This window comes from Streptopelia decaocto, assembly GCF_964273445.1.
Source record: "Streptopelia decaocto genome assembly, chromosome: Z".
Lineage (NCBI taxonomy): Eukaryota > Metazoa > Chordata > Aves > Columbiformes > Columbidae > Streptopelia > Streptopelia decaocto.
The window spans coordinates 6,382,034-6,454,122 of NC_138657.1; the positions used below are offsets into that span (position 1 = coordinate 6,382,034).

General features: G+C 40.9%; 1 protein-coding gene across 1 annotated transcript; it reads left to right on the forward strand.

Moving 5' to 3' along the window:
* Positions 1–8,257: 8,257 nt before the first annotated feature.
* On the forward strand, positions 8,258–41,809 carry HAPLN1 (hyaluronan and proteoglycan link protein 1; the record flags this gene model as incomplete). The annotated part of the gene is made up of 4 exons (XM_082075031.1): positions 8,258–8,357; positions 20,219–20,590; positions 31,245–31,547; positions 37,452–41,809. The coding sequence occupies 4 exons, from the start codon at positions 8,258–8,260 to the stop codon at positions 37,739–37,741; spliced, it is 1,065 nt and encodes a 354-aa protein (XP_081931157.1). The 3' UTR covers positions 37,742–41,809.
* Positions 41,810–72,089: the final 30,280 nt, after the last annotated feature.

Sequence of the window (72,089 nt, forward strand, 5' to 3'; positions counted from 1 at the left end):
GCATCAGCCTCCTAATCAGTAAGTCTGTCAGTGCATCTGTTCTCTCACATAGTGTGATCCTTCAAGTCTGTGAAAGCACTGTTAATGTTTTTAATTTTTATTTTTATGTTGCTGGTACAGTTAGTTTAGCTGGGCAAAATGAAGGAGAACTCCACTGAATTAAATGTGGGACAGTCAGAATAGAGATGGTGTACCTCCCTTAGATGAAACACATAGGATCTGGTCTATTTGCGTATCTCAAGTTCTTATCATTTTATAGACTGTTTCCTAACTTTACCATTTCAATAACTTCTGTCATACTTCCTAAGTGAAAAGTATAAGACTAAATTTCAGGTTGTGATTAGATAATTTGGCTTGAGTGACTAATGAAGGAGTTTGAATGAGTTTAGAAAGTTGCTGTCCACAGTGGCACAGAATTTCTACATACAGTGTCAGCATGTGATTTTTTGGGGCATCTCTTGAATTCATTCCTTTTTGCCATATTTCCAGAAAGGAAACTTCCTTGGTTTCTTTGTCCTTATAGGGCAGATGTGTTTGGGTCTTTTGTTGTTTTGTTGGGGTTTTTTTGGTTTTGGTGTTTTTTTGTTCTTGTTTTTGTTTGTTTGTTTGTTTTTTAATCTTATTTTATTTGCAGGAAGGGGTTGTTTTGTTTGCTTTGTTTGTGGGTTTTTTATTTTTTACATGTAATAACAGTTTTTCCACCAAGTTTTCACTTGTACTTGGTGGAAACTGGAGAAGACTTAGGTCATGTAAATACATCTTCTGTGTCTGCTTCAAAACCTGAGCAGTTTTGAGGTGGCTGAGAGCACAGGAAAGCTCCTGGGGAGGCTTCGCATGGTTTGTAAGATGGATGAGCAACAATTCACCACAGAAAACATTGAAATGAGACCGGTATTTAGGAAATTTCTTATCATCCTGGGTCCTGCACCTGACAGAACTTAGTGGCCAAGCGAGTTAGTAGTGCTGTTTTGATGCTCAGTAACCCGAACATTACCAATGGGAACTAACTGTCCTATAGTCTTCCTACTCAAATATCCCAATCTAATGCTAATTAATTAAGTGTCAGAACGTTCACTCACTTGAATGGGCTCTGACTAAAATCCTTTGCCTTTTCACTGTACACAAAAACCTCCAAAATACTGTCCGACTGCTTAGAAATGGTCCGTGGATTAAACTCAACATTCACTTTAAAGCACGAGATCAAGCACTACAAGTTTCGATACACAAAGGCTGTTCAAATTCCCAAAGACAGCAATTGTAATAATAATTAATACTATAATCACATTATTATTTAGTATTATAAACCAGTGAAAAGAATGGTTTATAGGAACCTGTGTGACGATATGACGATATGACGATATCCTATATGATTAAAGAAGCTGAAAAAGCTCTAGCAGAACTTCCCAAAGTAAATGGCCTTGCAGAAGCTATGCAGGCAACTGGGGAGAAAAGCTACAAGCAAGAAAGGACCTTGAAGAAGAGGTGTGGGTAATAGGAGGGGACCTGGGAAGCAGTGAGGTCCTGATGAAAAACTGGCTTTGTAAATACAACCAAGAGGCCAGAAAAATAAGGGAGAGAGTTCAAGTTTTCTTCCTGACCTCCAGTGACTTCCAGGCTTGCATGCTCAAGGCTAAAAGGCTTTTTGTTGAAGAATATGTCAGAATACAAGCACAATCTGGCTGGAGAGCCAGCTCTTGAGCTGGATTGCAGAAGTTCTTTTAAGACCACTGGTATATGGAGATCACAATACGTACTTTCTCTAAAGGAAGGGACTGCAAACAGGTGGATCTGCTGTGTAAAGCAAAAAAACAGAGTTACCTTGCTATGACATCATGCTATGTGTTATCAAAGAACATCCAGATTCCTGAAGTAAAGGCACATTTATACAGTCCATAATAAAGAACTAGAAAGAAAACTACTCAAACCATTGAGTGACCAGTATTCCATCAATGACAGACCTTTACTGCAGCACATTTACCTTATCCATGTTCACATTAAACCCAGAGTACCAAATTTTTAAACTTCTAATCATATAGCCAAACCACATGACCTTGGCTATACTTTATGAATAATGTAAAAATGTTGTTACCATTGTTACCCAGTGTATCTGGAATACATTTCATATCTAACACAAGGCTTCAAAGACCATAAAGATATTTTCTTTCTCCCTGCAAGCAATTTACCAGCATTCTTCACAGGGAATTAATGGACTCCAGGGGATTCCAGATGTCTTTGAATGGTCATGCTGCTTTTCCACTGAACCGTTCTGCCTATGGGTAGGGAACTACTATGACAACCTGTACTCCAGACATTGGCCGTCTGGCACTTTAGATGGCCCCAAGACTCACACAGTATCACAAATTTCCAAATTGCCCTAACTAATGAAGTAGCATGGGAGGAGGTCTTGGAAAGCTTGCTCTGAGTCATTCTAACAGAGCATGTAAACATTATCGTTCTTATGCCATCAATAGTTCTTTCTTTTTGCAACAGCATTGGCAAAATTTCCTTCACGGGAAGAGTTAAGCTTGCAGTCTGCTAAAACTGTCTTGCCTTAATTCCATCAGCCTGGGGGTTTTTACTGAAAACCACCTGTCTTCTTAGCAAAATAAGTGAAAAGTAGAAGAGTAGGTGCTGTAAGGGCATATCAGGGCAAGAAGTGGATTTTCATTTGATTTTACTAACTGAGGTCTTAAATCTGTAGTTGGAACTGAGTATTTTACTGTTGCCTTTGGAGAACAGAAGATCTTTGAAGAAGGCTGTAAATACTCATAATAAGCTACGTGCCCTTTAAGAGTAAGGCTGACTTTGCTGTTGTCTACTTTAGATGCCCGTGTTCGGCATCAGGACATGTGTTAGTGCTACCAGGATGAGTCAGAACTCTTACCCTCCTTCTGCAGTCAATAGAGAGATGAGTGTTTGTTTCTTAAGTGTTGCTTGCCATGCTGAGCGGGAAGCTGTCTAGAGCTAGCCAAAATAAATTATAATTACAAGAGAGACTCTGAATCCCTGCTTGAAAGGAGCCCCTGACTCAGATCTGTACTTCAGGCACCTCTGTCCATTGCTTCTCCTTTAAAATCCTGAGTGATGAGTCCTTGACTAAATGAATTCGCATCAGTTTGCAAAACAGCCTCCCGTTAGACCAGCCCAAGAGGCTGTGCAAGGTGTGCCCTCCACTTTGGCATGCACGTTTCAAGACCACAATTCCCACTTCTCCAGACAGGCCACACCATAGGTAGACGAGGCACCTTAGGTCAACTAAACACGCATGTGCCTTCCACTGACCACATTCGTTAGTTATAAACTGATTGCAACAATATCTTTGACTCCTAAGTGAAATATATCCATTTTACATGCAGACATTTGAACCTGAGTTTCCACAACCTGCAGCTGAATTCCATGCTTATGGCTTGACTCAGTTGTTTAAACCTAGGTGTCTATACATATATATAAGGTATGATCTTTAGGAGACTAGGGCCAGTCATTTGATACCAGAAATCTGTCTAAACAGATAGATCGAAGTATTATATTCCCAACTTCCTAGTTTTAGCAAAGGCTATTGAAGAGAGCGTGTGAGAACTTCCTAGCCTGGTCTCCATCCTATACATAAATTTTGTTTAATTAATAGGTACTTCTATAGTGCTTAGCACCCATTCCCAGATGAAACAGAGCTCCAAAGAGACAGGGCCCGTAAAGACCTTTTTACAGTAGGTTTGTGCACAGATGTGATTAGTCCACAGATTTTGGGCTATTTCAACCCAAAATTGTTGAGACTGATTTTACTGATTCTGTTACCTGTTTTAGGTATTGTTGATTACTGCCTTTACTTGCTGCGTCTCAGTGTACTAAATATAGGAAACTCCATGGAAAGACAAAACATTTTATGAGGAAGTCCCCTGGGTCTGCCCTAGGAGTTTGGTTTCCGCACTGTGCCTGTGTACTGGTACCTCATCTGCTTCCACAGATAACTGCTTTGGGCCTTCTCTCCTACTAAACCTTCTTTGCACCGTGAAGTTACACTCATGAGGAGATGGCATAGTATGTTGTTGCAATACCCTCTTCTCAGCAGGTCCTGTGGATACCTGGGTAGCTGTGAGGGAATTACAGCAGGGAAGTTTCCACAAAAGCAGCCCGACTTTTGCGTGAGTCAGGTAAAATCTAGTTCAGGCACCTGTCCTGCTAGAATGACGGTGTCAGCAGCTGGGTCATGGGACATGGTGGTTTTGTTACTGTATGCTCTTGAATCATTGTGGGTTCAGGCTTCCATAGGTCTTATCTCAGGGAAACAAGCATTTGATATTGGACATCATCATATCTTAATATTATATAAGACAAAAATTAAATCCTGTGAACAAAAGCATTCCCCAGGCTTTTAACTACTGTCAGGAAGACAATATTGAGCTAGGTGGACATTTGACACAGTGGATGCTCTAATGTTCTGTAGCTAGAAAGTAGTTGCAGTAGTAAAAAAATATTTTATGAAAACCAGAGACTGGTATGTAACATTATTATTCAGTACTCCGTTCTTCAGAGAAACGCATGTTACTGATGCAGTTGAATTACCTGAAGGCATTCTGTTAATTTTCAACATTATATTAAAATACAAACATCGGTCCTTCATAGTTTTTCAGATTTGCCAGTAGTATATGAATTATGGCTCAGTAAGCACGACAAAATGGTGATTAACATAAAAATTTCAAATTGTATCTGAGAAAGAACAGTTCTTGAGAATTCAGGAACTGAATGTACAGTCCCTTTGGCCACTTCCCTGACCCTCGAGGTCTCCCTCTGCAAACTACTTTTCAGCTGCTTTGTGTCCCTGTCCAGGGAGATAGCAGATTCATAAGCTGCAGTAATTGAAACCAGTGTGAATTTCTTGTGTATGACTAATCATTACCGTTTCTTACTGAAAATTCACTTACTCCCAGCCAAGATTTTATTAATTTTAATATGAAAACATCCACACCTATCATTTTTCCCCTGAGGTCTTCCTAGCCGGCTGCAGAAATGGAGTCTGACTTCTTTTGCTTTGGCTAGAGTTGAGGATGTGAATTCCTCTGGCTGATTGCTTTTTGGATAACCTACAAAACACCAGGGGTCAGATTCTCGGTCTGGTGACGTTGCTTTGCGCTGCCCGGGCTCGATGCCGCAGCTCCCATCACAGGGAATCCCCGGAGGGGAGTGGTACGAGTTCGGGGTGTTCCTGTCTTTAGATACCCACATTTTATCAGCTGCTGCTGTACATGGCAATGAAAGGAAGCAGCCTTAAAACTACTCACACTTAAATGGGGGGTTCAAATGGCCCCCAACGTGATGCTTCTGCCCAGCTCAAACTTTACACTCAGTTGATTGACTTCAACTGTGAAGCATTTGGTGACTTAAGCAAAGATATGTGATGGCTGCATATTCTAAAACTTTGACCAGGCACTTTTACCCCTGGGATGTAGTTTTTAAGTTCTTGCCAGTGTTATGCAGTCTGACAAACACAACTTAGTAGTGCGAATGAACATTACCAGACTCACAGAGAACACAGACAGGCACACACATACTATTTGTGTGTGTGGTCCTGCCCTTTCTGTCTGTAGCAATTAGGGAAAAACAGAAAGCCAGCCACTGCAAACTTTGCCTATTAACAAAGATAAAGCACCACCACCTTGGGTTTGTCCCTCCAAAAAAGAAATTGATCTGTAACCCTAAGGTTGATTTTGAACTATGTCTGTGGCATGTGATGTATGAAATTGTTCATCTTCATCCAGGAAAAAAGAGAGCAGCCGTCCAAGTCATTGTTTGCGTGCCTCTCATCCTGCTTGTCTGATGCTATCACATAAAGTCTATAGAGTAACACGATACTTAGCTGAACATACAGACAAATATTTCTAAAAGGTGTTTCCTGCCTCCTCAGTCCACCAGGTTAATCCTGAAACTAATGGTTCTGACAGCCATCGCCTGATGATGCAGCATGGAAGACTTTCTCCCACCATATTATGGAGACCTTGACAAAGAGGGGGAGCATATATGGAGTTCTCCATCCATGTAAATCTTTTTTATTCCACAACAGAACCCACAGTCCCTCTGCACACAGATTTTGGGGGATATGGGGATGCTGTCCCCAAAAAAAAGGTCCTCCCACCTATAATCTGATTATATAGCTGTTTCTTTCCACTAGTGCCACAGAAAAGAGCAGGTTTGTGGCAAGAGGTGGAGGCAAAGTGTTAATGAGCAGCTAAGGTGCTCCTGGAGCAGGTCTGTAGAGCCCCTCTGGGCTTTACCCCCACTCACTGGGTCCAGAAGGTTTTACATCCAGCGTATGCTCTAAGCTGCATATTGAGGTAGGATTACTCCCCTAAACTTTGCCTTCAAACTCAAAGCTTCTTTTTTAACTGGATTATTTCTAAATCAATAACACTCTCCCCAACAATTAAAAAAAAAAAAAAAGAGTCCTTTGTTAGTTGTCAGATTTAAAACAAACAAACAAAACAGAAACAAAGAAAACTGAAGGTTTTTTCCTTCCTAGAGGAAATATATTGGGTGCCTGGTCTGGGATAAGTGAGGGAAGGAGCAGTGTGGTTTTTGCACAAGTGTGGTTTTGCACAAGGAGCAGTGTGGTGTTTGCTCTGCCCTGCTCGGTGGTCCCGTTGTGCAGGAGGAGCACCCGGCCGGACCGGTGTCACCCCCGTGGTCAGCCCAGGCTGGGGCTGATGTGCTCGAGGCGGAGCCACATCTGTCCTTGCTCTGCGAATGGAGGTCATCAGCCTGCCAAGCTTTCCAGGAAAGAAGGAGTGGCTGGAGAGTCTTGAGTTACTGAGCGTAGACCACCTGGAAAACAGTGCGCAGCCAGCGCTTGTCCTACCTCTAGACACTCCACAGTAAGGGATGCTGAATTGGCTTTGAAATCCACCCCCCCACCCCCCCAAAACTCGCTTTGAAGAAATGGAAGGGCAGGCAAGTAACGTGCATGTTCTGTTATGAAAAAAATAGCAATAGGATTTCTGCATTTTAGTCTGTGGTAGAGATTGGTTCGGATTGCAGTATTTGGATCTAGACTTGAAACACATAAGTGTTTCAGTCAGTGTGGGGACAGGGGCTGTTTGCAAAGCTCGGACCTTGACCCAGGTTCTGACTGAGAGTACCTTGCAACTTTGATGTGTTTCTAGCTCTGAGAAAAAAAGAAAATAAATATTTCTTTGCATTAGAGGGAAAGCATAATAATAATGCTGCCACTATCCAATGACTAGGAAAAAAAAAAACCCTAGTCTCTTGAAAAGCAAAGTTGGGAAATAGCTATCTTTTATTTCAAGAAATCAGGGTCATAAAAATTATAGTTATAAAACACACAGCAGCCTGAAGCCCCTACATAAAACCTCTTGTATTTTATGCCTCCTTTTCTATTTCAGGTCTTCATTTGCCTAATTACTACTCAGAGGCTGGCAGAGATTTTCCTGCAGCGCTCAGCTCTGCTGACTGCAGAGACCCTACCTGGCACACTGACTTAGTGCGTCAGCATTCTAGGTAGAAATGAATGAAAAATCAATCAGGGCAACTGCAGTGGTAACATATACAACTCTAAGCTACTTTGTGTATGGTTTTGAGCATTTCATTGTGTATTTAGGCATCTTTTAAAATGGTAAGTGGATCTGAAATATAATAGACCTTTCTAGTCAGCTTAAGAAATGTTTTGTCATTTTTACTGCTTAGCTCAAGCAAACTTACCACCCTGACTGCTGAGTTAAATTGCAGTCTTGATTGAAATGCCAAAAACTTACAAGAAGGTTGTTTTACTCTTGAAAATCTGTCACCAGCAGATTGCATCATGCAGTGGATATAGATAAAGTGATAGCTTTGATTGTTTTAACTGTATTTACAGACCAGATCTAGAGTAGGTCTGGAAAAGCAGAAGTACACCAGAACCCTTTTTAAAACACAAGTGTTGCTTACCTATAGTCTTGCAAGGAGTTTGGTTTATGGATATTTGTGTTTGTGCTTTAATTTTTTCATGATGTATTTCTGGATGGGCAGAGTTAAGTATGGATTTCCCAGTTTCATTTAATGAAAGTCCATGACAAAAATGTCCAGCCTTCATGCCTAAAAAATTAGGAGGTGTTGTAACTTTTTCAGCTGAGTGGGTTAAATATGTTACAGATCACTCATAAGATCATTGCTGTAACAAGTTTTGCAGTGCAATATTGTATAGGTTTCCAAATATTCACAAGCCTTTGTGTGTGATGCCTTTACAGTGAAGAAGATTCTTTTGACTATAAAGATGAAGAGTCTACTTTTCCTGGTGCTGATTTCTGCCTGCTGGGCTGAACCTCACCCTGACAACTCAAGTCTGGAGCATGAAAGAATTATTCACATTCAAGGTAAGGAACTACGTGAGAAAATACCAGTATATTCAGAATGCTCAGGGAAGCAGAATAGTGTGCTTAATGATCCTTAATTTTTATTCTGCTGCACTGTTTTAAAAATGCTATTATTGTTGTTGACCAAACCTTTTCTCATTCTGCTGTGTTATTATTAGTGCTAAGGAAAGTAAAAAAAAACCCAAAACTTGCACTGTTTAATAGCACTTAGTCACAACCTGGCAAAGATTGGGGAGTAAAGTACGGCATGATTTAAGATAAAGAAGAAAGCATGCGTCCTGCAGTAATAAGCAACTGTAATGGCTTGAAATACCTTTAGTTTATTGTGGAATATATTTCATTTTAAGAAGACTGTCATGCATAGTCCTTCACGTTACACAATTTTATTGCTGTTTATTATTTTAAAAAGCTTAGCACATCTAAGATCATAATTTGGCAATTTAAACCAGAAAAAAAAGTAGCTTACCCCAAAAGAAATGTGTCTTCTTCATACCTTTAATTCACTGTAAGTGTTATACTGGCCTTCTGCATAATCTTGTTTGGCTCATGGTTGAATCCTAGAGCTTTTAGCTGTAGCAGGATTTGAGCCTGCAGTACAATGCAGCTGTTTTTTCAGTCCTAGTCTCAGTCATTGAGGGGCATCCTGTATAAGAAAAAACAGGGGATTTATGCAGTAAGGACAGGCAGAAGTGACAGTGATTTTTCTGCTATGTTTCTTGAGGCTGGCTGAAATTAATCTTGCAAAATTAAGAAAAGCAGCATTATTGTTCTCTCTCTCTCTCTTTAAAGTTTTATTCCTTCCTCTCAACAGCTGGCAAATTGTGTTATCTGAGTGGTTGTGTAAATACAAATTACTGAGTTAGGGCATGTTACTAAGAAAGCCTGAACGTATAGAAGTTCACAGGAAAGTCACAGAACTTAAAGGTACCCTGCACCTATTAAAATAGGCACTCGGCTTGTCAAGGTCAAATAAGGAATAGCAGATAGCTGGTTTCAGTCTAAGGAAACTCACAGGATGAAGGTCAAATGAACGTGTTATGTCAAAATGAAAACGCATCACTGTTGTGAGATGATGAACATTCATTCCCCAGAGTGAATTTCATATTTGACACCAATGTCTAATAAACACAGTTCGCCTTTCCTTGTGTAATGCAGTTTCTTATCTCTGAACTTTATTTATCTTTTTGGAAGATTAAATTAGTGGAAATAATTAAACCAAATCGAAATTATTTTCCCTTAAGCTGCATATGTTAAACTTGCTTAGTCAGCAGTTAAGTGCAATTTGCAAGTCATACATGTCGCTTATTACTAATCCTCCAGCATGTGTACAGTGCAGTCTGTAAGTGCTAAATAGCTCAAAGCTGATAAAAGTTTCGAGAAGGACCATTCTCCCAACCCATGAAAACTCACTTGATCCTCGAGAGTTTATTCTTTCAAGGAAAGTTGGATAAAGCTTGAAATTGAACTCAGCCATGAGCTTTGTCCATCAGCTGATTCAGGCTCTGAAATACACAGACTGCAAATCAAAGAGAATAAAACTGCTTGGAACTTGTTATTTTTACTGTTAATTTTTTTCCTTCCTCTCTGCATTGTGGAATCCCACCAGGGCTGGGATTCCGCTCTGCTCAATGCTGCATAAATGCGTACGATGATCCACACTTGGAAATGAGCTGGAAATCAGGGAAACCTGTGCAACATATGTGTTATAGCTTCATACGAAAGGTATTTTATGTTACATTAAGGAGTGTAGCACCCCCCTCCACAGCTGAAATCCAAGAGATGTGTAGCTAAACTCCTCCTGGATTGCATCCTTTGGAATGCCTTGGAATTACAAAAGGTGCAGATAGATGTTGTGTTGTCAAGTACACAGACCTGAAAGGGATCTCCTGAGGCAATGAGCTAAACCGCCTTCTATTCCCCTTTCTTTACATCACATTATCTCCCGCAGGTTTTGTTTTGTAGAAAAGCTGAGTTTTGAATCTCTTTACTGCAAGATAGCTTTGGACCATTCTCCTAATACTCTATGTTTATTCACAGCCATTGTATGGCCTTATGCTTCTCCCGGTGTTCCTTAGCTTCAAATAACATTTCTTCTTCTTTGATGTTCACTTTGAAACTTTAGTAAGATAACATCATAGCCTCACAGCTATCATTTGAATAAACTTCTTCAAATTATTCTCTAAGTGTATAACCTGCTGATGTTAGTAGTTTGTTTCTACACTAGTTCTTGTTTGAATTCATACTTCTTGAGTGTGCCCAGCTTGGATTTTTTTCCACATAAGATCTTAGGCTAGCATTAGTACTTTTGTTTTCCAGGTAACAATGTTGGTTTTCTTCTGGCCCTTGGATCAAATTTGTGCTCTTCCGAGCCGTGCTGTAGCTGATCAATAGTCCATTGTGACAGACAATATTTAGCAGTCATTCTCCCTCATTATCACTTGCAATTAGCAAGTACAAGGTTTATATCAATAATTCTTCATACTAGGCCTTAAAAATCTAGATTATGCATTCCATATTAGATGTTAGCATACTTTTCCCACTCTTCTTTCTTCTAACATTCTAAATATCCATTCTACTCTCTTTCTGTAATGCTTAATATGCCATGTGAAAATTTTATTAATTCAAAAGTCGCATTTACTTTAAAAGGCAAAGCTAGTGGAAATATTAGGGTCTCAGAAATTGTACGAGAGACAGTTTGCTGGCCTTATTCTAGGTTAATCATTTGTGTTTCAGCCCAACCAGTTGGAGTTCCTCTGTATCTAGTTCATAGACACCAAAATTTCTACCAAAGCACCTATTTTCTCCATCCCATCCAGTTTCATGTATTTCCCAGATGACTCACTTTCCTGAGTTCCAAGCAATCAATGCATCACATTTCACTTGTCTTATACATTTATTTTTATTATATAGTTGATATCAAATTAGTCTGACACCCTTTGGTAAGTATCTACTTTCTAATGACTCTGTTTCTGTTCTTCAAAAAATTTTTCTAAGGTTCTGTTTGTTGTTGAGGTCAAACTGATCAGCCTGGTAATGGTTAAATTCCTTTCCTTACATATATTTGTTATTTTGTTGTTGTCCAGAAACATGTGGTACAATTCATAAAGTGATAGGTGACCTAAAATCTATGCTGTCAAGTTTGCCATACAAAGTGTCAGTGGTAACATCAGTACTGCAGGCTACGAAGTTTTCTACAGTTTCCTTTGAACAGGCTGTATTTTCTGAGTTCAGCTGTCATCTTTATGTTTCATTTCACATCAATACACTCATGTACTTTAAACAACTCCATACTTCCAGAGCATCAAAACCAACGTTATTAAAAAGAGATGATTTGTTAATATGGCACTTGGGTCACTTCTCTGTTGTTTTCCACCTTTATCTGTGTAGTGACTCCATACTACAAAATGAACCTGTGCCTGTTTAAAATGTTTTTTCAATGCTACAGCAAGGTCTTTTACAGTCCTTCCTGACTTGCTTTTGATCCATGCTCTGTTTTGTCCTCACCATCATTTCTTATTTCTTCACAACCCGCTAAAGCGCTGATGTGCAGTGCCACCTCATCACCTTCATCTTTCATTTGGCCTTCCTAAAGAGCAGCCAGCTATTAATACTGTATTACGGTCTGACGGCTTTTTCAGCGTGCTTCTGACTCCCTTAACAACTCTGGAACAGAAGATCTAGTTACCCCACTTTGCTCCACCTCTGTTACTAGAAAAACTCCTGCCATCTCTCTCAGACTCAGCCTTTGCTAACCAGAATGAACAGTATTTCATAAATAGTATTGTTCTCTGATTATACTTATGAGTCATTTGTTTTAATTAACAGAGAGCTCTTTCTTTCAAATGTCCACTCTCTTGAAACTCTGGATTTCTTTAGCTTTACTAAACAGCAACCTCTTTAACATTGTGTTAGGCATAGATATGTTCTCTCTTAAATCTTTCGTTTTTTCTTAGAAATGAGTTGCTGGTTTCATTAGTATCTCTGTTCCTGCTTTCAGTGTCAGCTCAGGTTCCTGGTTCTCCCTTTGCTGGTTAATAGAGTGGAGCTGGACTGCAGACGAATTTCTCATCTCTTAGGCAGTTTTGCCTCCCTACCTTTACCAATATTCCTTTCTGCTTCTTTTCTCTCACCCCCTCCTTTTGTTTATATCTTTTCTTCTTTGGTTTTATTCCAATGCCTATGAAAAAAATTTATAAAATATATAAAGCCACAATTTATCTCTTGTGTGGCTTTATTTCCTTTCCTGAAGCCTGTGATGGATTTCATGGTTTTGATCAGGCTGCTTTGTTATCCCAGATTGCTTGACCCTATCACCTTCCTCTTTGGTAGTTTGTCTGCATACAATTGTCATTTTGTGGATAAAGGCAAGCGAGATAACTATATTTAAATAAGGTCTGTTGTGCCCCTTGAGTCCCAGCCCTAGTAAACTGTGTGTGCCTTGGGGGATATCAATTTCATTCTTTAGAAAAAATCATAATCCTAAATTTAATCATCTGGTGAATGTTAAAATGGGGCAAAAGTACAGCCTAGCAAAAACAATACTAATCTGAGCATATCAGTGTAATTGAAGACTAGGATTTTCCTCTGAAGTCACCATCTGGGAAGGACTCTGTGACCCATGAGAGAGGAGGATGATTCTTTTCAGTGCTCAGCTTGGTATATCTGTGTAATCTATTCATAGTGTTAGTCGCTGACCAATTATTCAAAGAAGCAAAGTACCCTTCAGAGATAAGAGCATTCTTCCCTGTGTAGCTGTTGAACAGTTGAATAACCAATTACAGTAATTGCTAAGGTAATTACTTAAAGGTGGCAGGAGCCTTTAACGTATGCCTCCAGTTTCTTCAGGTTTTAGAAATACAACAAGAAATGCCAGCGAAGAGAATACAAAGTTTGGCTCATGAAGGATCAACCTTTAACTTTTTAGCTTTTTCTTGAATTTATATTTTGCAGCATTTCTTTACCTTTCAGGTACGGGAACGCACCCCTTTGCTTATCAAGATCTCTGCACAGGTTTATTTATACATACCAAGAAATATGTCAACGTGGAATGAGTAGAAAACTTTCTAATATTGCTCTATTGAAAAAAAAAGAACATGAAATCAATTAATCAATAACAAAAGCAGAAGAAATCTTTACCCAACTTATTCTGCATGATGAGTTTTATTTTCAGTCGACTTCCTTTTCTTCCAAACAAGCCAGAACCCACAGAGAGAAAGAAGCTGCATAGTATTGCTGGACCAGTCAAAACCATGATATAAGATTAGATGCACTACTGATTTGACCTCTTACACTAATTCTTATCTTCCCAAGTTTCATGCTTTTCCACTTTCCCTTTGACTTTCCTCCTTTGGTCCACATTTCTGCTTTTTTCTGTTTTCAGTGATGTTACCTGTTACTCATTTCCATTTTCCGCTTTTCCGCTTAAAATTTCTCACTAGTTTTGTTGTCACTGAGGACACATTAGGTTGTGTCGTGATCCGTTTTGCAGTCTCTTCTTATAACTGAGCTGCTTCTTTATCATCAACACAACTTGCTTTCCTCTTCAGAGCATGGCAGGTAATAGAAATGTCAGCAAAGAGCAACCTCACCTCCCGTTGACATGTTGGTTTCATTAAGGGCATTCAGGACTGCATATTCTGGGATAGACCTTAGATGGTAGGTACCGGTATATTTGGGTTGTAAAAAATTATTACAGAGGCAAAAGGATTCGTATTAAACACAAATTTAAATTACTAATTTGCCTTTGCTTGCTACAGTAGTCTAATTCCATATATATATATATATCTCCATATATATACATCCATATACATATTCCATATGTATATATATATATATCGCATTTAAAGGTAATTAAAGAACTGGGAAAGCTCCTCACCAATTCTCTGTAGTATTTTGGTTTTGTCAAGCAGTCTCAATGCCACCCACGAAGATTTCCTTCTGTGCAATACAGGTGCCAAGAAATTGTCATGATTTCTGTTCTGTTCTGCTCTATGAGGCTTAATTTTCATGCAGTTTCTTTATCTATACTGATGTAAACACATACTTAAAGCTTATTTAAGGCAAAGGGTGGCAATATGTTAGAAGAGTGGAAGTTTATTATTTCCCTGATGGTTTTATGTGCTGTTAGGTCTCCTAGAAAGCTGAACTTGAGTTAATGTGGCCCCTCTTACCGGTTGCACATCAAAACTTAAAAGCAATGTGTAGTGAATATTTTATCCTCTTAGTTTAGAGGTAGGAACACAGGAGTTTGATGCTTGTATTTTCTTTCTCGTGCGTAAACAAAATGACATTAATGCTTGGGCAAATTAAGAACAGCTTTTCCTAATCTTACAGCTGATACACAAAAATTTTTAGATTTTTTTTTTTTTTTTCCAAAGGCAAAAGTAAAAAGGTAGTTAGCTAAAACATAGCTGGATAAAGAAGTAGTAGGAAAAACATAGGGAAAAAAGTGTGTGCATAACTCTTCCTCATTATTTTCCTTTCGGATTCTCTGTGTAATACATGCATAGGTGTGAATATCAATAATGTACTTCCATAGATATTATTACAAGTTGGAATTATTGTTATCACAGAAATTATTTTTTAATTTTAAAGAAACATGGTAGGATAACAAAACATATCAGTGTTATAGGAAGAACGAGGATATTTTAGCATTAGGGTTATGCTCAAGTCCCTGGCAACACTACAGGAAAGCAAGAAACATCTCTGTGTTTGTTTAAAGTAGGATGGCACACGGTGTTATTAGCCTAATGGCTTGCTAACAATGTGGAACATTTAGGCAATACGTGAGTTTATCTGATAAAACACATCTGCGATGTGATCCCTGATTTATGATTTTTTTCCCTTTAGAAAGGCCCGTTTTTTTCTCCACAGTTGAGCAACTGTGTAAGTTAGTCCATTAAAATATGGGAATAATTAAGTTTCATAGCCAGGTCAGCATAAGCTTCTGGACAGTTCTGATGGATAAAGTGCATAAAGCTGTTTGCCAGGGGCCGTGGCGTGACTCATCCTCTCTGCCCCACATTATGTTCTTGGCGTTCCAAACCTGGCTTGCCATTACTCGTGGGTGCAGAAGCCAGTTGTGAGAGGAAAAATGAAAATATGATATTTTAAACAAACAAACCAAAACAAACAACAAAAACAACAAAAACTCACACACAAAAAACCCCCCAAAACCTAAAAAGGTAAATCTGAATATGTGTCCAGAAGTAAAATTTGGAACTAAACCAATGAGCCATCAGGTGAGATTGAACGGAGAGCTCTGGCAGCATGAGGGCAAGTCCACGTACTGTCCTTGAAGCGGGAATCACACTGAAGTCAAGGTTAGGTGCCTACGAAGTGGTGATAACCAGAGCAGCAGTGCTAATTGCATCGCATTCAGGCAAGGGACAAAGAGAGGTGAAGAATAAAGCAGAGGCAGATAGAATGGTGCTGCCTGTGCCTTATTACTGCCTAATGCAGCAAGATAACCTTTTCTCCCGTGGTGTATATCTGCCTGATTTGGCACTGTTGAGATACAGGAAAGCCCATCTGAGCAGTAGGTTCCCAGGTGAGGTTTCGTTTGTGGCAGGCAGTCCTTCCCTACAGCTTGGAAAAGCAGCTCCCAGAGCTACGTGTTAACCTGCGCAGCTGGGCAGCTTCTGCAGATGGGACGAACTCATTTTTAGCCAGCTTAGCTGTTTCTGCATCATGTCATCCATCTAATGGCACCAAGAGGATTAACAAAAGGCCACAGCCTGTCAAAATCAATACTAGGGAGGCAGGAGTGGAAAAAAACATGGCAAATTAGTCACCGGCGGTGCGTGGTTCTGTACTAACAGCTAAGCTGCTGCCTGTCTTACAAGGCAAATTACACCTGGAAAGGTGAAAACCCCACCTAGCAAACCTTTCTTGTCCCGTTTCTGACCTTGGAGCTGAGACCAGAGCCAATAACCACGCTGTGGCCACCCCTGGTCCCACCAGAAGGAGCGGCTGGAGGTTGCACAGCACGTTTCTCACTGTTATCCCATCGTCTGAGGCTCTTGAGTGGCCACGCATGTGGTCTGTCTTGTCTCCAGCAAGGATCCGAACTGTGCTGTTGCAGACAATTGTTTAGCAAGGGATTATATGCGGTTTGCAGAGTTTATATTTGTCTGGCCATTCACCTTACAAATTCTCTGGTGGTACTTCTGGAGAAAGTATTTCTGGGGAAAAAAGAAGCATCGTGTTCTTCAAGTAACATTCTGGATTGTGTAATAACACTCATGTGTCCCGTATTTTTCCTTCTTGCAATCATCTTTTATATATTCCTGCCATTTAGATGCAAAGATAATTTTATTCAGAAGGAGCAGCCTTGTCAGAAATTCCAGAAGGAAACCAGCCAGGGATCCACTCTGACAAACCTTTAAAACAGTGTTTAGTCCACCTTCCATGATTAGATCACTGTTTCACAACAGATCGTTGCTCGTTGCATTAAGGTAACCCAGGAAGATGGATTCATTCCTCATTTAAGCTGACTTTTGCAGCAGTAAGCTAGAATACTACATCCAGAGTGCTAAACATACTGTACATGAAGGGATCCCGTTTTGCTCTGCGTTTGAGCATTTTTTGTTGGTTGTGTTTGTTGGTTGTTTTGGGTTTTTTTTAACTCCTTCTCTGTCAACTCCAGAAAGACTAAGACCATACATTTTTCCATTCTCCCAAAAATACACAGTTAAGTGAATTTGACCCTGGTTCTTACCGGCTGCTGGATAATAAAGACCTTTTGGCTTCTTTCCAAAGCCCTGTCATCTAATTTTTAATCCTGAATCCCTGCTGCCTGCATGTATCCTGCATGTCTCCTAGCCCACAAAAGAAATTACGCAGCATCCCGCAATCTGACATCTGCTTTTCCTCGAAAGCCAGAGGTTCTTCCTTCCTCTTCCCATAAGTCTGGGAGCAGCAGCGATGTAGTTTTCTGCTCCGCTGTCTCACCAGATCGCAAGGCACATCATCTTTTCTTGTTTAGAAAACTTGAGACTAGGGGCAAATTTAAAGCTTTGCATCTCCTTTTGAAGGTGCAGGGATGTAGGAGATGTTCCAAGCTGAGAAGGACCATGCTTTTTGGTCCCTTCCCAGTTTTCCATCCCCTCTGTTCTTTACCCCTGCTGAGGTATGAACTCAGGTAACGGCTGCTGCAAAGGGACAGAGTTTGGGAAGCAGCCAGGAGAGAGGTACAGCACCTCATTAGATGCTAACGCAGGAGTCAGAGGTGGCAGTGCTCTGGGCACGTCTCCAGGCCGTGCTGGCATAGACAAGCTGTTGTTAGAAAGAGCGAGTTTTAACAGCCTGAGTCAGACTCTCCCTCCTGCCCCAGTCCTTTCTGCTAATATTTATTAACTTGACTATTTCAGTATTAAAGACCCAGCATAGTTGAGCTCTGATTCAGGTTTCTTGGTAATAACCACCCCAAAGCATAACATTTCTCCTCCCAAGGTGGACAGAAGTCTCTGGAACGTCTTTGTCCCTGAAGGAAGCAGGGAAATTTGCTGACAAACCATCCTGGCTGCCTTCACTTTCTTCTTTCTCCTCGTCCTGTGGAAACAGTGCTAGCAACACTTTCCATGGTGCCTTGCCTCAGATCACCTCTCTCGTTGGATGCTCTCCTCTGAAAGGGGGAAGATGGGTTACTGGAGCAGCCCAAGCCTCTGCTCATCTCTGGCACGAAGGGCAGTGAAGAAAACCAGTTCTATGGGGCTGCAGGTGATCTGCTCTGCAGTAATGATTTTTCACTATGTAGGAAGGTCTCTTATCCTGGTAAAGCAACTTGCAGCACTCAGGCTGGTTCATTCTTGAGGAAGCTGGTGCCCTAGCTAGTTTGTCCTGTGGAGATAACAGCAGTGCTCTGGACACAGCACCTCCTCACAAAGAAAAAAACATTTGGGATACCTGTTTTTATTAAGCAGATGCACATTTGCAATCAGCAAGCTTGTCTTTGCAATTACCACCCCTGAACTTGTTTACATAATCATAAAATGCTGCATACCCTGGGGTTTCTTCTGCTGTGTAGCTTAGCCAGTGTGGACAGATAGTGAAGTCAAGCTGAAAATGCAGTTTAGGTGAATATGTAATTTAGCTGCCAGACCCATCAGCAAGACTCAGAAGCCTAAAACCATCTGGAGACATTTGTGAGCTACAGATCCTAATGTCTCCCTGCACCTCCTGTGGCTGTGGATACACCACAGGTTTTTGGGGTGCTGTGAATAGACAGCTGGCTGTGTGAGATCCTCCTTGGTGGGCTCATCACTGAAAATCCTTCTATCAGCCCATGTCCATCCCAGCCCTTCCCTTCTCCAGTCCTCCACACCTCTCTCTGGCTGATGACATTTTTGCGCACATTCCCGTGGTTTTGTCCTATCAATCCGGATTCATTCCCACTGATGCTGGCAGAAAATTGCTGACAGCCTTCACAGGGTCAGCCTCTCATCAGCCCGCACATTTTGGGATTTAACATTGGGTTTTGCTGAAATTAAAGAGAGCCAGACCGAGCCTTAGAGTCAAGAATCACATTTTTAGGCTGTTACATTGACTTGCTAAAGACCCACAGAGAGTTATGAAGTCTTTCTTCGCAATCTGTTATGTAGAGTGAGGTTGGTAATTCCTTCCCAGCGAGCAGAGTGCTGGTGATTCATTGCTGGTTTTGGTCGGTGTCTCAGTGATGGAGGACAGCAATAGCTGCAGAAGCGCTGAGCTTGCTAAATCAATTTTGCAAACTGTGCACGAGAGGAGAGGCAAGAGGTACTGAGAGAAGGAAATATTTTTGGGTTTGGATACATCTGCTGACTGCCACCATGAAATCTGTGCTTTCCAGGGTTTTCCCAAGGCAGCGCAGCCTATCAAAGAAGCCCCAGAGACTTAAGGTTTGAAGCAAGCACCTGTGCAAGCTGACTGCCCTAAATATAATGATTTCATAGAGCGACATCAGCCATAGTAACCTACTATATAGAAAAGCAATCAGGGAGCCTGGGGTGAGGGGAAGGAGGAGAGGAGGCAACCAGTTAAATACAGGTTTGCGTGAAAAGTGAGATCAAAATATTAAAGATAAAAGAGTGATGAGTTTGAAGAAGAGGAAAACAGATGAGGAAGAAACAGGTTGAGATGATCAGGAAATGGGCCAGGAGAGAACTTAATTTTAAATTTGAAGGTAAATTGGACTTCAGTCAAAGTGTGTCAGAAGAGGAACTTGAACTCAAATATTAGAAGGAAATACAAACAGAAAATGAGACATTTTAGAATTATGCTGACATTTTTTTGTGACAATATAAATAGTGGTATTTGATACAGTAATGGTTTTTCTGTTTTGTGAGCATGATTCACTGCATCCCAGATCATGATGGGCTTTGTATTCTGCCTCCTGAATAAACTGAGTCCATACATAAAAACTGAATTATGAAAAGAAAATGCAGCATTGATGTATAGCTCTGGAGCAACCCACAGGGAAATACGGGATGTTTGTGTGCAGACTTTTATGGACAATGGCATTCATACACCAGCTATTCAACTCTGTCAGTATATTGATACAACTCTTATCTTCTTGACTCTGAAGCATATAGGATGGCCTCTGCCTTTGTGGAGGGGCAATGCTGTGAAAAGTTTTACCTCTCTGCCTGTCTGGGTGTCGAAATGCAGAGACATACTTACAGTTAAATAAATAATTATATGCACCTGGCTTATACACCCTGCTATCACCTAAGTACAAAATGATTGCAGGCAACTGATTCTGCAGACCTAATGTATAATATAGCTGATGGTCGTTGTGACATTTATTGTATTTATCCATTCTGTAAAATGCAGATTACAGACTACTAATTCTTGGCTTTTTCTTTCTCCTTGAATCCCAGCAGAAAATGGACCCCGTCTACTTGTGGTAGCAGAGCAAGCTAAAATCTTCTCCCATCGGGGTGGCAATGTCACACTGCCATGTAAATTTTACCATGAACACACATCAACAGCTGGCTCAGGAACCCACAAAATCCGGGTCAAGTGGACCAAACTCACCTCAGATTACCTCAAAGAAGTGGACGTCTTTGTTGCAATGGGACACCACAGAAAGAGCTACGGAAACTACCAGGGCAGAGTGTTTCTGAGGGGAAGCAGTGAAAATGACGCCTCTCTTGTAATCACAAATATAATGCTGGAGGATTACGGAAGATACAAGTGCGAGGTGATTGAAGGGTTAGAGGATGATACAGCAGTGGTAGCTCTGAATTTGGAAGGTAGGTAACACCTGAATTATACTTAAATTCAGATTTGCACAGTGTTAAGGAATACCTGTTTTTTTCTCCTAATACTGCTGATGTTGTATTATCAGTGATAACAGCAAGCTGAGAAGTGGGATTCATTGTGCTCTGGGGATCTTGGTCTGACAGCCCATGACAGCGATCATAAATTAGAAGAGCATTAGGCCTTCTATAATTTATGCTAGCCTACACCGTATACGGCTCCCAGTGAGACCTGCTTTGAGGAGAGCCAAAAAAGAATGACCAAACATAGTATGAAGAAATCCATATGTTTTTCATTTGCTCCTATCACTTTACAGAAATTATTACATGTTTTTACAGTAGACTTAGGCCAAATTATATTAAATATTCCCCTAATAGTCATTTTACAGAACTTCAGGACATTTTAGATTATCAAGCAAATACAAATCTTCTTACAAAGAGGACAAATGTTAGAGTAGTTTTACAGAGACAATAGTTTTGTTTTTTTCCAGCCTCATAATTACATAAAATAGATCTATACCTTGCCTGCCAAGACAACTCCTACGTGTAGTCTGTACTCATTTCCTTCAGCAGTGTTCTTGAAAACAGAAGAGTACAAAGCGTTAGAAAAAAATAGTGAAACAGGTTTAAAGAGGAACAAAAATTCAGCTTTCCTTGACTGCTGTGAAATTCAGATAAATTTTATGAGATCCGGTGCATGTAACCAGCATTTGGCCTTTTCCCCAGAGCACTGCACTGAACTCAGCTGTAAAATAGAAGTTGCACGAAGATGTCTCCCTTACCCTTACACCTGAGAACAAGTATGTGCCAGAGAGAACTTCGTAGAAGCCACATTGCTTGTGAAAAGTATTTAGGAAGAACAAAGAAAACAAGAAAATCAAACTCCTGTAGACCTCTCACACCTGTAAACAGATTAAATATATGACTCCTTCATTGGGGGTTATTGTACATCATGATAGTTTTATGGTTACCCTGCACAATAAGGCTGGCTGAGTGGTTCTTGGAAACACATAGATGTCATGGAATTAGCTTACTTCTTTACATCTATTTTTGCATTCCTGGTTGGAGGCTGCTGAAACCTTCTGAGTGGAGAAGATCCCTGCACAGTTTCCATGCTGCAAGATAATTGATTTAGGTTGTTTCACCTCACATAATCCATCTTTAATAAGAATGCTCCCTGTTCTTTTCAAGCTCATGAGACAAGCAAAACTGGACATACACATGCCTAGCTTAAGTTGTCCAAAATGCTTTTGAGCAAAGACAGAAGTGAGTAGGAGGAAAAAGCATTTTACTTTATCCTTCTCTGCTAGCCAACAGCTCTTGTGTGTTCAATCTCCTCTTTGCTCATGCAGGCAATCTCCTCTTTACTATCATTGAGACGAGGCATTTAAAGGAGAGCAGTTTCTGCTTGGGGAGCTCAGCTTTACCCAAGTGAAAGCAAGGCTCTGGCTGCAGGTTTGGGCCCTGGGCTTGGGAGGCACATTACAAGGTGAGCAGCCCTGCAGGACAGAAGTGATCTGCCTCACAGGGTGGCTTCCAGACAGTAAGGATGCAAATGCAGGCGTGTAAAGGTGCGGCTGTTTACTGCACATAAGGAACAGTGAGCACCACAATACAGGTCAGAAACACACAACATCTTTTTAGGTGTTTTTGACCCCAGTGCATCTCTTCTTCTTGCATATTGTTGTGCAGATGATCCTGGAGCTCATCCCTGGGTTGTGAGGATGCTCAGTAATTAGGTAATATTATTTTGACAGTCTACTTACATCCTAAGTACATACCCTTATCAGGCTTGAGATATTCCAGATAAGTAACTTGTTTATCTTCCCCATTAGATACTGGGATTTCCCTGCATTTTACGGTATTATGTTTTTGACAACGTAAAAGCATCAGAGCCAGTGTAAAATCTTTCAAACGTTCATCACGCTACACATGTGGACCAGATACTTGTCTGGTACCACTTAGCATTGTGCCTCTGAAGCAAAAGTTCATTAGCTTTCTGCTATGAAAAGTGAGGAGGTTCCAGTACTAAAGCTTCCAGCTGTGCCAGGAGCACCTGGGGAAGGGGAGGTGCTCACGCTGTCATGTCAGAGCAGGAAGTTTTGTCTGACACTTGGTACAAATATATGTGCACATGCACAGATTCACATTTGAAAGGCAGTATCTGATTGATAGTAGAGTGAGAAAGCAATGAGAAATCTTTTATTTACTGCACATAGTAACACAACTGAAAAAAGGATATTTTCAACCTTTTTTACTGTGACTGTTTCGTGACATAGCACCAGCCCATTGCATATGAGGTCTGGGTCCCACCTCCTGCTAGACATTGTCCTTTCTCGCTTACTGCTGCTACTCTAGATAGTGTCACCCTCTGAATTTGGCCAACTCCAGCCCATCCTGTACAGCAGCACCGCTCCTTCCTGTTCTCCCTCACCTCCAAAAGAAGGAAATTTACAAGGACAGGAGGAATCATATTCCTTTAACCAAGCAGGTTCCAATCTCTGCTCAAATAAAAGTTCATCTGGTTAACATATGCAACAATGTATTTTTATGATTTTTGTCAGACATGGGGCAGGCGTAAGACTGTTCATTTCTGACATCATATAGAGTGACGTTTCCTGAGCTGACAGGAAAATTTCATTTGCAAAACCTCACAGTGAAATGTAACCTTTTGAGTGAGATAAGACTGGTGAGTTTGTCAGTGTCAGTCCTGCTGACAGCAACTAAATCCAGTTATTCTGGGTCTAAGTTACATTGAAGTTTCCCTCTAAAATGATAATGATTAAAATGCACTTATAGTTACAGTGGACTTGCACAGTGATGGAATGTATTCCTGTTTGCTTGCCCCAGTGCTTCTTTTTTCATTTCATCTGCAGCTTTATGTAGTGCTGGCCTTAATTTCTGTTTCATGTATTTCAGCAATGCAGAACAGATCAAGGAAAAAAAGTCAATCTCTGGGCAAAAATAAAAATGTATCAGCCCGTTCCAACATTCTACATCTGTTATGAATAATAAGGCTAATCTCACGGTGGGAAGGATTTGCACCAATAGCCTGATGTCCTGAGATGGTGGCCCTAAGGATGTTAATTGGCAGCAAGACAAAACCATTTATATCCCGGAATGCCCACTAGCAGTGCAAAGCAGCTGATGGCTCCAGTGTGAGCCTGCTGTACAAACTGTATAGCTTTGGCTAGGCAAAAGCATGTTAATATATCAATATGAAAATAGTCAGCCTCTACCTCAATGGACCCTTTTTCTTCTCCGAATGTGGTAGTGCTTTATTCTTATTAGACTTAAAGGTCTCCTGGGATTGTCATTAAATAAACTGTTCAGATTAACTGGGTACTTTTAGCTTTGACAAAAACAGTGGAATTAGGTCCAGTCTGTGTTTGTTACATACCTTATATGTGTTTGTTTTGTTTTGTTTTTCCATTATTATTTAATGCGGAACCCCACCGTTTTCCCCCTATGCTAGTGACACAGTGCTGCCTAGCAGCTAAAGCTCAGGACTAGGATTCACTGCAGTATTTCACAGCTTTAAGAACTATTCAGTCATGTTGTGATTATCATCCTGTTTGTAACCTTACGTACAAGGGCTGGTCTAAGGGCAGGAGGGCTGGGCTGGGCACGGTGGCTGCAGGAGATGTCAAGTCCTGCAGAGGGCAGGACACTGTTTATGTTGCCCTTGTCACCAAAGCCATTTTCTCACTGAACTGGCCTTATTCTCCTCCTGCACGTAAAATACGGATCATGAGTTTTTACACTCTGCCAAATGTTCTGAGTCAAAAACTTAACAGATTAAAAGGTCTCCTATGCCTGGTAGATATTGTCACCTGAGTCATAAGCAAAGAAAGAATTCTCAGCAGCTTACATTAAATATTCTTTATAGTGGTGTTTTACTGTTTTACACTAAGTTTTCTTTATGTTAGTGCTTTACTATTTTCCTTTCTTATGAATACTATGCACTGTAGTGAATCTCACTGCATCAGGTTTGTGTGCTTCAGCTTCCCAGGCATCTGAAGGCTCCAGCGTTGGCTCTCAATTGCACTGCTCAGGCATGGATTTTGTGTTCTATTCCTTTGTGAGATTCATGGGCCAGATGACAAAGAAAGTGGAAAAACACTGAACTAACTGTCCAAGGCAGGGTTTTACTCAATTAGAATTTCTTTTAATAATTTCTCTCTTCAAGGAGGAGTGACAACTGAACACATTAGTTTTGCAATACAGGCTATAAAATAATTACTTTGTACGTTCAACTGTACCAGAAATGCACAGATGTAGACAAAACCATTTATAATCTCTGTAGAAAGCTGTCTCTAGATAGAAGCTAACTCTTTGGGTGGCTCCACATAAACAAAAAAAAAAAAATAATCAGGTTTTGCGATCTTGCTTAAGAGGTATGTTAGCCTTTATGTCCAAGATGGAGTTAGAAAAAGAACAGGCATCTCTTTCAAAAACAGACTTTATAGTTCTGAATAGATCAAACAAATCCATAAGCTTCATTTAAACAAATTCTTCCAAATTGTCAGAGTATTCATTTCCTAATCTAGTCATTTGCTCTTAAGCTGGATGTAAGCGATGGGGAATTCATAGCTGAAACCAATATGAAACCAGCTCCATGCACTCAACAGCAGGAGAAATCAGATTTAGCCTAATGCTGGATGTCGTGTTTGTTTCTTCTGTGTGTTGCTGTTACATTCATACACAAAAAGCTATTTTAAATACCCTTTGCATGATAATCTGTTGTACTCTCTACTATACAACCGATTTTATAGGGCACACTATTTGTGGGGTCACTAGAAGAAAAATGTCTTGTAAAAGACAACAGGAGTTTGTCAAGAGTGAGTCATGACAGAGCAATATAATTCCTTTTGTGACAGGGTGACAGGTCACTGCAGACACATCTGTGTTTGCGAGTGCTGTGAGAAACAGTATTTGAAAGATGCAGGTGAAGTAAAAAGTTCAAAATAGAGCAGCAGAAAGAAAAAATGATAAAATAATTAGGAGTAATTAGCCTAAAGAGTACAAGGAAATTCAGAAGTCCCAAATTTTGACAAAGGCTGGAGGAAAATAAAGGAATAATCTGCTCCCAGGCCAGGAGAGTCTAGGTCGTGTGCCTGTATTTGTGGCCAGGAAGGCCAATGGTACCTGGGGTGGGTTAGAAGGGGGTAGTCAGTAGGTCAGAGAGGTTCTCCTGCCCCTCTACTCTGCCCTGGTGAGACCACACCTGGAATATTGTGTCCAGTTGTGGCCCCTCAGTTCCAGAAGGACAGGGAACTGCTGGAGAGAGTCCAATGCAGGGCAACAAAGATGCTGAAGGGAGTGGAGCATCTCCCGTGTGAGGAAAGGCTGAGGGAGCTGGGGCTCTGGAGCTGGAGAAGAGGAGACTGTGGGCTGACCTCATTAATGTTTATAAATATATAAAGGGTGAGTGTCAGGAGGATGGAGCCAGGCTCTTCTCGGTGACAACCAATGATAGGACAAGGGGTAATGGGTTCAAACTGGAACACAAAAGGTTCCACTTAAATTTGAGAAGAGACTTCTTCATGGTGAGGGTGGCAGAGCCTGGCCCAGGCTGCCCAGGGGGGTTGTGGAGTCTCCTTCTCTGCAGACATTCCAACCCGCCTGGACACCTTCCTGTGTAACCTCATCTGGGTGTTCCTGCTCCATGGGGGGATTGCACTGGATGAGCTTTCCAGGGCCCTTCCAACCCCTGACATTCTGTGATTCTGTGAAATAAGCAAGGCCTCTGACAGGTTGGTTGTGGGATGCTGTGGGCTAGAGGGGCACCATCTCAAGCTTCAGTTTAATGTTTTGGGAGATCGATACCTGCTGACAGCCAGTGGCCCACCCGTGGGGTCCATCAGGTATCTGACAGGCAGAGAAATGGAGATAGAGTCTCAAGGAAAATGAGGGACATTTTACAGAATTTTAGAAAGCCGGCATGGAAAATTTTGCCCTCAAGTGGATGAACCTGCCAGCATTAAACTGTACCCCATCCCACAATATATAGCAAACCCTACTGTTACCCTGAGTTTACACTGGCTGCAAGAAAACTTTTCTGTTTGGGCTAGAACTCAAGGAAACCCATTCCTTTACTCTGGCTATAAAAAGACTTTTTTTTTTTTCCTTTTTTCCATATGGGTCAACAAAAATTTGTGTTATTTTGTTCTATGCGTAAATACTCTTAAAACTGCTAATTGTGTATTACACTGGCTTAATAGACACTCGTAAATTGTTACATGGAGTTGAGCTTTCTGAGATTATTTCCTCAACTTGTTGTCTTGGGTAACTGTTACACTTCCTTGCACTGACATCTTGTAGCGACTGAGTAATTACAAAGCTCTTGCTCTGAATTTTAAGGTTTATCTGTATATAAGACTCTGAAATACCAATATCTTATAGAGGACACACAAATATAATCTCTTTTGCATTCCCTAGAAACCATAATTACTGCGGGAAAGCTGTGCATTTGTGGAACTAGATGTAAGGCATTCACAGAAATGCAGGTGTGCTTATGGGGGAGGATATGTTATACATGCAGTTCTTACGCTCCGGTTTGGTATAAATCCTAATTTCCATTGCAACAGTCATTTTCTGGAGTGCGACCGCGTTGTGACAGGTGCATACAGCCAACCTCACCCGTGCATCCTCTTTCACTAATAGGTTTATTCTCCACTGACTCGATGTGTCTCAGGTCCTTCCTCTCTTTGTTGGAGGAAGTCGGGTCCTTCCCTGGGGGTAGGACCTATTCCAGAGAACTGCATGTTTGGGAGAGGAGCCACACTGTGAACTCTATATTGTAAATTAATATCCCCCATTCAGGCTTCACAAGGGGCTCAGCTGCTTCCTTAAGGTAGGGATCCAAATCACTAAGGTCAAGTTAAGGCTCCTCAGCAAAGTCTTCCCACAAACTAAGCGTATTTCAACCATCTGAAGCTGGAAGTTTTTATCTTCCTACTTTTTTTTTTTTTAGACTGAATTTGTTAATGTTTGGAACCGGGTGTTTTGTCTAGTGGTAAAACACAGGGCTGGAGTCAGGAGTTTAGATTCAGTCTGTAGTTTGGGAACAGTAACGGGCCTCAGGACAGCTTTTGTCCATTCAAGAACAGATGGGATGGATTATCTTTTGACAGGTTATAAAATCCAAGACTGAATAAGATGCTTTGCAATTAACTAAAGTTTGGCACTGCTAAACTGTGACAAAAGGAAGATGAATAATAGGATCTAACTATGTTTGATAGGGAAATGAAGAAGAAAAAAGAATTAACAAAGATGCAAGATAATGCAAAGCTACACAAAACACATACCCAGTCAATTTTGCTCTACAAAATCGTCCATGGCCACCCCCATCTGCAGGGTGAAATTAATGCTAATCAGTTGCAGGCCTGCACTGCAGATGAACTCAAACAAAAAACAGCTCCCATGCAGTCTACCTGAATATAGCCCAAAGCTAATATTACAGTTTTGTGCATATTTATGTTATTAAAACATTATGTCCTGAACTGTCAAACCCAAATAGATTTGTAACAAATTTACATACATATTTAACCCCTTTTAAAATGTGATTTTGGAAACCTTAAGGAATGAAATTTGTTTGAATAGTTTGCAATTAATCGTTTATCAGTTTTTGAATGTATATAACTATAGATCTTGACTACAAAATACCCACCTCAGATGATTTGAGGGGGGTTTTTTACAAGTATATGCAGATCAGGCACATGTACTGGACAAAGAGTCAGTTGTCTGAGGAAGTGTTGTTCTGGAAAAATAATAAGTATTGGATTTCTAATAAAGTAATAAAGCTCAGACTCCTGACATTTGCTGCATTTTTATTACAACCAGTGATATTTCTATCCATTAGCACTGAGGAGTGAAAAACTATTTTTTTTCAAAAAATAGGTGAGATGGACAAAGGAAAAACAGAGATCCAGAAATACATGAAAAATCCACAGATTCTTGTTTGTGAATTTCATGGCACATGTTGTGTTACATTACATTCGTGCTTTATAGTTCAGAACAGCTAATCACTGAATTGCCCTTTAACAAAGGATTTACAAAAGGAAAGAACCTCAACAGACTCTCTAGTTAATTGCCGGAGGAGAGGAAAATATTGTTTATTATTATCCTGCCAAGTTTACATTTGCATGCTTTATTTTCTTGGACCAAGTCACTTAGGTTTAGTAAGAACAAAGTTTTTTTTAAACCAAAATAACACTGCTTGGACCATGGATGGGTGAGGGAGAGAAGGGAAAGAAAGGAGATATTAAGATACCGGTGGATTAGACACTGAAGTGGGTGTGAATGCTTGGTAAAAAAGAGTGGCTTCATTGCATGGTGACAGTCTTGCATGGCCATAATGTAATTTGTCTACCCCATGCTACATTGTCCTGGAGGCAAGGAACTTATTATAGGTGCGAGAATTCATCAGCAGGGAGAAAATACAAAGGAGGTTGAATGTTTATACCAGTGTGAAGTTTTTAGCTCATCTCTTGCGTTATCTTCTCTTCAGTCCATCTGCATCCTGCAGCATTTAGTTCTACAGAGATGTTTGAGAATAAACATTCTGAGCTGGATCTTCTCTACTGCCATTTTATTTCTGCTTAATAAGAGACTGAGCTAAAGCCAAGTGTAAAATTTAGATCTGGGTTAGATTTCTAGACCCTGCCAAAGATTAGGGTGGTTTGATCCAAACTTTTCTTTCAAGTCTCTTTTATCAGAGCCGCATAGGGAGGTGGTTCTTCAGCATTTTCTGAAGCATTTTCATGCTTCAAGAAGTAATCTTTAACTGCAGATCTTTTTCACAGAACAAGCAGAAAATTCACTGTGGAAAAATCTGACCGATAAGGGCAATGACTTTGATTAAATGTTGCTGCTGAAAAATTCTGGAGGTGTCCCCACATTTCCCATCTCCACTTGGATGCCTTTGTTATGAGAAGGCCTCCCTGCCATACCTGTCTGCCATGACTCTGCACCGATGGGCATGAGACTTGGCTTTGGGGTGGCCAGGTGGTCTTCAGGGGTGGAAGGAAGTGCTCTCTCCACCAAGTGTCCTTTGGTTAAGCTGGCAGTGCTTTTGGCAGCCATAGGGGTAGTGAGGGAAGGTGGTGTCTCACATGGTTTCCTACTAGGGCTGTCTTGCCTTGGTGCATGCTGTGTCCCACATGCCTCACCATCTGCAGTTGGGAAACCTGTCTTCTGATCAAGGAACCGTGTTCCTGATGCCCTCTGTGAGGAGCTTTCCCTCCCTGAGTGGTGACAAACTGCCAAAAAACAGCTGGAAAGTAGCTGAAAAGTCTCCCTAAAACCACACACAACTTCACTGATTATATTTCCCTATAGATTTCCTACTTTAAGGCCTCAGGACACTAAAATTATGCCTCCTACCAGTCTAGCCTTGAAATGTTATTGAGCTGGGCATTGAATACCTTGCTGTTCCTAGGATAATGCAAAATAAAATAAAAACAAATAAACAAAACCCCAGCTGCATCGAACCTCTTGGCACAGGTCCCTGCAAAGAACATAGTACTCTTTTATGTCAATCAAAACTTTTCATTTTAATGTCTGTGTGCAAAAAGAAGTCGTTCATATGCCTCCGTGCTACAATTTTTTCTTTCTAAATGGCTGCCAGAAAATCCCAAATCCCATCCCACAAAAAAAAAAAAAAGAAAAAACAAGAAAAAAAAAAAGAAAAAAATTAAAGGGGAAACTAGGCTAGGCTGGGGTTTAATTTTTTTTGTTTTAAATGAGAAACTGATCTTACAGCTGAAAACTGGAATTTTCTGATGAAAAACCATGTAGCTGCAAAGTTTCAGCCAGCTCTGCTCATCTTCAAGCACTCTCAGAGTGCACGAGGCTTGAGGTCGTGGTGGGGAAACCAAAGCCACAGATGGGAGCAACGTGCGGAGCTGGCAAGGTTCCCGTTGGGAAAGGGATGAGGTTACGGGGAGAGGAGCCGTCTAGGTGAGGCGACAGTCTGATCCTCAAACTAACGGCTGATGTGCTGACAGTGCCTTTTTCCCCAGAAATTAAACAACTTAACAGTCTGACACACATCGTGGAGTTAACCTTTATTTCTCCTTCTCCTGACTGTAAATGCTACTTTCCTTTCACAGAATCACAGAATAGTTGGTGTTGGAAGTGACTTCTTGAGATATCCAGTCCAACCCACCTGCTAAAGCAGGTTCACCAGAGCAGGTCACACGGGAATGTGTCCAGGCAGGTTTGAATGTCTCCAGAGAAGGAGACTCCACAACCTCTCTGGGCAGCCTTTTCCAGGCTCTGCCACCCTCAAAGTAAAGAAGTTTCTCCTCATATTCAGATGGAACCTCCTGTGCTTTAGTCTGTGTCCATTGCCCCTCATCCTATCATTGGGCACCACTGAAAGGAGTCTGGTCCATCCTCTCGACATATACCCTTCAGATATTTATAAACATTGATGAGAACCACTCTTAGTTTCTCTTCTCCAGGCTGAACAGACCCAGTGCTCTCAGTCTCTCCTCATAAGAAGGGTGCTCCAGGCCCCTAATCATCTCCGTAGCTCTCTGCTGGACTCTCTCCAGTAATTCCTTGTCCTTCGTAAACCAGGGAGCCCAGAACTGTCCTCTCTTTCGGTGTCTAGTAACTCACCCTCTCTCTACCACTCCAGGTGTTGTGTTCCCTTACTCTCCCCGTCTGGGTCGTTACAACTTGAACTTCCACGAGGCTCAGCGTGCGTGTCTGGACCAAGACTCTGTTATCGCGTCCTTTGACCAGCTCTACGATGCCTGGAGGTCTGGGCTGGACTGGTGCAACGCGGGCTGGCTCAGTGACGGCTCGGTGCAGTACCCCATCACCAAGCCCAGGGAGCCCTGCGGAGGGAAGAACACGGTGCCCGGCGTCAGAAATTACGGATTCTGGGATAAAGATAAGAGCCGATATGATGTTTTCTGTTTTACGTCAAACTTCAACGGTAAGAGTCTTCTTCACCCTTGCCTTGTAGATGTCTATGTGCTTAGGAAAGAAACTCTGAGGCCAGCAAGTGATATTTGATTTGTCAAACCTTATGTTAGGCTTGGGCAATGTTATTGTTGAGTTTACAAGGTCACGTGCACAGAGTAAATTTGTCTTTGCCACATGTTCATGTAGATCATTTTTGCAATTCAGAACTTGTATTGGCAGTAGTTTCTAACATCTCGGCTTTCACCCCATTAAAATTTATATGTACTCTTTTAATGCTGATATATGCCCTGTTTATTTCAGTTAAAGTGATAAAGAAACCTGTGATTCATTAATTGGGTTTCCTATTAAATTAAATTAGAACTATGATATTTTACAACTTAAATATATCACCAAAACTGAAATCTGTTCTCTACTTCATTTATGCTGTTGGGTCAAGCAGCTCTAGCTCATGTACCACGTCTTATATGACTAATACTTCCTTATCAGCAAAGCTATTTCTAGCTTTTATGCCTAATAATTTAGATTCCTAATCTTAGTACATTGCCAAGCCCCTGTTCACTTTTGCTCTGAGCAAAGCTCTAAACCTTATTTTGGCGACTGCAAGCTTTTTGCTATTAGACATTACTTTAGGTATGAAACAACTTGATCTCAGCTTGCTATCATTTCAGTTTTTATCTAGTGTCTGAAAAGGATTTAGAAAGCATGGCTGTGAATGAGAGGAAAGCTGCAAGTGAACATGTGCAAAAGGATTCTACAATCCTCTACAATACCATACTTGTGGATAATTCCTACAGAACTTCGCACATGTTTGGCTTGCAGCCCACCCAGACCAAGGAGCATGCTCTTTTTTGTTTATGCACAGATTGCTTATCTGCAATGAAGCATTTTTGTCCCAAAGCACACCAAAGACAAACATAAGCCTTGGTCTCAGAAGATATGCTCTAGTGCTAAGTCTGCTCCACCATCTCAAAAAAAACCCAAATCCTCATAACAACAGTATCAAAAATTAGGCTGCGCGTAGTCTGAAATTAAAGTTCAGTTGATTTTTATCATGCTGCATCATTGCAGGAAATGCTGGCTGAGTTTTTTCTTGATACATCTATCCAAGGCAAAAACCCTTATGATCTCATCTCCTATGTGCAGATTTAACCCAATACTATAGAAATTGCACCAAGGAATAAAATAAAAAAAAAAACGAAAAATAATTAAAATGCAGTAGCTTCACTATTTAAAGTGCTTGCAGAGTAAATGACCAGCCTTCTCCACACCAGCAGCTTTTAAGTAAAGAGAAAAATCATTTCTGAAAAAAAAAAGTACTGACAGATAATATTGTCTGTGCACTGATACAGCAAGAGACAGGGCGAGGGAGAAAGAGGAATGAGGTGAGGTAAGGATAAGCTATACAGGTAGTAGAGAAATCAAAGACACTAAAATGAATCTCATCCTTGGTGAGTCTGTTACACCAGCCTGCAAAACAGAATACTACAGAGCAGTAGGATGGTGTATGGAGCAGAACACCATTTTTTCTAGCTCCCTACAGCTCAGTGCCACGCAAGCCTCCCAAACTGTCAGCAGAAAATCCATTTCCTTAACCAGCAACTTACCAGCTTACGTTGTCCTCACACGTCCCTGGTATGTTCTGTACTATCCATGTCCCAAGATTACCTTAATATCCACAATAAACCCAGTCACTCTCCCAAAATGCCAGCTTCCTATTTTCAGCTCAACGCTTCAGATAGTTTATGTCTGCTTAGCAACATACGTTAGCTTTCTCACTGCAAAGGGAAAAATAAGTTTATAATAACCCGTTTTGCCACCAAGTTGTAGTTGCCAAAGATAGTGGCTACAGGCAAAGAGCTATTTCTGCAACACCCAATATTGATTCTCTCAGCTCAGGAGCAGCCAAGGAAAATGAGAAGTGGTTAGGACATCATGCACTTCCAGTGGTGTCAGTGACAGCTGGAATCTCCTGAGGATATGAAACAGAGAAGCCTTCAGCTTTATATAAGGGAGCTGGAGAAATGCCAAGGGTGCCAGGATCAGGGGAGGAGAAGGCAAGCTTAAAAAGAAGAGAAAAAATCTCAAAGACTGTCAGTTGTGGGAGCTGCTGTGAATAAGTGAGGTTTAGATTTCTGCTAGTTGGATTCTTTTTAGGGAAAGAAATACCCCAAATAAGAGCTCAAGGATCATTAAAAAAAAATGTTCCCTTTTGAATAGTTCAACAGCCAAAGCTAAAAAGTCTCCATCTAAATACATGCAAAGTTTGATTTTTACCTGAGGAAGAAAGGCAAAAACCAGCAAAATGACATTCAGTCTTTAAGGTGAAAAAGGAAAACGTTGCCATCAGTGCAGTCAGTTAAAATCCAGGTTCAGTGTTTTCACTCTGGAAATATTGGATCCCATCTGTAATGAGCTTCATACACCAAAAAATACTGATTATAAAAAAAGGGGTTTATACCATTAGTGAAGAATTCTACCTGCATTCTTGTTACCTGCACAAGGAAAATATTTAAGAAAGTTTTTTCTGCAATGAAATATAAAATAATCTTAGTACTTCATGAAATTACTCTCTGCAATGTCTTTTCTTAGACTAGTATGAGTGCAGTAACTGAACATTTTGTCCTGCCTATGTAGCTGCTTTGTACTCAAATCATTCTATTGGTTCAGAGAAGAACTGTTCATGTTTTATCTCTGTGCAGGCAAAGCCAAAAACCTGAAAATGTTTCATACACCTTGTAAACAGTAGTACCAGAAATTTACCAGTTTATAAGAATATATAGTGATATGTTTCACAAAACAATGCAAAGACTAATATTAGCATAATGCTATCCATGAAATCCATCAAAATATTGTGAAATAATGTAATTTTCTTTTACTCTTTAGAGCTAACTATTGGATGGCAAGCTGCTTTCACATTTCTCATGTTGAAAAAGGCTATTGAAAACGAATAGGCACAAGTGGGAAGTACCTAACATAAACTTGGAAATTCCATTTTGGAATTTCCTGATGTCTGTGTGCTCAGCTCCACGTCCTCTCAGTGGATTTCTCCTCTGCTTTTCCTTCACAGTAGACTACGCTTTAGTCCACATTCTCTTTAGAAAAGGTGAAGGTTGAGCCCAGATGGTGGCTGTATGTGGAAGCACTGAGCACTCCAACAAGAACCCTGTTTCAAAGGTGTTGCATTAACACTTGATACAGGAAATAGTGAACAGGGTGGTACTGGCTTTCTCTGCCTCCAAAGATGATGACCCACTGCCTGCTACACCCAACCACGATACAAAAAACATATAATAAATCTCGCAATTTAGAGCTGAGCTTGAAAAATTCTCCAAGGGTGGTGCATCCCTCAGATTCCCGTAGTCACAAGAGTGTAGGATATTTAGGTCAAGTGCTCAAGTTTTCCTCTTTAAGCTGTTCTGTTAAGCTCAAAATCTTCAAATAGCTATCACAGATGGGGTTTGATTAGGTTTGCATAAGCCCTCTGCCCCATGATTCAGATGCGAGAAGTCAAATCAAGCATGCTTATCCTCTGTAGGAGTGACCCGACTACCAGATATTAATGAGAGACAGTTAATGCCTCCCTCTTCTTCCACATCAATTAATAAATGCTGAGATTGAACACTTAGGAACCCTTCTAACCTATTAGCAGGGGAAAAACAGCAAATCAGTACTGAGTTTAATGAATTTTATTTAATCAGGCATTCTGGATACACATTGCACCCCTGTGGGTTTCACTATTGAAGTTCTCCTATTTAAGGAAGGGTCAGAGTATAGGAGTTTTTATTGCTGATGTCATATGTCAAAAGCCTGACCTTACTGCAGATCTCTAGGAAATGACATTCCATTGACATGTGTTTTGAAGAGCAACTAATAAGCTGGGTGAAGTTTGTGTACTATACATCCAAATCTCTGTTCCCCTAAGCCTGAAATCCTGTTTGCTTTTAGGGAAGCATAGTAGGAACTGGTTTACACTTAATAAACATTCTCTTTAGCAACACCTTGTAAATGCTCTTCAACTTGCTGAGATGGAGTTAAGCAAGCATTTTAAAAAGGTGTAGATTATCTACTCTCAACACTTTTCTGTGGAAATAGTGTCAAGATTGTCTCTGATAGCAATGAAATTGTCTAAAAGTTTCTTCTCCACCACAGCTGCAATGTAAGTGCCTTGTTTAATGTTCTTGTCATGGTGTACAATTTCCAACCTTTACATAAAGTTAGCCCAATTATCTTTTTATTGTCATCTGACCTGACATTTCTTCACTTAGAAGAAAAGCGATGTGTTTTTGCAGGGATCTGGAGCTGACGTAACTCTCCCTCTTGCTCACCACGCTTTGTTCACCAAGAAAGTAATCTGAAACTGAGCAGATTTCTGTCTAGTGTTTGCATGTTTTTATGAGGAAGAAAAAGGGCATTATTCTGGAGTACATTCTTAATTAAGAAATAAAGCATGTGCTCTAAAATTAAAAGATACATGAATAAATTTATTTGTTTTCCAGTTAATTTACCTCTTATGGGACAGTCAGATTGAAAAATTGTGGATTTATTTGGAAATTATTATTCCTTCAAGTAAACACTACACAATCCATTTCTACCTCATATTTGGTTAGTTGTCAAGTGAGTGATAAAGAACCCTAAATATAATGAACGAAAGGCTTACAATGAATTTATATTGCTTTGATAAATGAAATTAATGTTAGTATTATTGCTGCTTATGGATTAGCAGGGGAGACTTCCTTTTTGAGCCTTGCTTGCTGGAATCTGTTTTCATTACCTTTAGACGGAGGCACATTTTTCTTAGCAGCACTATCAGTTCAATGCCGCCGTACGGTGAGGATATACCCTTTGAAGCCTAAAGAGAAACAGAGCCACAGAACTGCGGCGCGTGGTTTTGACACTGCTAATGAAGACTTACGACAAGCATGGTTTTGATCTACCGCAGGCTCACAATCTGCTTTGGAGAAGCTGTGCAATATCTCGGCTTTCTTACAGAAAAAGAAACATTAGAAAAGATTTGCTTGTACTAAATCAGAAACAAGGTCACTGCCTTGTCAGAGAGTAAAACTGCGTGTGTCACCTCCAGCCACTCACACCCAAATGCTGTCAAAGGCCAGATCTTGCTATGCCGTGCTTCTGAGAAGAAAACTCATAAGGGTTTTAAGCAAATACTGGGACCATAATTTAGAAGTGCACTGCTTTGGATGTTTAACTAATTTCCGTTCTCTGACAGTAAGCTACAGCTGCATGAGATCTGCTTTGTCTGAAATCTGTGGTGTTCCTCAGACTTCTGACTGAGTTGTCACTGGCACCTTGTTGGTAAACGCGTGTGGCACCATGAAGTCAGATGCAGAACAGGTGCCCTCCTCCAAGTCCCAAGGTGTCTTCCATCATCCCTCTTCCCTGACCTTTTTCCTGCTGTTTTTCTACCTCTGTGGATGAACATCACAGAATCATAGAGTAGTTTGGGTTGGAAGGGACTTTTCAAGCCCATCCAGTGCCCCCCCTGCCATGAGCAGGGACGTCTTCACCAGCTCAGGTTGCTCAGAGCCCCGTCCAGCCTGGCCTGGGATGTCTCCAGAATATGCATTGCAGTGAAGCAAGTGAGGGTGGGGATGCTGTGCTGTGCTAAATTCACAGAAATAAATATAGCACTACTTCTTTTTTGTTCAAATAGTTTGTTTCCTCTACTTGCCTCTTTTTAAAAAAAAAAAAAACAAACAAACTCATATTTATCAACTCAGTATACAAATAATTAATATTTAAAAATATTTTTAACAATGCTAGGTACCAGTTGCACAATTGCACCAACTGCGCAATGCTGCCAAGGAACATTTCCATTTCTCCTCAAACCACCTTTATAACATCACGTCATTTCAATCATGTCTCTAACACCCCTCTTCCTTCTTTCTCTTACTAGGTCGCTTCTACTACCTAATTCACCCGACCAAGCTGACCTACGACGAAGCCGTTCAGGCGTGCTTGAAGGATGGAGCTCAGATCGCCAAAGTGGGGCAGATATTTGCTGCCTGGAAGCTCCTGGGGTACGACCGCTGCGATGCCGGCTGGCTGGCTGACGGCAGCGTCCGCTACCCCATCTCCCGGCCGCGGAAACGCTGCAGCCCTAACGAAGCGGCGGTTCGCTTTGTAGGCTTCCCCGATAAAAAGCACAAGCTGTATGGTGTCTACTGTTTCAGAGCGTACATCTGAAAAAAATACCTAGAGCACAAAAGTTTTAAAGTCATTAAGAACATGTGAAAGATTTCTTTTCAATATGAACTCATGCAAGTTACCAAAACTGTGATAAACCTTTTTTACTTACTGTAAAGAGTCATTTTCATAAACCCAACCCATTATTTTTTTTTGTTTGTTTTAGTATGTTTGTAAAAGTATCATTCCATAGATATTTTAAATTAATATAATTTAATGGAAGCTCTAGGTAAGGAAGTTTTAGAGCCAAATTCTTTAAGCTACATCATCCCAACAAAATATACTTTTCATGGATGGGGCATGCAATAGAGCTTGACAATTGCTAGGGCACAATTATGGAATGTAAGGCTACTCAAAGCAGAAGCTTTTAAAAACACAGATTTTACATATTTGTATCAGTTTGAGAAACACTGCAAATTGATTGTACTACAAATTTTGAAATAAAATAATTTTTTGTTAAAGGGGATCAGTGAGGTTTTTGCAATAAAAACTTCACAAAAACGTAGTTTAGAAAATTACTATTTTGACTGTCTTCACAAGGGAACAACACAGAGTTTAATAAAAGCAGCTGAAACAGTCCACAAGATAAAACTAGTTTTACAATTTAAAATCTTGCCTTTCTACAAAAATAATCTCATGGTTCCATGCATAGGAACAAGCACAATTAGTTCTCCTGAACATTTCAATTGTGTTTTTGTTGTGTATAAAGCATTGATGAGAGAGTGAATAATTAACTAATGAGAAAATCCTATTTTCTTCTTAACTCCAATTAAAGATGCCTGAGAAGTGTTGTATTACCTTTGAGTAGCTTTACTGAGTTATTTTTAAACACTTAAAGGCCATTTGCTAAGCAGCATATAGCATCTACTCAGGGCAGTTGTATAAATGAACTGCTGGACAGAGAAACTGTAAACTTTAGCAGCTTGATTTTACATTAGCATTTGAAACGTTATTGTCTTAATGAAGGAACATTACAATATTTAATATTTCTTACCTATTTACACATCACAAGAAATAAAAAATAGAAAAAAAAATTATTAAGGCTTAGAACAAGATTATTAAATAAGATCTGAAACCAGCTATTAAAGTGTAGAAGAGAAAAATGAACACTTATTTCCTTACATGTCATTTGTATCTAAAAATTACATCTGTTTTTTAAACTATCAATGAAAAAAGTAGTATCACTAGCCCTGAATTATTTAGTTAATCCTCCTTAGAGTTAACAGGAAAAAAATATCTAAATACTTATTTTCATCAAATCTGCAGTGGTCTAGGTGGAAGATGTTTACCTATATCTGCCAGTGTCAGAGATAAATGCACTGTGCATGGTGCCTAGGATTTTCAGAGCTGCCTAAAGCACTAGGTCCTCCCTAAATACCCATTTGAGGGAATTTGGATTTCTGATGCGAACTTGTTTTGGATGCAGCAATTCTTGGTGCTCATCTTCAGATACCTTAATGCAATCAGCTTTTCAGAGAGTGGGTGCTCAAGACTTTCTGAAATGTGCTCCACTTATGGTGTCTCAAGCTGGATATCCAAAAAAACAGAGAGGCCACTGATTAAAAATATCTTGGTCTTGAATAATCTCTTAGGCAGTTTTGACATTCTCTATCCAGTATTGGTTCTACCACTTAAAAATGGAGAACTCTTTTTTCCTACTCTATGCTTGCTGACTATGACGATTTCAGAGGACCAATATTTGTATTGCACAAAGTTTTATAGCTTACCATGGTTTCCATATCTAAATAAGATATGGTGGTATTTATCCAAGTAGGACACAACTGCTATGCTTTCAGAAACCGTTTGGTGTAGTTATTTTCCCATGGATATGAGTAAATAAATCTCTTTCTTGGAGTGGTTGTGGTCCTGTTTTAAAACTCTGTGAACAAACCAAGAACAATATATGATAGGATTGTAGTGGAACGATACCATAGTGTAAAAGGTATTTTATTGGAATTTGTTCCCATCAAGGTCAGAGACAAATTTCCATCCTTCTGAGGGTATTTGTATCCACTGTGGATGTTTGCTCATACTCTATGGATGAAGTAATCTCAGTGCCAAAACTCCTCCCTTTTTTTTTAAAGTCCACTAAGAATTGGATTTTCTTGAAACTCTATCACTTAGCTATAAATAGAGACTTATTACAGGTCAAGCCCCTAAGCCCATGTTTCAAAAAGAGCCATTTTTTAAATCAGTATCCATTTCGCACATTTTCTCAGGCCATTCAGAATATTTTCTGAACCCTTTGTAGTAAAGATGGAAATGGAAAGAGGAATGGAAAACACCCGTACAGGATAAGGAATGGGGTACGCAAGACTGGACCATGACCAAGAGGAATGCATGTTATTCCCCGATCCAACATTCAGAAACATGGAAAGAGGGACCGACCATTTCATAGTCTTTTCTGAAGCTTGGACAGGGAGGTTGTGGGATGGGAAAAGCTACAGGGAACATGCCAGTTGTTACCCCAGCTAGATCCAGAGTTGCTGTAAAGAGGGAAGCCCTTTACACAGCTGGCTGTATCCTCCCCAAAGATCTGCTAGATCTGGAGGAAGATGCGTGATTTTCCTATTGCACAGAGGTAAAGAAACCCTCATGATTTTTTTTTTTTTTTTTTTTTAATTATTGTTATTTTTTTTTTTACCTCTCCAGGGAAAACCCTTCAGAGGGTTTCACCCAGACAGACACATCTTTTTTGCAGGACTGGGGATTATATTTTGCCTGCATAAAAAATGTACACACCCAACCCACTCGTGGGGATGGCTAAAGTGCCCTCACTGCTAGACCAAAGGCACTGCGGGAAAGGCAAAAGTTCAGCCTTTCACCAAACTTTGCAACGCTCTGGAGATGGCTGGTCAGGTCCTAAATCACAGCAATCTCAGGCTTGTGCTCGCTTATGCCTTCTGCTTTCTTATCCCCGGGTTGCCGCTGTGACAGCCCGGGCGTAGCATCCCCCCCAAAAAGAAAACCCACCCCTGCTTTTTGCATCACCCATAGTCCGGGCCGGTGGCTGAGCAGGCTCTGCACCACCCAAGTGATCCCTCAGCTCCGGGGAAAGCCCCAGAGCTCCCAGTTTGGCAGCACAAGGAGACCCAAAAGGCAACAAGGAGTTAGGTCTCCAGAGAGATGCTGGGCTGGCGTGAGATCGCAGATGGCCGAATTAATTGTTCAGTTACGCCTGCAAGTTCGCGTTGAAGTTATTGCTTGCTAGGAATCATATGTTCGTGTAATGGAGCTGCGTTCGTCATGTTACTTATGAAAAGCCCAATAGTCTAACTTGGGATCAGGCTAGATTTAGATCTTTGTATTGACATGCAACATTATGTATTATTATAACAGATAAAGCTAATTGGGTAGTTCGATGAAAATACGTTTGTATGGAATAATTAGTTCTAATGTAAGCTGGTGTAAAAAACATCAAAAGTTTATGATCACCTGACAAATGGGCACAAACAGACAAAAAGACACGAATTATATTTATTTTTACAGCTACTGACTCCATTTACTTTTATAATGTCGAATGTCAGGACGTTTTCTTATTTTTGACTAAGCTAGCTAGGTGCTTGAATAAAAACCTTAAAAAGCAGCTTAAGAACTGGATAAAAGTCTGTGCTATTTTCTGTTCATGAGAGAATATTCTATCATTAGAATCAATTTATGTTCTCTGTCATTATCTTGTATTTCACAATTTATCTGAATTTTAATGCCCATGAATTGACAACAATTAAATCATGTTGTTCTTTTCAGTCTGATGATTTCTCCTTATTGACTGTCCATTCTTCTGTTCTTCTACTTCTGTACCAGAAAACAAAAAAAGCAAAAAGGAAAGGAAAAGATCTCACTTTTCCATAGTAAGCAAAGCGATTAGAAGACCGGGGAAAAAAACAAAACCAAAAACTACTCTGTGAATATGATCTACAATGAAAGAAATGAACACTATATTCCTAAGTCTTTGTTTTTTGCTTCTTTGAAGCATTTTGAAAGTAGAAATGCAAGTACCAATTTCTTCTTTGTGTTCTCCATCATCTTCTAAAATAAAATAAAGCATAAATAAGGAAGGCTTTTTTCTATATATGTGTGGCTGGTGTTACACTCCGCATATATATCACTAGAAATTGGATATAAAACAGTAATTTGTTTATGGGAAAATTTATGAAGTTATGTATATAATCCTATGGCCTTAGAAATTAAACCCAAACAAAAATCACTATTTGTAATGCGCAACAAGAAAGATTTCTAGTGCCAAGCCTTGAATTAGTTATTCAAAGCACTGGGCCAGGTTTTCAGCTTCTGTAATCACACTATTTCTGCAATCACACTACTTCTGCCTTGCTTTATCGATCTGTACTGGAAACTTAACCCTGGGAGTTACCTATACTGCACCACTTTGCTGAGAAATACTAATCTTCCAGAAGCTTTCAGTATATCAGCCATGTTTTAAAATAGATAAAAAAGAGCTTAGGAAAACTTGTCACTCAGAAGAAGGGAAATCTGTGTTACCATCAATACATGATTGAGACAAGCATACTTTATTTTCTAACAATTTAGTTAAAACAATTTTAAAACCAGTAGCTTTATCACTTTACAACATTAAGCATAAAATTAAAACTGCCTTTACTAGAAATGTTCCCTCAATAACTAAGGTTTTCATTAATAGTAACAGCTTCCATTGAATGATCTCTAAGTATTCAAAATAGAAACACTGCCTTCATATTTGGGAGTGACTGGATTTAAGATTTGATGGAACTACCACAAAATCAGAAATGTAAATATTTTCACCTAAATACTTAGTGAATGAAGCAGAGTGTTCCATTTTTATTTAGACATTCATTTACTTACAAAGGATACCTTTCTGTTCAAAAACAGCAGCTCATTGTTCTTCTTGAAGGTCTTAAGAAGCTGAATCTTATGCATTTGTTACCCATTTTCTCCCTTTTTGAGAAGCAGTTACAAAAGCTGAATAAATATGCTGCAGAACAGTAAAATTCCAATACTAGGTAATTTACTGTATAAAAGGATACAAGATTTATCTGGGTTTTAATTCAAAAATACAATACTAACAAATAGTCTTAATTTAAAGAGAAAGGCAAGGTGAACTGATGAATAATAATTACTACTGAAAAATAATTAATAATTACTAGTGATAAATTACTACTTCTCTTCCCATGCCGTGAATAAGGATAGTCCCTTTAAAACAGGGGTGACCTGAACGATTCTCGGAGAAGAAAAAGACAACATAGAGCAATACTTCAACTCTTGGTCTTTCACACTGCATTTGTCTTTGTTATATTTTGCCAAATAGTTATTAGGATGGAAGTTTAAATGCCTAATTAAAAAAAAAAAAAAAAAAAAAAATTGGAAGGGATTTCCTCTTTTTCTTCATCAAGCTTCAAAGTAGGAAATTCTCTTTAGAAGTCCTTTGAGTCTGATATTTTTCCATTTTTGTCTGAGAATATATCAATCCGTAAAGCCACAATGGGGTAAAATGTAAAGTCCAGTTCTTCAATACTGTGCCAGAGGCAAGCAACTGTTTGAATAATAACAACAGCCTTATTATGGGACTCAGTTAATTAATTATGCACTAGCATATTTTCCAATTTGTCTAGATGTTTAATGTATTCTATTTTTTTTAAAGGCCAGCAAACAAAGCCAAAAACATATGCCTTGATACTAGTTGAATAAGTACAGTCTGGGTTTTGTCCTTTACTAAAAAGATGTATTGTAAGGCATTTCATCTCCTTACTTCCTACACTGTTCTTCATTGTACTTATATGCATGATGCTAATTGTTTACTACTTAATTTCATCCCGATTTCTTTAATAGCTAAAAGAAAATTAAGTTTCTGTATTTCTTTTATGCAGAAAAAAAAATCAGATTTCAAAATGTTATGGCTCCAGCCCAAACACAAGATAGACTAATTAAGAAGCCTTCATTTCAGCAGAACTGGCTTTTGAATCAGTGGCTGCTTCTTGCAATGGCAAACTTCAAAATCCCAGCATAAAATGAATTTATGTTCTGTGTTATCAAACGTGAGCCATCTGTGACTTTTCTTTTTCTTGACTTTCAAGGATGTTTTTTTGTAGGTTTTAGTTCTTTGTTAGTGCTCCTGATTTGGAGGCTTTTTTTTCCTCTTCACCAGCAATTAAAATAAAATTAACAAGAAAACCACCCCCCAAAAACCACACACACAGACGAAAACAGAGGAAAAGGATGACAGGAGGAAGCCAGCAAAATAAGAATAGTGGATGAGAGTAATATCTTAATAATTATACCAAAGTATGAAAAACAAAGGAATAATAATAAGTAATTTTGGTTCCTGGTCTCAGAGGGTGACGTTGCTGCCTTCAGTGCATGAACATCAGAGACAGGGACACTCACTTGCACACCAGGGTGTCCCACACACTCGGGTGATTTCCATCGTGTTGGCTTTCATATTTATGTTATTATTAGTCTCTAGTGGAAGAAATAAACTGCTTTCTTGACCCTGCTCAGCCCCTTCCTTGAACCTAAACATCTACTCACTAAGTGTTTCTAAATTTGTGAATACAATTAAAATAGCAATGATTTCTTTATTTAGATGACATGGATTAAGGTCGCAGCTACGTATGCCTGCATGTACATTAAAAAGAAAAAAATCAGTGCAGTTAACTGAAGGCAGGTGTGTGGTTTTGAGGAGAATCTTCTGATTATCTGCACTTCTTGCCCTCTGGCTCATTTTAGAGGGTAATTTTGATGTTCATGACTGAGCTTCCCTTTGGAGGAAACTAAACTGAAAGCTCAAACTGAGGTGGACATCAAACGCACCCCAGCCATAAGGGGAACATAAAGGTCTGAACCAACTGTTGATGCTTCAGACATCTTCAAATCATGTCTATAATGCAGATTTTTGTTTCAGGGCCTGAACTAAAATCTATCCTGATGAAAATAGCCCTATAATTCACAGTGCACAGATGTAGATATCTCAGCACTAACTGCCTCAAAACTATTGAACCTCTCCTGTTGCATGGAACTAGTTGCCAATGCAGACATAGCACAGACAGAGAACTTGGAGTACTGTTTACAAGCATTTAGCCAAAGGGATAGTGGCCTAAAAGTATTTCACAACAGGATTAGGTCTCAGCCACCAGGAGTATTGGATACAGCATGTTTATACCTATGACGCAGATCTCCTCCAGTTCCTGGTGCGGTCATTAAGGCTGCCATCATGTCCAGCAAGGCTTATGGAGGGTTTTGGCTTTACATGTTTCTTTACACCCACAAGTGCTTTGCGTGCAGAAGTTAATATTTTATTTTCTAAATTTCATAAAAATAACAAACTCGGTATTTTCTGTCATTAAAAAATGTATTTTCTGTCATTAGGAAAAATTTCTTCACAGAAAAGTGTTGTTGGGCATTGGAACAGGCTGCCAGGGCAGTGGTGGAGTCACCATCCCTGGAGGGGTTTAAAAGATGTGTAGATGAGTTTTTAGGGGCATGGTTTAGTGACAATGTTAGGTGAATGGTTGGACTCCATGATCTTGAGGGTCTTGTCCAGCCAAAATGATTCTGTGATCCTATGATTCCATGATTCAAACTCAATATACGCTGTTGTGTTTGAGCAGTGTGCCTGGCTGAAGAGACATGCTGGATCCTCCTTTCTGCTTTCGGTCTTTCATACCCACTACAAGGGATGGAATAGAAGGATTGTCTGGCAGCGATCAGTGCTGATTATCAGACACTAAAACTGGTGAAACCAAAGCCCACTCTCAATTTTGCAAGCTATCTTGTGGGGGTATGTCAGGTTTGAAACATGGTGGAAGTGTTGGGGTCAATCTTGGACACCAGGTGTACCTCAGAGTGCATAGAGATGAACAAAGGATGCAGCCTGCTTTACCTAACCTCCCTCAAGCAGAACAAACAGCTCCCAAATACATTCTCAGATGTAAGCAGTTTTAAAAATATGTTTTAGACTCTTTGTGCACAGCCTGTCAAAATGACAATGCAAAAAATAAGGTTTGAGAGTAGTTTTCAGGCTTATCAGAGTGCATCCCAGCCTGACAGCACTAAACTGGAATAATAGTTTTCATCAGCTCATTATAACCTAATCAGGTCCAAAAAATCCAGGTAATCTGATTTCTGCCCGTTGATTATAGAAAACTAACAATAAATTTATTTGTTTAGTTGTCAATGCAGCACAGCATTATTAGCATGCACTGAGTGTTGCTTGTGTGGAAAGCCAGCTAAAATAAGATTTTATGCTGTTACTGACTGCAATCAAGTATCGCTGAGCTTTACTGCATCAGCTCGTCTCAGGGGACTTTCTTGGGATATTTAGTTCTGAAAAGTACAGCACTCAGCACAAAACTAACATTCAGGATATTTTTAACCCTTCTTTTCATTTCTCTGCTTCTTTGCTCTATAGTAGTATGTTACACCAAGAGATGACATCCTAATGCACAAAAGTAGCCTCAGCTTGAACACAGTGCTATGAAAAGGTTTTCAGTTCCCACAGCTTTTCCAAACATGAAATTATCTCCAAGATAATTATCATAAAAAGAAAGCATCAAGGATTTCACCAGAAAAGCCTGTCTTTCTGATTTTTAAAACGTGACCTTCAAAGCTGAATATACCCAGAAAAAAATGTATCTACAGTTAAAAATTTCTAAAGATAGCATGTAAGTCTTAATCTTCTCTGGCAAAAGGAATATAATTTGTACATAAAACCTAAAAAGGAAACACTCTACCAAAGAAAAATACTGTTTCTTTATGAGAGTTCTCAATCCTAATTAACATTAGTTAATTAGGTGTTCATTTTTCCAATGCATTTTTCAACACTGAAGTTTCCCCACTGATCCATAGTACAAATGAGCTTGATCATTTTCAGCCAATTCTATGATACATTCTTTAAAAAGACTTTTCTCAAGTATGGGTAAGCTGCAGTAGCAATGCAGCAATCTGCTGTTCAAGGTTAAACGTACATGGAGTTGAATCAGGTTTTTTAGAGGGAATTTTTTATGTCTCATAGACTAGCAGATTTTTAAGTAACACGTATAATAGCACTGATTTCAGAAACATGGAGGATCAATGTACTTAATAATGCAAATTTGTATTTGGATTGTCTGCACTTCTAAAGTGCTGTTGGGTCTCTCAAATTAATTATTCCATATAATGTTAAAGTAACAGCTGAGAAACTAGAGATGGGGATCAGGGCACTTCCACGTGAGTTCTGCTGCCCAAGATGAATAAGTTCCCAGCATAGCAACAAATGCACCCAAACACACTCTGACTGGGAAACTCAGTCCCCCAAACCTGCCTTACAATAACTGCATCCATAGAACAATAAACACATCAGTTATCAAATGCTAAAGAGATGTTAGACAGCTTCATTACAACAACAAAAAGATAAAAATCCAATTTAAACACACACATTTGCTTTGGATACTGATAGCTGAATTACTGTTTTTGCTTAAAATACAACTAAAGTAAGAAGAATAGTGTCAGTAAGGATGCAGTATTTCTCCATCCTAAAGTTTTTCAAACCCTGATCCCCACTAGAGATTAAATTAGAAAAAAAACAGTCAAGTCACTCAGCCCAGCCAACCTAATGGTATTTCCAGCCATGTGCAGCAGTAGATGTGCAACACCTGTATTGGTTTTACCACAAACTACTCCACTGGAGCTGTTTAAATGTAATCCTTTATGAACACAGATCCGTCTCTCAGTGTCCTTTAGTATAAAGGCATAGCTGTAACTTCAGGCTTTGCAGCAAATCCTGATGGGTTAATACATTACATCAACATAAATTCAGATGAAACAGCTCACTAACAGAACACGGTGGCAGGATTCACATCGCCTGGAGTCACCTGTTGTTGCTCGAACGTGAAAATAAGTATTATTGGCCACTGGGAGCGTCAGTGCCTGTATTGCAAAATGTATCACGGTGTGCAAACTGAGCATACATGGTTCTGTCACTCCTTTCCACCAGTATGACATTGCAGCCCACACCATTCCCCTGCCTCTGTGAGAGCGCACCAGAGCTAAATTCAAACTACATGTTGCAATGCTGGGTTTCGTTTTCTACCTTGGAGGCACATTGACTCCAGTTGAGCTCCTTGGCATTGGGTTAGGATGTCCGTCAACAACGTCTTCTGAAGAGGCAGCTGTCTAACCTCGGAGCTGCTGAGAGGCAGAAGCAACACCTAATCCAAGCTGCAGGAAACCAAGAAAACCACATTTACAAGCTGCTCAAAAATAAGTAAATAAATATGTAAATCAAATAACTTGTCACTCACCCAATCTGTCCTGTAGTGCAAGATATTTGTTTCAAAATTCCTCTATCACTGGATTTGGTACTAAGATGTAACTTGATTTTTTTGTTTTTTCTTAAAAATGTCCCATCAGGAAAAAGAGAGCAAACAAAATTGGAAGGGCTGTTACCCAACACTAAGGGGACAAGGATGGAGACTGTCAAGGTTTAATTGCAAGGCAACAATCAACCGTGGCAGATGCTCTCTGTTATCTCCTCACCCTCCCCGCATAGGAAAGATAATAAGGAGGAAGGGAGACTTTGCAAAATGGAAAAAAGTTTTAAAATGCTTTACTAATGCTACTATTAAATAGAGAAAATAATACAAAATATACAAAACCAATTTTTGGCCCCCACCTCAGCAGAGGATGGAGTTGGTGTCACTCCAGCAGCTGCAGGGCAGGCACCCAGAAGTCCTGGGCTGGACTTCACAGCAAACAGGAACTGGATTCAGGGATGCAGGGTCTGGCACCAGGCCTTGTATTTGCAGGCACGACAGGCAGGGTTTTCTTCAGATGCTGGCCATGGTCAAAGAGACCAAGACACTTGTGATCACCCTCTTTTATAGGGTGTATGACATGGATGGGATGGAATACTCAGCTGGTCCGTTTTAGTCACCTTTTCTGTCCTCTCCTCCTTGCAAATACGTCCCTCTCAATTATGGGATGTTACCAGAATTCTTAGTTGTTATAGCAAGAAATCTAAACATCAGCCTCTTCAGCATTCCATTGGTCACTCTTATCAGACCAGAACACAGTGTCTGAAAAACATGTAGTTACTTAGAAGATACTTAGAAGAATTTAGCTGAAAGAAAAATTCGCTAAAAGAGAACTGGTCTTGTTTTTAGCAAAACCATTACAGAGACACATGGATGGATGGATGGATGGGTCCAAGTATTCATGCACACATTGACAGTGCAAGGGCTCTTTCTCCAGTGGTTGTACCTGGACAAAAGGCCTTGTTTAAAAACTTCTCCAAAGTCTTGGCTTAAGTAAGAACTCTGAGTGATGTGAGGGCACCAGAAAAGTTACATTTTCCAAGTGTTCACCAGTAAAAATATGTCAGCATCTGAGCACACAGGACAGTCCAAATCCATTGTTGACCCCACCAGTGGCCATACTGATGTGTAGCAAGAGTCCCCTTCTTGACCAAGGACAAGGAACACTTTAGAGAAGGGGAGTACTGCCAAGAGGGCGAGCAAAGCAAAGACACAGCCCCCACTCAACCACACCTTGGTTCATTACACAAAACAGCTGGCTTGTTACACACTGAGAAACACAGGGCGTGTAAGTGTTGTGTAGACATCAGTCGGTGCTAAAGACTCATGGGTCCAGCAATTACACAGATGTCTGCTATAGTGAAATCCAAGATATTCACTGCAATTTCAGGATATTTGTGGTCTTCCCCAGCAGCACATTCAGTTTATTCTAGGGACAAAATCAATCCTTCTCCATCACTTTTAGTGTTAGAAAATACTGACAGTTAGAAGGTTGAATCTGAGCTATGTTGAAAGGTTATTCTATAGGCAAGCACAATCTCTGTCTTGGTTTCCCAGCTGGAAGCAAATTTCAAGGTAAGTCTTAGAAAGGCTTAATAAAGCCTTATTCACACTTTTCTGAATAGCCTTCCTCAGTTATGGAAGCATAAAGACAAGGCCTTGGGAAGTGCACCGATACCAAAAGCCACCTTTGAGCACATGTCCAGACCACCACATTAAAAGATGTTCAAAATCTTCCCAGACAGAGACACTGGAGATTTCTAATTATCCCCCCTCTCTGTCCCAAACTGCCTCACACTGCATTTCATCTGTGAAGCAAGACAAAAGTCTGGCTTGGCTGTCCAGCTTTACTGTTTTCTAAGCAGAGCAAATATTGCAGCAGTGAAGTTGTGGCAGAGTAGAACCTGGTCTGCCAGTCACCTGAAACAAGTCTGGGATGGTTTAGGTGTGTTCTGCTTCTAAAGTGAGCCATCAAAACCATCTTCACACATCCATCCTAGATCAGAAAGACAAAAGAAAAAAATGAAATACTGTTTATACAATCTGTATAAAATATTATAGACCATTTCCATCTGTCCATGAGCTGAAAAAGCCTCTGCTCAGAGATATATTTCGGAAGAAATTTTGGAAACTCGTACCCCACAAAACAGTGATTTACATGCATGTAGTAACAGTCCCCCTTGTGACTGCACTGGGGAAAAAATTTATGTATTTCTGTACAAAGATAAGGCCATGAATGATTAGCAATTCATATCTACTCTTGCATAGTTTTCTAAACTTCATTTGCATTACAAATTAGGCAATTGTTTCAGCTCAACTTTGAAGCAGAAGTCCATCTAAGCCATATCCTAAAACATAAAGACTTTTATGAAAGTCTTTGCCTAAACTGTATTTAGCAGACTAAAAATTATATCCAGGAAATGTAACTTAGATTTATGAATGAGAACTCTGAGATCAAGCATCTCAGCAGCAGTGCTGAATATTTCCATCATGGCAAGGATTAGAAGTCCACATTAATAAATGCAGCACATTTCCCAAATGCAAAATAAGGGTTTATTAATCAGAACTCTTTAGTAAAAATTTGTTGCAATGATTTGTCAAAAAGCTACAAAGTTCGTTCTGCTGTTTAAAAGATTCCCTGCCCATTTGGTAAATGCCTGTTTATAAGCATTGAAAATGCAAAGCAGTCAGTATATTTAATTGTTTCTTTCTCTGAGGCTGAGCTGATTTAATGACTAAAACAAACAAACAAACAAACAAAACAAAAAAAAGAAAGCCACACACACACAAAAAGCCCAAACTCAGCATTTCAGTTAACGCAAGGACTCTGAGATATTTTTGCCTCACCAAACTGTATTCCTGCACAAATTACCCAGACTTTTAGGACTTTTAGACCAGATGCATTGGAGTAAGTGGCCACCCAGCTTGGAGAAGGTCAGTAGATGAACCTGAGAGATGTTGCTTTTTATGGCAGCCACGGGAATGGGACAGTAGCTAATTGCACAGGGAGGTACCCAGAACCCCTCCATCCCCTTCTCTGCAAATACTTGCTTGTCTGGCCCTCAGGGATGCACAGACAGATGTACGTGCCCATCACATCCTGCAGATCAAGGTGCGAGGAGGAAACAAGCCTTGTGCACTCCCACAACTTGTGATCATGTGGGGACAGGCACCTCCAGCAGAGCCATGTGGGACAAAGAAGGCTGCCAAGTGATGCCCAAGCCTGCAAGGGTTGCATTGCAGAGTGTGGTTGTCCAGCAATAGCCCCAAGGTTACACTTTTCTCCTCAGTCACTCCTACTAGAGCCTCCTCTGGGTACTGGATGGATCATTGATTTTTGAGACAAAATAAAGTACTTAAGGTTTAAGTCCCCTAAAAGTAATATTAATGAGCTATATTGAACCAAACGTAACCTCCTGACAACTCTTCCAGTATAACACCATGTTTCAACCTTTTTCCAGGTGCCATGATGAGGAACTTTGGTTTGTTTCTTCAGATAACCATAATGCAGCTGCATAGGCTGCACAGAAGAGCTGGACAGAAACCTTCAGATAAAATAAATGATGTTACCTCTTCTGAGGACAATGTTATGAGCATCCAAGTATTTAAGTAGCTTACAGAGAGCACTGATAGGGAAAGATCTTTCAAAGTTCGCTAACAACATCTAATCGGCTAATTACACAAAGCAATTTAGGCCTGACTGGCAGCAGATATGCTGAACTGTGGTTTCTTAATAGGAAGAGTAAACAAGATAACTGCAAAGTAGTACATGCCCACAGCTTAGCACAAGCAGAGGCTTTGGAGTGGGATTGGTGGTGTTCAATCCTCACCACTCATCCAAAAGACCTTACATCTCCTAAAGCTGCGGGTTTTGTTACAACTTTTCCTACAGTTTTGCTTTAATTATATAAGGTGTTATAATTCTTGGTATTATATTCATTATACAAAATGGTATTTAAATCAAATTTGCAGATGGCCTGCCTAGACAAAGTCATTTTTGGACAAGCTCTTCTGTGACGTGTCCACCTTATATGACTGTCATTAAAACAGCAACTTCAGTTGGGAAGAGGTACCTTTTCTCCTTTACTCAGCACTTTCTCAAATGCTTAACCAGGAGTGGAAGCCCCTTGGTAAGTCTGTGTAAGAATATCTCTAGTATTCCCACATGTATGGCACCCATTGGGAATACAGAGAAATACAGCAGTTTCCAGGGACAACAAAGACAAAGCCTACCTTTTTAAAAGGATGCTTCTGTTAACTTTCAGCTTAAAATGCATTGGCTTTGTGTTGTCTGTTGCAAGCTGGGGTAAAGTCATTGTAAGTAGTTAGCCAAGCAACCAGCTGCCATCCTTTATAAATGAAACTGTAATGGTAGAATGGACTACCTCCACGTCCTTGCAAAAAGTGGTCTTTTCTTGACCTTCTGTATTTGTGACAGGGCGAGTGGGGGCCACAGCAGGGAGGATGAAGAGGAGACTCAAGGGTTACCTGCAGCAGGAGGGCTGTGCCCAGTGCACAGTGATGCTGGGCCTGTACCTGACCCCTGCCATCACACCACAGCCCAAAGAGGGGGCATGTTATCAGTGCTGGTCCACAAGCATGACGTGTACATAAGGTAAATTCAGGGCAAAGTGGCCAAAGAGGATCATTTTCCAGTCTCAGCTCTGTCATCACAAGGCACTGACGCCTCTAACTTAGTCACTTGGGAATGGGTCACTTGACAATTATGAGGCTTAACCTAACGCCGCAAGGGAAAAAACAGGGACAAGTCTAAACTCAGTACTCAGCTCAGTACCATTCCCCAAGTACCAAATTTAGACCTGTTCCTGGCTCTTCCCTTTGCTAGGTTAGGAAGAGAGAGCATTGCCAGAGCCGGTCCAGCTGTAACAAACCAAGCAAATCCAAACCTTTAATCCTCTTACAAAAGGCCTCTTTATTTTTGAAAACAAAAGTTCTTGTCCTATGATCCTTTATACATCCCTTTTGTGTCTGTGATGCTATGCATTTTTCTTCTTTCCTTAGATAGGGTGTCCTTTCACTATTCTTCTGCTTTTCAGTGGGGAGGTAGAAAAGGACAGCAGGCTTATTTAGTGTTCTCTCCCAAGGCAGTAAAGCATTTCCTCCTTTCCTCTTCCAGCGGTTCATGAGTAACAGAGACAGTTTGTGAAGATGTAGTCTAAAACTTCAGGGTTTTCTGTAGGGCCGTTTGTTTGACTCAAAACCCACGATGTATGCCAAGCCCACGACATCATGTTCAGAGCCAGCAATTTAATGGAAATTGTTTTAAGTTTTTATTTCCTGCCACAGGCTTTCTGAAGCACTCTCTGAATTTTCCTTTCAGGTTACGCTAAAGCTGTTCTGCATAAATATTTATGTAAGGGTGTGAAGGGGGAATCACCTTCCGCACTCCACCCAACAAAAATGTTGGAAAAAATGATGCATTTTTGGTAGTCCATTTTAAACATGTGGACAAGGGCAGTCTTTGACTGTATTTTACTTACTTGCTGGCTGGCATTCACTGCCGTCTTTGCCAAAATAAAAAAAAAAAAAAAAAATCAGAAAATATATTTTTTAGAAGCTAAAGGAGAAAATATTTTCTCTGAGCTCTTTGAATTTTTTTTTCTGAGTTTAAACATACAGCTGTCTGTAGAAGTATGACTTTTGCTCAGGAAGTAAGATCTAGACATGAGTAAAATGCTGTCCCAATCAATTACAAGAAAAATGCCTTTTAATGATGTTTCCACACCAGAAAAATAAAATAGGCTGGTTCTGTAACGTGCTACAGCATGTAGAGCTTCCTTATTGCTTGTTTCTCTTTGATTTCCCAAAAAAGAACAGAGAAGGAGAGCTCACTGTTAGAGGTCACAGACATGAGCAGGTATCATTTCTGGAAGTGGAGGAGAAATCAGGCACCAGTTTCTTTTTACTTGAGGTCTGGGGAATTCAAGATCCTGACACTTCTGTCTTCATGTTTAACACCTCACCTGTTTTTCCTTTTACTTTTTTTAAGTTTACACCATCATATTTGACTGACAAAAGTTGGCGCTTACTCTGAAACCCAATGAGCTGAGCAGTAAAAAGACTTGTGTTCCAGAAGTGCTCACCTAGATAAACGTGAGTCCTTCAAAGCAAGGTCACTATGAGGCTCACCACTATGACATCCCCTCCAAAGTGGCCTCAAAATTGTTTTAATTACTCTTCTGTGGTTTATGGAAGGGGAATTTGGGAAGAAAAACCTGATAATTGTGACTACCAGATGACACCATAGAGGTAAATGATTTCTGCCATGTCCCAGCACAATTTTGTAGCTTTATGTTTGCTGTTTACCCCCTTTACCCTGACCATTGCATTGCACATTTTGATTTACTGATGTTTGGAATCTGTTGCTGAAATGTGAATTTACTGAGACACATTGTCTTTTGACACTTAAACTGTCCATTGGTCAGAGATATCATATAATCCTGTGACCTTCCTGAAGGACAGCAGAGTCACAATCACTGCTCTGCTCTCTGTGTGCTACCAGACCTATTGTACACTCTGCACTTAGTCAGATACATATGCACCAAATAAAAGAATGAATGAAAACCGAGTTAGGATGTGCCATTTAATTCCCACACATCATTAATTGCTGTAATTTATTTTTGAACTCACACAGCTATAACTCCATGTCAGTTCATGCTCATAATGAGTTTAGATCAGTATGTAAGACCCTCACTTTGAACATACTTGAAACTCCCGTTAAGTTTATATTGAATTAGTGACCATCTTCTAATGTAAAAAGTAATTACAATGAAAACTTGGCAGTACAAAGCCATAGTTTCAAGGCAAAATTTCCAAAGAGAGTCTATTATTTCTTCTGTTACTCCCCCAAAGAATAAATATTATGCCAAACAAATTCTGAAGGATTGTTTTAATCAGATTGACACCAATCAGCCTGATGGAATTTATCATTTGTGGAAATTCTCTGTCAGTTTAATTTTGTACGCTTCAAATCAAGACCAGATGACTTCTTAACAAATAGCACTTAACAAATAATTGACATATGACTGGAAGTCACTAGATTAATTCTACATGAAAGATAAAGGAAATAGTCCCTTCTGAACTGAAAAAATCCCTATACCCTAATGGCGTTTATGAAGGCAGAAGGAGTTTCTCGGCTGCCATCTTTCTGAGCAGCGCTGGGGCTTTCCAGCCAGCTCATGTATCCACCAGGACCAACATAAAAATACAGTGGAAATCGACAGGACTGGGCCAGAAGAAAAGGCATTGATGACAAGTAAGATCTGCAACAGATGACCTACAGGGAAAATTAGTGTGATTGGAACAGCCAATATAACTCTATCACTGTCATAAAAGTTCAAAAATAAAAGCCTCATTCAGCCCCGCTGAATCCAGGTTGCCATATCACGTACAGGTGAGTGGGGAATCAGTATTTCTTTGCATTGGGTTTTCTACCTGCAGCATGTGTCCTGCTGGACAGGAAAATCTAAACTAGCATAGTCTGAAAGGAAAAATGGAGACCAAGTTGGGTTGGGGGCGAAGGCTCAGGTGTCAGCTTGTTTCATTTAAAAAGAAAAACGAACAAAAAAAAATCCCATTTCCAGGAATAACAGAACTTTTTGAACTCAAAATTTCTCCCTCCTTCCCATTCTAGGAATCTATTGTGAGGGACAAAAAGCTTTCCCATAACTTCTCCAGTTCATTAAGAAAGTACATATTTACTACGAACTCATCTGTTTGATGGCATCTCCAGATTTGGTGCCCTGATTTTTGCACGGTCTTGAAATAATTGAGAACAGAGTGTACACACTTTTATCTACCCTGGCTGTGGCCGATTTTTCTCATTACCACCCTGGAGAGCACTCATGGAGAGGTTTGTGCTCCAGGCTACACGGAGGTTGAGCAATCTTCAGGCCTGTGCCAAAGAAAGGAGGGAGAAGGAAATGGAATAGAACAGTGCACTTCACAGTACGACCAGCATGGCCGATGTACTCTAGCAGCTACTTGTACAATGCTCATTTGTCATGAACTTGTCCTTAAGTCTGATTTGATCAGTTTTACCTGGAATTAGTAACAACCACAGAGACAAATATTTTTCTGGGGATATGCAAGGGCATATTTTCCTGCACAATGGACATATCTTTGTGAAGAAATATGCTTGCGAAGCAGCACAATCTTGTGAGTAGGAGGGCTGCTCCTGAAGAAAGGCAAGGCTCATCAGCTGTGGTGGAGCATCCTGCTAATAAAGCTAATCCCACTGCCTCTGCAAACTGAGCCATGCCCTCACAAAATTCTGTCTTTGGCTCTAAGGATCCACCACCCAGTGCTCACTCAGATGTCTCGCACAACATCTTGCTGTATGGGACAGCCAGGCATTGGCGTTGCTTTTTACATGCATCTGCCTGGCTGGCTGCTCCCAATTCCAGGCAGAGTGCAGAAAACAAAAACAAAATCTAAGCTAAACAATCCAGGATAACTTGTCAGCCATTTGTGCAATGACAACGTGCTCAAAGGCAAATTCAACACAACAAAGCAGAGTTTTCCTGCCCAGATTCATACAGCCCACAAATTTTGGTTCCTTTAGAAATTGACAGAGGCACTTCCAGGTTTCTGGTCATGGTCGTTATTCGTTTTTTACTGCCATAGTTTGGTGATGCACCTCCTGCTTCCTACCTCTCACTCTGAGTGCGTGGACCCTCAAGCTCAGCTGCCTTAAAGACTCCAGGTCTGGTGCCTGTGCTGCTGGTTGAATCATCCTGTTTCTGGTTCCCCAAAGCCATGCTTACATTTTAACCTAGCTAGATTTCCAGTGAAGGCTTGTGAAGGCTCCAAGTCAATGCAGCAGACTTAGGTTAAGAAAACAACACCAAAACCTGTATCAGTTTGGATTTACCTTATACAAAACAGTGTGAGCCCTCTAAATATCTTACTAACAGAGCGCGTAAGCACACTTGAACACAAATGACAACAAAACGTGCCCTTGTGCTGGGCAATCATATCTGTCAGCTCTAAGCACTAAAGACCAAAGTCTCAGTAGAACCTCAAGTGATTCATTGCATTGTTTATGTGACTCAGTTTTAATTGGCACCTACATTTGGCTGAATGTTTTGGATTAGTAGACCATTTAATGAAAAATAACAGTGGCAAGTCACCTCAGACTGATCATAACAAAGAAAATGTGGTGGAAAACAGAAGAGTGCATTATTTTTCACATCTTTTGGTTAAAAAACACAGCTCTTATTTCTGAAGCGCCGCCTGCTGAGATAGGCCACTTTCAAAAATACAGCAGTGTGCAGGAATTGGGCACCTGTCAGGGAAAGATAGAAAAGACCACCCATTTGTGAAAGAAAACTTACATCCTTGAAAATTCAGCAAACTCCTATTACTCATACTGCCAAAACAAGTGCCTGCAGGTAGCTTATCTTGTATCAAGTGCACCACATGACAAAATACGGTAAAGAAATCATTGTTGTCCTCTTGATCAGTGACAAGAGTTTAGGAGATAAAGCAACCACTGTCCTAGGAAGGGTGGAATCTCTTTTAAAAATGTTTTAATGTTATTCATGCTGTGTTCGCAACACTGATGACAAGGCTCACAAAGACACTGTATAAATTTGCTTAAGAAAACTATATTAAAGACCTTCAAAGCAGAATGTGGTTTTTGTTTTAAACAAGTCTCATTTCAGTTGCTCTTTCAGGTTTCAACCACTCTTTTTTTCATACTCACAAGCAGCAAAATGGATGTTTCCAACTAGTCTGGCCACTGTTATTGATGGACAACACAGAAGACAAGGGACACCAGCTACCAAGTTCCCATCACTTCTCCTAAGTTTGTCCTGATGGTCAACAACAGGCTGTTTTTTGGATACGTCCTTTCCCTCTTTAGGATTCAGAAGTCATCACAGAGTCATAGTCTCCAGTAAAGTTTCTGCCTTACTTACAAATATCCTCAAGATTTGATGGCATGTGGCCAAAGATTTTCTAAAGGCCACACAGTCCCAAGATCCTTCGGTGTTTCATGGCCACGGATTTGAAGTAACTCTAGGTCCTGTCCTAGCCAGCCAGCTCACCTTTCCCACGAGAAAGACAGAAATTCAGAAAGGCTTTTCGCAAAATATCATATTGCTTTTACTGAAATGATATTTTCTCTGTCCTGCCTAATTCTGTGACCTGAAATGCTGCTTTCAAAACTCAGGGAAAGAACCTCATTGGGAATCTGAGGGGTGTCTCAAACACAAGCGCATACTTTGGTACTGCCACTGCTTCCACTTCCCTCCTGCCAAAGACATCATGTGCCATTGCTCAGCTGTGTCACAGCAGACAAAGATTTCCATGTTAGGTCACAGTAGTGTACTTCAATCAGCACCGAGATAATAGAAGAAATAATAAGGACCAATTTATTTTTAAAAAGCACTAAAGCCCCCAAAAAACAGAACGAACACCACTAATACTTCCTGCTTTGAACACTCTCAAGAAACCTGTCAGGAAGATGTCAAGCAATAAATTTTATTGGAAGCCATCCAATGAACACTTCACTTTGTATTGATTTTTTGTGACTGCCTGCCACTCGATCAGTAAGTCTTCTTCCTTCTTGCAATGAAGTCTCTCCTAAGGTGCAGAAAAGAGTTTAGTGTAGGTGGTTAGTACACTTCATTTTTGTACAGGTTGGATTCAAGCATTGTGTTCAACACAAAGCCCCTGTGTCATCTTACACAACTCATTTCTGTATCTTCTGTGTGTGTCTCATGTAAAATGGAAATAATTTTACCCTGCCTCGTCCATATTGCTCTCAGGCACAGAGACACTACAGCTGTATAAGTCACACAGTACTCACAACAGATTGAGCATAAACCCAATTATCTGACTGAAGAGCAACACAATAGGTTGTTGCAGATGAAGCCTACTAGAGGATATAGCTAATATGTAGTAATCTATAGCCATTCTCCTGTGCTGACATATGTAGCAATGGGCCACGAGTGGGATAGGCACAAAACATCCATCAGAAAACTTGGAATTCTTTTTTTTCCCTTGAGTGTGAAGGAGAAAATTCAGGAGGGTCTTCTGGGTCTCAGATTTCAGAGGGAGGATCAGGGGCCATTTGGAAACCAGCAGGAACTCATAAATCAGATGGAAGGGGACTGTGGGCCCACAGAGAAGAGAGAGATCACTAACCTCCTCATCTTAAATGTTGACTTAGCCTCAACGACAGGACATTTCAAGATAAACTTCCAGACATCTTTTGAAGAAACAGCCCTGCTGCTTACTGTTTCTTGCTAAGAAATCAACAAGTTTTGTCTTCTTCTCAGCTGGAGTTCAGAGCTGTGGTCATAGAAGTCATGCAAGTGTCTTCTCCAAATTCTAGCCTCACAGTTTAGCACTTTGTACAGTACTTGCAGGTCTCCTCCACTGCCCAGCCTCCAGTATGTACCACCACAGCTATGCCTCCCCTGCAATACAGTGTTGCAGCTCAGTAATGTGGATCACCCTTTGTCAACTGCTCTGCTCATTCATCCCTTTAAAAAGCCAGTGCATTTCTAATTGTACTTCCGTTACTGTTAAATAGGACTTGAAATACCTCTGGTCTGTAGCACTTCTGCTACTGTCATGTCATGACACTGAAATCTGCCCTACTCTCTTCAGTCTGGGGAAGACAAGTGATCACAGACGCATAGAATAGTTTTGGTTGGAAAAGACCTTTAATGTCATTGACTCCAACCCTTAACCTAATACTGTCAAGTCCACCACTAAACCATGTCCCTAAAAACCTCACCTATGCTCCTTTTAAATCCCTCCAGGGATGGTGACTCCACTACTTCCCTGGGCACCCTGTTCCAATGCCTGACAACCCTTCCTATGAAGAAATTTTTCCTAATATCCAATCTGAACCTGGTGCAACTTGAGGCCATTTCCTCTCTTCCTATTGCTTGCTACTTGGGAGAAGAGACCAACACCCTCCATGCTACAATCTCCTTTCAAGTAGCTGGAGAGAGAGAGAAGATCTCCACTGAGAAGCACACAACTCTTCTACAACTCAGTGTTTCCTCTTGGCAAGAGGAAACTTGCTGGTTTAAAAGGGACTGGTCGAAGAGTGAAGCAGTAGTAACTTTACATGATGGTGGCAGGGTAGCTCTAGACCCCAGGTCTCTGAGCCCACTGCCTCCAAGAGTCAGTGCACAAGTGAGCAGCTGCCCTGCAAATAAATCAGAGCAGACTAGGAAGAAATATGCCCTTGATGAGATGTCCTGGGGGAGGTCAGATTTAGTCAAGGGGGTCACACTTTTTTCCTTCCAGGGCAGCTGGAGTTTTCCAGGGTGACCCCCAAGAGGTCTTGGAATTGAAAGCTCTGAAAGCCTATACAGATCTCAACTAATTGATACTGAAAGCTGCTGTTTTCAACATGGAGACCAAATGCCAGTTCTGTGGAGGCTTGAGCCTCTGGTCAGGGAGAAAAGCACACCAGAGAACAGTCCAGATCTTCCCTTTACCACCCCCTGCCTCCACTTTTTCATAAGAAACATTTAATACTCCTCATTAGTCAGGTTTTCTTTCAAATGTGCTTGTACAATAATCACATTTTATTTAATGCTTAGTTTCAAATAAATATAAATTAAATGTACTTCTTTACTATTTGAAGCCTGCTGAAGTTTGCTTGTTTCATCCACCAGCTCCAGGACTGAAAAAGAAACTGAGCTTGTGTTAACCAAATTACAGACTTTTCACAGTAAACAAAGTTTATACAAACAAATTTTGCTCTGTAGGAGATTTTAGCTAGCAAAAGCAACATTTATCTCTGGCAAACTGATGCATCTGGCACATCCAGAAGTTGGGTTTGGTCCTTAGCACTATTTCAACCCTCCGCATTATTCAGTAAAGTACTTGGATTGTATTAAAGACGTGCCTCTTACAGAAGATGTGCAAATAACTATACATTCCCCACTCTTTGACACTATTTGACAAGTATCAAGTGGAGATACTGATGAACCAGCACTCTGGAAATGCAGCACAGACTCATGACTTTTTTATTCTTGCGAGTTAAAACAATAAAAAGTCAATTCTCACAGCAGCCCCAGTATTTAGGGGGCAATACCTTCCTCTGATCCCACTTTCCAGGCTGACCCTAACCCTACGCAGAAACACCTGACTATCTTGTGTCACTCAGTACTGGACTATACTGGCTCCCAAAAAAGATCCCCACCCTGCACACTTGGAAAAAATCCATGGACCTTAAAGGTGTTTAAGGAAAGAGATGGACAACTTGCCTAAAATAAGCATTGAAAACAGTTGCTCAATGTTCTTTTTCTATGTTTAATATTACTTGTTACAACTGCTGCAGCCCTTATAAATTATCTCTACTATGGTATATCCTGACGTACCTTTAGCTCTGTTGCTCCTCCCCATGAGTGAGATACCCTTGCTCTCAGATTAGAGCATGCTTGGGTCTTCAGGCAGGTCTCTAGGGGATCTCCACTGCTTAGTTTCATGCTCAAAACCAACAAAAAGTAGACTGAAACATCGCTTTCCGTGGAAATACCTTGAGTTCTATACGGCCAGTGCTTCTGTTTTGCAGAGTGACTCTGGAGACGTATGTTTTTAGAAGAAATAAGAACCCATGTGAAAGTTGCAGAGGTCTGTATCACTGACAGATGAAACTGTGCAGATATTATTGTGGATAATTTTTGCTTCAAGCTGCCCACACGCCACTTTATTTGGGTAAAATATTGCACTATTTCTAAAATTAGGATTTGTTTCAAACTTGGCCAGTTTACTGCCATACTAATAAAAATATCAGTATCAAGGTTTTAAGAAAAGTCTGGGGCAAGGCTGGGGGTGTGCAAAAAGAAGAGATGAAGAAAACAGGAAAGTAAAAATGTGCCTTCCAAATAACAAAATGTAGTAGAAAAATTATGAGTAATCCAAAGTTGAGTAAAAATTTGAAGCAGAAGTCTGGAGAAGAAAGAAGAGAAAATAATTATTTTGGTTTTAACATTGGGCAAATTTTTATTACCAGTTAATAGTGGGTTGCATCTGAGCTCAAATGGGGTTTCAGTCATGTGACTAGACAGTTATGCAAACCAACAAGAACTTCCAGGATTTTTAAAGGAAAAAAAAAGACCAGATGCCTTTTATTTCTTCAGTGTTAAAATGGAAAAAACAAAGCACAACCAAGCCATGATTCACATGGAGAGTTACGTTTGCTGCGTGATAGAGTTATAACCTGATCCTCAAGTGATCCTATATGAATGCAGCCGACTGGGCACAAACATAAACATGCAAAACAAGCCAGAGTACTGGCCAGGTGTCAACAACTTATGAAAAGACCATTTCTTTCCTAACTCAGCAATGGTCCATCACACAGGGACTGTACTTGGTTCATGGCCAGGTTCTTGTTGTTGAGCACAAGAGAAAATAACCCCCATCTGCTTGGCATTTGCCTCCGGTACACAAACCCAGGGCCACTGCATTGAGGTTTCATTGCCAGCGGCTGTATGGAAAGTTTTGCACAACAAGGGATGATGATGATCATGCCGGCTCACGCAGGAGGTGCTTAGGGCTGCTTTTGGGAACCGTCTCTTCTGGAGACCTCTTCTGAGGTTTAAAGCCAGTATTTAGGCGAGGAATGAGTGCGAAATCCTGCAGAGTCATTAGCAGCTAGATAGACCTTTACCTTCAAGGTCACATTGAAATAACCTTTGAATACTGGTTATGTTGGAGTTGTTTCATTGCATTTCGACTACATGAATAAACCCCATTTAAAATGTCTCTGAATTAACTTAAAAAAAAAAAAAAAGTAGGTAATTCAAAACACCCCAAATCTTGACCAGTCATGGAAGAAGGCAATCACTAAAGTATAGCTTTACAAAATCAGAGCTTTCAAAAAAGATCACTCCATTATAAACCAAATGGAAATGTGTTTCTGCTTCCATTGATCTGTCCTGGACTCTAAGATTGCCCTTTCACTCTGACAGCCTTGTTTCACTCCATGCAGTGTCCAGTTCCCAGATGCTAGTATCATGAAACACTGGCCATGAATTATTTATTTGATTAAAAGGCTGACATTACTTGACTTTTGCAGAGCACTCAGGCAAAAGACATTAGTGCCTGTAGCTTTCATGTGACATCATAACTTACAAATGACCTTTGTAAAGTTTGGTCACATAATCCTGCACCTCAGGTACTACTGCCAGTGGTACGGCTCAGCAGGTTGTTCTTTCATACTTTGCCTCCTGCACTTGTCACTTCCTGCGACACTTTAAATCTATTTAAAATTATATGCCTATATTAAACTTCATAAAATTGCCTTCTCTCTGATCTGGCAGTATTTGTGTAGGAGCAAACATTCTTTCTAGTCCTACTTAATCTGCATCTGACCTTTGGAGCTGCACCATAATAAATTTAAATTCTGGATACTCTTCTGTTTGAACTTGTTTCTTCTTATGTAAGTATCTACTTTATGTTAGGTATGTATTGTATGCACAACGTTGACTCTTTGATGTCTCTGTGAAGAATTTATGCCCTGTGAAGAAGAAAGAAACTGATAATCTCAACAAGCCTCTTGAGGATATCAACTGTAGGATATGACTCGTAATAGACATTTTTGTTTAATGATACACGCACACACACAAACACTTTGTATATGTATATATACGTATAAATGTGTATTTATATTACTATAGACAAGGTATACACCAGAGTCCAGCAACAGCCCACAGAGATGACTAAAGGACTGGAGCATCTGTCCTACAAGCAGGGATTGAGGGAGTTGAGAATGCTCAGCCTGGAGAAGAAGAGGTGCTTAGAGACCTTATCCATGAGTATAAACACCTGGTGGGAGGGAGTAAAGAAAACAGAGTCAGGGTCTCCTCTCGGTGTTGCCTGGTAACTGGACTAGAAGTAATGGGCATAAACCCACCTAAACATAAGAAAATACTTTTTTATTGTGAGGGTGGTCAAACACTGAAACTGAATGTCCATACAGGTTATAGAGTCTCTATATGTGGACATACTCAAGATCCCTGGGCACTTTACTCTGATTGACCAGTCTTCGAGCAGGAAGGTTTGCTCTGGGTGATGTCCAGAGGTGCCTTCAAACTTCAGCTGTCCTGTGATTCCAGGTAAATGAAGGTATGACAGAGTCACACTTTCAATAAGATATTGCACTAATGTCACATGAAGTTCAGAAACACAAATTCTAGTCAGTGGAAATATTTTGGTTTTGAAATCTGATTTTGGTGTTGACCACTTTTCTGAGCAGCGGTCGAAGATTTCAGTTGCCCCACCATCGAGTCAATCTATCAAATGCTCCAGACAAGGGCTCTCAGAGCTGTTGCTGAGGAGTAATTTAGGGTTCTGTTCGCTGCAGAACAGTGTTTAGATTTCTTGAAGAGAAGCGTGATATGAAAGCGTTTGGTGGTGGGTTTGCTCTATTATTTACTGCATGGGAGAGATATACCAAGACAAATGCTGCTGACCTTCTCTCCAGGTGCCTGTATCCATTATGAAGCAAACTTTCAGGCATCTTCTTTCCCTCATAACCGTTCACTCCAGGGGCTGTGTTTTGAAGTTCCAGAGGCAAATTCTCAGGTGATGCATATATCCCTCATGATCTGAACGTTCAGGGTTCTTCTTCCCGTGATAACTGTTCACTCCGGAGCCTGTACTTCAGGTTCCAAAGGCAGACTTTCAGGGGAGACCCGTAAACACATGCAAAGTAGACTTTTGGGAAGCAAAACTTTCAGTAAAAATATTTAATGGAGTAAAATAACAAAAGGGCTGGCTCAAGATGGGTACCTACACAGAGGTCCACCCAAACTACAAACTTTTGTATCTTTACAAATCAAGATCCAGTCCAATAGCAAAATTTTGCCACTAGGTCCATTGCTCCCCATTGGACCCTTTTTCCCTGACTCCACATGGGCCTCTGTTTTGTTCAGTTGTAGACATTGCTTTTGTTCCATTACCTTCTCTGGAGTCTGCACCAAACCGCGCTGGGGTGGGTCGAGTGCATCCACCACAGGAGCATGTCTCACATTGGGATCACTGACCTAGTTAGTCCCTAGGAAAGGGACAGGGATCCCACATCAACCTCGGCTACCAGCCCTGAATGCCCTAGGATTATGGTGATTAATACAAGTTTTCAGATCCATCCAAACTGAGAAGAAGGTCCCTCCATTTATATCTTACTAACGATGTTATGTTATACTCACATGTAGAAGAAATCTTGAGATCGGGCAGCTTAGCCACATTTCAGAAACGCTGGATTCTACTCTCTGCACATACTCTCTAGTCTCACTTCTCTATAAAACCAGAACTCAAAAAATTATCCACAGAAATTTGAATACTAACTCCTCTCTTTTTCTTTCTTTCATTCCATATGTCTGCTTTAGTAGCTAAAACATACTATTTACAAGGCAAGACCTCTTTCTTCCCCCAGGCACCAAAATAATTGTAAAAAGTCAAGATTCCAGTCACTTTTTTTTTTTTTTTTACATAATTTACGACCGTGTGACGTTATCGGACCCAGCAGGCTGGCTTTCCAGAAACAACACCACTGTTGAGCTGGGATGGAGGTTAAGGAGTATTCTGAGACTGAAAACCTTAAACAAAATTCATTGACAGGACTCAATGCCAGATGTAACATCAAAGTCCAGCTCCTGAGTGCTGATTTTGGTGCTCTGAAACAAGTTTTCAAACAAGAAGGGATGGCTGATATCCTGGAAGCCCTGCTGATGCCACATGCCACAGTCAGGCATGGGAGATGTGTGAACCTGGCCCTGGTGGAAACTGACCTTCTCCTGCCATGGGACCTTCACGCTTCACCAGGTACCACTTAATCCTGCTCAATACTTCACTTCCACATAGTGCATCCAGCTTTATCTTGAAAATAATAAGCCACAAAAAATTCACAAATTCCCATTTGTTTCAGTGGTAATCGCACAGACAATGAAAATGTGTTTGCTTTATCCTTCATTTTTCTTCAGCATTGGTTGTTGGCCACTCCTTCTCACAGTGACACTGAGCTTGTCAATGTCCTCCTGCCATTTGCCTAGCCTCAATCAATTGTCACTATGTTTGTGGATCCAATTTTTCACTGCACCATTGAATTAACACTAGACCTGTGTTCAGTAGCAGGAGCAAGCACTCGCTGTGATGCTGTGTGCCTGTGATTCCTACTTCTGCCCTGTGCAGCTCTGTTTACAAATCCACATAGCAGGAAAATTGTAGTCTGCCTATGTATCTCCACGGCACTTCACAGACTTCAAGCATTATATCCACAACAAGCATGTCTGTACCACAGCATCTCAGATGGTATATCCGTGCTAGCATATAACATCAGTAGAGACCCCTAACAGAGACCAATCTAGAATATCTGAGGTTTTTTTTCCTTTGCTGGGGTTATTCAACTGATTCCACATATTCTGTAAACTTGTGTTTTTCATGTGCTGATTCACAGACCCGCACTGGGGAGTGTAGTAGGGAAAGATGCACACAGGCTGCTGCAGAGACTTGAAAATGAGGAAGCTTTAGCTCGCCGGAGGAAAATACTTGAAAGATTTTAAAAGTCTGCAAATGGAGAGGACTTGCTGAGCTTACACCACAGGGTATTTTTTCTTACACTTTCACCAGCAAATCTGTGTTATTTGGATCAGATTCTTTCATACCACAGATAAATTCCTTTCTTAAAAACTTGAAAGTTTAACAGACAATGGCAGCTATCAAAACAGTATCTATTTCTCTCTGTTGATGATTAGAGTAACGAAGTATACAATCTTAAGGTTTTGAGGTCTGGCTCCTAGGCATCAATTAACCATTTAAAATGATTAATCAGTAATAAAAGCAGCGAAACTCTGCAAATGGACTTCAGGACAACCCACACAACACCACTGGGCAGTTGTTGTGATTTTAATAGAAATAAAACACACACAATTGCATCCCTGCCCCAGAAAGTCTTCAAAGGTTAAGTAATAAAAGGTTTGCAAATATGATGTGTAGAATTCTATGTAATATGGGGAAAATTTAAGGCTCATACTTTAACTGATAAAGGTACTGATCTTTACAGCTAGGAAAAAGAAAGAGTTATCAAGAGTGATGTACAAATCCAGACTTTTGACTATTCTATTCGGTACTTAATGTGGCATGAGAACAGAGGATATTAATGAAAAGAGAAGGTGAACAGTTAAAATTGAGTCAGACAGCTTCCTGTGGATAGAAAAATGTCTGTGATTTATCTGAAGCATCTAACACAGCTTTGGGTTCATTTGAATTTTCTGCATTGTCAGTAATTGCAGCAGGAGCTTGTACTTCCATAGCAACTTCCACCAATGATCCCAAATGCCTGAAAACACAATTTCAAGAAATCTTCACCTGCAAATGCCAATCTACCCACTTCAAATGACCCTGAGCATGCCTTAATTAAGACAGAAGCATGCTGAAGTCTAGATGAGATACAGAAACAGGTAACCCAGATTTCAGCCATGGGTCCTGTGACAGACATGGAGGATTATATTCTCCTTCGGATAATGTATGAAATGCATTGGTTTTATTTGCTATAGCAGCAGACGTTTGTTATTATGAGTTAACGCATAGCTGCAGTTGACAGACATAAAAAGGAAATAAAATTGAATGAATCGCTCTCTCGCAGGCTGCTCCCCCTGGCCCCCGTCTCTGCCCCTTGCCACATCTGGCACTGGGAGCCCCTCAAAGCAGGGAACTGAGGACGCCATGCAATAACCCTCCTCCGTGTGACATCTAGCGTTGGCTTGGGTGAAGGACAAGCCCCTACGAGCCCTTTGCTTGAAGCCCTGCAGCTTTGCAGAGGGGATGCTGGAGCCCCCTCAGTCTCACCCCCAAAAATCCAGCAGCAAGCAGGTCCCCTCCCTCATTTCTGACTTTCACGTCGCTTACACAGACAACTTGGCACCCTTTCTTCTGCAAGTCTGTGCTCAGCCAGCTGCTTTTCACAGAATCACAGAATGTCAGGGGTTGGAAGGGACCTCGAAAGCTCATCCAGTGCAATCCCCCCATGGAGCAGGAACACCCAGATGAGGTTACACAGGAAGGTGTCCAGGCGGGTTGGAATGTTTGCACAGAAGGAGACTCCACAACCTCCCTGGGCAGCCTGGGCCAGGCTCTGCCACCCTCACTGAGAAGAATCTTCTTCTCAAATTTAAGTAGAACCTCTTTTGTATTTGAATGGGCAATGTTTTGGCAGCAGAAGCCCCCTCCCAAGGGTCTAACCAGGGAATGGCCACAGCACGGACAATGCTGTGCAGCCACCCACCAGCCAGAAGGGGTAATGGGATCAAGCTGGAACACAAGAGGTTCCACTTAAATTTGAGAAAAAACTTCTTCTCAGTAAGGGTGATAGAGCACTGGAACAGGCTGTCCAGGGGGGTTGTGGAGTCTCCTTCTCTGGAGACATTCCAACCCGCCTGGACATGTTCCTGTGCGACCTCACCTGGGCGTTCCTGCTCCGGCAGGGGCATTGGACTAGATGATCCTTTGAGGTCCCTTCCAATCCCAAACATACTGTGAAACTGTGAAACTGTGATCTGCCAGGGCTGCAACAATATACCTGTGTTATCAAAAAAAACTAAGGCTTCCCAGACCTCTGGCACCTAACCCAAAACTGACTGTTTTGTCATAAACCGCCACAAATTCAATACCCTGCCTGAACCTCTGCTCCACAAAGGGCAGAGGGGACAGCTGGGGACCCCAGGCTCAGGGGGTGTTGGCACTGCTCTCTCACATCGCAGCTGTTTCTTGGTGCTGGAGAGGACTGTCTTGCCAGACACTATAAAGGAAAGAAGAGAAAAGAGCCCAGAGTTTACAAATGTCATCGAAGTTGTCCCAATCACTTTTCCATGCCAAAGGGAGTGGGAAGAAAGTGCATCATTATGCCGCAGTTATCTGATAACAGCAGTGGATTTGCTTTGCCCCTTCTAGCAAGACTATTAGTAGCACTGGAAATAAATTAATCAAGTGTATTTCAGCTGAAGAGTGAATAAAATAGGGTTTCATGGGCATTCTCTTGGTAGTACAAGATCATCTCATAACCAAAAACCAGCTGAGGAAATAAACTTCACTGAGTGGATTTTAGTGCACTAATTTCCATGCAAATTGCAAGGAATGATGGAATTGTATTTTAGATTCTTAATTGGATGTGAATGTAATGGCCACTGCTATGTGAAGTTACTGACATTTGTAATTTCAGTCCTTGTCAGTGGACAGGCCAAATAAATAAAGCACAGAAAAGAGTTTTTCAGAGGTTCCCAAAAGTATTATTAAAAAAAAAAAAAAAAGAAAAAAGAAAAAGTAGAAAGCAAACAGTACTTATGTCCCTCAATCCTCTTGATATAGTAAACCTACACGCAGATTTTCACCTTCCTTAGTATCCCATCTTTATCAATTATTGTCAGAGGAAAAAGCAAAATTTGCAACAGTCTTGTTGACTGGCTGATAAGAAAAAGGAATATGCTTTTAAACCTGTGGCTTGCAGTTTCCATTTGAAATGGTATTTCTGGCTTAAGATTAAATTTGCCATTTTAGCCAAGGTCATCTTGGGATATAATGAAAGGCAAAGGCTATAGGAAGATGCAGGGGTTTTAATCCCTCTAACTGATATAGTAGTTTAGGAAAACAAAATAAAACAAAACATTTTTATAGAGAATGAGAAAAAGAAACCCTTTCAACCCTCTGTTGCAGGAGGAAAGCTGAGAAAGAGCCCCTGGGAGTGCAATGCCTTGTTTTTCCCCTCCCCATGAAGACTTGAATCTGAATATTGCTAAATTTTTACAGTCCATTGATACACAAAAAGCTATCATGTACTCCAACATAGCTAAAAAGATACCATGAAATTCAAGGATATTCCTGCTCGATGCAAGAAGATCCTTGGAGAAAGTGTGTGGGACATTTTCCTTGTAAGAAATCAGAAATGACCACCAATTCAAAGGCCACATGAGGTCACTTTCTCTTATTAAGTGGAAGCATCAACAGATGGAGTATTTGAGACTGATTCATCCTGGCACTGCCGGAAACTAAATCAGATTGTGAGAAAGACACCTCATATTGCAAAGGACAGCAACTAATCACAAAGCTAACAACAAAAAAAACGGTGCCCATACTCAGCTACTCACAGGAAATAGAACTGCCAGTGAAGTGGCAGAGAATTAAATGACCAAGAAAGTAATTTAAGTAGTCTTGGCTTATAAAGCACTGATATTTTAATTCAAAATGCCCCATCACTATCAGTTATTGAGGCCATCAGTTTAGAGTTGTGAGGGCAGAAGGACAGAAGCTTTAGTGACAACAGCTTAGAAGTTCCTTCAGTCAAAGGCAATTAAGTCCAGAGTAGTTATGGGGGACAGAAAGGGAAACAGATGGGAAGAGGAAATCCTGGACAACAGCTTCAACTGCTTCTCCCCATTGTGGTGAAGGAAGAAAGTTACTTCCCAACCAGCAACAGCTGTGGCCCTACAGCACATGCAGGTTGGGTTTGTGTACTGTAATCACCTCTCTCATTGGGATGCTACCAAGAGCACTTTGGCACTGACATAAATAATCATTAATAAAAGTGTTCTCACTTAAACATGGGGAAAAAAAAAAAAAGAGAAAGAGAAAGAGAGAGAAGAGAGAGAGAGGGAAGGGAGGAAAAGGAAGGGAAAAGGGAAAGGAAGGGGAAGGGGAAAGGGGAGGAAAGGAAAGGGAAGGGGAGGAAAAGGGAAGGAAAAGAAAAGGAAGGAGAGGGAGAGGGGGAGGGAGGAGGGAGGGGGAGGGAGAGGGGACGAGAAGGGAGGGGAGGGGAGGGGAGGGGAGGGGAGGGGAGGGGAGGGGAGGGGAGGGGAGACCACATTCTCCTTTCTTCTCTGAGGAGCCCCTGAGACTCCTTCTCTCCAAATTACACCAAGCCAGAGCCCTCAACCACTTTGCACAGGACAAGCCTTCCAGCCCTTCCACCAGCTTTGTTGCCCTCCTCTGGACACCTTCCAGAACCTTCACATCCTGCTTCAGTTGTGGGGTGCAGAACAGCATCAAGAATAACACACAATACTCCTTCAGCCTTGCTGGAGTTTTGGGAGCTGCCAGTTTTGTCTGGGAAACCTTAAGCCTTCCAGCTGTGAACGGGAACTAATGATACTGCTGAGCCATCTCTGTAAAATTCCTCAGACCTGCGGCGCCAGCATCAGCAGAGCCCAAGCAGGGCAACAAGTGTGTGCAGGAGCAGAGGAAGAAGCCCCAAGCTGCTCTGCTAAGGGGAATGAGAGGAAAGGGGGTGGCATGGCAGCAAGACAAGGGGGAGGAAGCAGTGTGGCTGGGGATAGCAACCCCACCTGCACTGGTAGTAACACCGAGACTTGCTCTGCGGTTGTCAGGTCTGTATTTTATTTTACTGACTGATAATGACTCCCAGAGGGCTGGGAGCCCTAGAGGGCCAGCTCATGCCCCAGCTGCTGGCCCAGCCCTGGTTTCGGCAGCTCCTGGGCCGTTCTTCTAGTGCTGCCGGCTGGGGGGCCTCTTCGGGGCTGGAGAAGAGTCCTCGGGGCTGCCAGCCTTCCTCTTCAGGGCTTGCCGTGGCCCGGCAGAGCTGCCTTCTCTACCCCGGCTGGGAGAAGATGGACGTGGTCCAGCCTCGTCAGGCTCCTCCTGGGGCTCTGCCTGCAGCCCAGGGGCAGGAATCGGGGCAGAGGGAGGGCTGCCGGGCCCGTGCTGAAGGGCAGCTGCTGAGGTGCTGGGGAGGAGGTCCACGTTGGCGCCTTCAGAGCTGCTGGAGGAAGCTGGGCCAGGCGTGGGAGATCGTCCTGGGGAGACAACGGGGCCAGGGGCAGCCGCGGGGCTGCCTTCCCGCTCCCCGGCAGCATGGCCGTCCTCCAGGCCCAGCCGACGCTCAGCCTCCCTGCTGCCGAGCTGCGCAGTGACGTCAATCAGCCGGTGCACAAACGTCGCCGCTCGGTTTTGGAGAGTGGCCTCCAGCAGCTGCACCAGCTGGTCTTCGTCCAGCCCAAAGAGGAGCAGCATGGGGGTGAGGAGCGCCTCCACTGTGCCTGCCCGGGAAGAGCGTGTCCCAAAGA